This window comes from Cupressus sempervirens, chromosome 11, assembly GCF_028749045.1.
Source record: "Cupressus sempervirens isolate cs-2001-9-10 chromosome 11, ASM2874904v1, whole genome shotgun sequence".
NCBI classification, from domain to species: Eukaryota; Viridiplantae; Streptophyta; class Pinopsida; order Cupressales; family Cupressaceae; genus Cupressus; species Cupressus sempervirens.
Genome location: NC_143128.1, coordinates 110,925,979 through 110,986,926, shown reverse-complemented (window position 1 = coordinate 110,986,926; position 60,948 = coordinate 110,925,979). Strand labels below are relative to the sequence as shown.

General features: G+C 35.7%; 2 pseudogenes across 2 annotated transcripts; both read left to right on the top strand.

The window, feature by feature from the left end:
• Positions 1–24,288: 24,288 nt before the first annotated feature.
• Positions 24,289–25,698, top strand: LOC149528478 (putative aspartic proteinase GIP2 pseudogene; annotated as a pseudogene). The gene has a single exon (XR_016358568.1). The product of XR_016358568.1 is annotated as a putative aspartic proteinase GIP2 pseudogene (transcript).
• Positions 25,699–57,433: 31,735 nt separating this feature from the next.
• Positions 57,434–60,564, top strand: LOC149528477 (xanthotoxin 5-hydroxylase CYP82C4-like; annotated as a pseudogene). The gene is made up of 2 exons (XR_016358734.1): positions 57,434–58,366; positions 59,809–60,564. The product of XR_016358734.1 is annotated as a xanthotoxin 5-hydroxylase CYP82C4-like (transcript).
• The last annotated feature ends 384 nt before the right edge of the window (positions 60,565–60,948 follow it).

Genomic DNA, 60,948 nt, shown 5'->3' with positions numbered 1-60,948 from the left:
TGAAGTTGATGAAAGATCAACCCCACAACTCCCAAGAATCACGTGCATGTGAACACCTCTCATAGAAGAAAGAAGAAAATAATTATGGAGGCAAAAATTGCCATATCCATAGACGAAACATTCTTGATGAGCAAAAAAGGAGATTGCTATAATTAACAATGAATTAATCTCAATTACAAAGAGAGATCATCCTTATAAAGGAGATTCAAACCCTAAAAATGTCTAACCTAGGTTACATCAAAATAATTAATTATTAGGTGCCTAAAGTTTAGCTTAAGCAAACTAGAGTTAATTATAAAATATCTAATTACTTAAAGCACTCCCTCATCCCAAAAGATAAACTTAGGGAGTAGCTAAAATTATAGAAACTACTACTGAAAGTAGATTTGGGTCCTGACAAACAAAGCTTGATGAGGTATCCAAACACAACCAAATCTTTGAAAAGAGGAGAAATAGAGAAAACCACATGGGAAAAACCTTACTCTAAAAAGAGATGGAAACATGCTGAAAGAAATTAGTGAATGATTGAAGAAGCCTCCAAACTAGGGAATGTCCCAAAATATAGGAACAAAAGATGATTGTGAAGAACACCACTGAAGCATGTAGAAGTTGTAAAAAATTGTCAAAAGTAACGGCTGATTTGAATAACCTCCACTAAAATAGAACTTGACCAAGTAGAGAAGACTATATTCTACATCAAATCAGAAGACACATAAATGCAAACAATTGAACTCGAAGATACAAAGGACATGAAACATCAAAGCCTGAAGAGCTGATCAATTGAACCAAGGAAGCATGAGAAACAACATAAGAACCCCCCCAATGTAGACAAGGATGAGGTGACATGTAACTGAAAAAATGGGCCAAAAGAACTGCATGTCAAGAAACCACGATCAAGATGCACAAAAGAGTACATATTTGTGTATTGAGGTGATCAATCTCAGATACAACATGAGGCTAATGTCACGAATGGGACACTCACTGGACAAAGGAAGATGACAAAGGCAAAACATCAACCCCCCATGAGACTTTAATCATGAGTAGTGCATGTACAATAAGGCATAAGATATGGTAAATCCCAAGGATAGAATAATTTGCATGAATGTCCTTAGATGACACTGCTTCGATACCATGTTGAAGTTGATGAAAGATCAACTTCACAACTCCTAAGAATCACCTGCATGCAAACACCTATCATAGAAGAGAGATGCAAAAAGTTATGAAAACTGGAATTGCCAAATCCATAGATGAGACATTCTTGATGAGCAAAAAATGTGGATTGCTATAATCAACAATGAATTAATCTCAATTACAAAGAGAGATGCAAAAAGCTATGGAAACTGGAATTGCCAAATCCATAGATGAGACATTCTTGATGAGCAAAAAATGTGGATTGCTATAATCAACAATGAATTAATCTCAATTACAAAGAGAGATCATTTACCTATGTTTCATGATTAGTGGTTCCTAAGCATGCATGTCTTATGAAAATGAATGTAATACTTACACTAATTGCTCGTAGGTGATGCATACAATGATGAAACATCAAAACTTCTCAAGATGTTACCCATTCTAGTACTACTATAGCTCAAACGTGCTTAACCATAAAGTTTCCTCCAAAGTTAAGCCAACTTTGCTTGCAACTCCTTTTGCAAAACTTTCAGCAAACATTGTGCCTTATGAGCAATTCATCAGATTGCCCCTTAAACTCATCAATTGATAATTAGGAGATTTTCCATAAGTCAAATTGTGACATTGATATTAGGATTCATTTATGTTGTTTTTGGACCAACATGTTTCATGAGTTGTGATTCCAATAACAAAACTCTTATGAGTAGGACCAATCTTTCATGAGAATGAATGGAAATATATCACTTATTACATCTAGAGATGCTCACAAAGTTGAAGCTCTGAGATTTCCTTGGAGGAAATTCCATGGCTAATCTCTAGTTGGAGTAGTACTGGGACGAGTGACTAGGGAAGTCCTTGTGCTTCACCTAGATGCAATGAATACATAGTGTTCCATTCATTATCATGAGAGATGGGTTCTTGGGAACCACTACTCATGGAACATGAGTCAATGAGTTTAACTTAAACACTACACAGTTGAATCTTGAGAGCAGTATCACAATTTGAATTGTTGCAGAAAATATCTCCTTATCCAATGATACCTCTTTTAAAAAAATAGTAATGCCAATAACCCCTCCAACATAGGACTAGACTGATAAATTGTTTAGTTGCCAAATTATTTGACAATATGGTTGAAAGTAGAATCAACAAACGTGGGGAAATAAATGAAAAACATATAAAAGGTCAAGTAGATTTTAGGCCTACACACCCTATGATTGGTCATTCTATCACTTTGATGTGCATCATTGATTGAACTTGGGGAGAAAGATATGCTTTTTGTTTTGTAGATTTCAAGTGGACTTCTGACACACTCCCCAAGGTCAAATTATAGAATAGAATGGAACAACTTTGTATTCCTATGCATTCTAGAGTGGCTGCTCATAGACTTGATAATGAAAGCTAAACTGGAGCATTTTGTAAAGTTTTAAGAGTAATGCTGAGGTCAAACAAGGTTGCCTTCTTTTCTCTACACTGCTTGATTTATATACTGCTAAACTTTGAAGAATGCATATATTGACAAGATGGAGATGACATTCATTTGTGCAAATTTGGGATAAATATTTTTCAATTAATGGATGATATGCACAAAGTAGTGAAAAACACGAGTATATTTATTTTTTTAAAATACAGAAAATTAAATATAAACCATATTGATATTAAAGGTGACTCATTCATGCTTAGAAACACCATCTTAACAAGTTATGCTCCAAGATGGAAAATGACAATGAGGATAGCGAATTAGGGCTCATTTAGACAAGATATCTCGCTACACCATTAAACACAATTTTAAAGAGGCAAACTAAACTACTTTCTTTCAATGTGGTTATTACATTCTGTTTCATCTCGTCTCTTTCTGGGACCTCTGCAAACTATCATTAATCAATAGATTGCAAATAGTGTGGGTTGAGTTTGGACACTAGATCAAGGCACAAAGCATGCCAATAGAGTTTGATGGATCTTCATATCATCACACTTATGTGACATTCATGCTTAAATTGCTTTGATGGAGATTCAGGCTTAAAATAGCTCCATCCATTGAGAAAAAAATAGACATCTATTTTTGTGAGTGGGAATATCTTTTAATCACAAAATGTTGTTGTGTTAGCAATTCCCGTTCAATCAAAGATCTAGATAGCTTAAACATCACATACTCAGGCTTGATTCCTAGACTAAAAGTGTTGGTTGAAGTTGGCATACTTCTTTCAAGTTTTTTTTTTCCCATAGGGTGTGATGTTTAAGAGTGACCTCAAAGACCATCTTAGAGAAGTCTCCAAGATTAATGTGTGCCTATTGAAGGAAAGGTTGATACAAAACAATATGGAGACACGTGCCTACTTTGTCAAGTTGCATCATAATCTTTTATCTCATGTCATATTAAGAGAACATAAAGAAAATCATAGAGAGGATCCGAGTTTTGTTGTTATCCATTTGTAGCCAGGATCTTGTAAATTATGTTTACGAGCCTATCTTTATTTGAGACATGTCTATTTAGAGAGGAATTTTATTTTTTTACATTAATCAATAGTTTTGAATCTTGTATAAACACAAATCTTATAAATAAAAATATTATAAATTTTTATTTTCGTTAAAGTTATTTTTTTGTCAATAGATTCTTGTAAAGATGTTGCTTTTTAGTGATAGTGATTTATAAAAAAATCAAATCAAATCCAAGCTCTAAACAATGATAATATGTAGCAAAATAACCACACACACGCACAAATGCACGCGCGCGCACACACACACACACATTTCATTTTTATGTAAAAATGTGAGTACACATTTTTTTATCAATCTGATTTAAGAGTCAAGTATTTAAATTATAACGGATTTGAAATTGTTGGTAAAAGTGATTTGAAGTATAATGTATAATATCACCTATTATTATTGTTTACATTTGTTACATAGAACATTAAGCATGTTCTATTGTTGGATAAAGATGATTTGAAACCTGAAATAAAAAAGGACACATCACTATGGAATTCATTGGTTGTTTTTATTATTCCTATAAACACTTTCTCTATATAGGAATATGCATGAAGTTACCGTATCGCTCTTAACATATTTTCTAACATGGATCACATTTGAAAGCATGTTTGGGGCTTACTTCTTCACCACCTTACCAGTACACTAAACTCACCTTTTTGAGTGTGTACTTCACTTTTCATGTCCTCTACACTAATTGCAATTTGATTAGATTGATATTGCATTTTGCTGGGATGCTTTTAATCCTACACATTAGCATTCTTTGAGGATCACACCTTAATGGTGTTGTTAATGATTCTTATGTTTTATGTCCATATATAGAAATACCATTAAGAAAATTTTGGAGTGGCTAACAACATTGTTTATTTGTGTTTGTGATGTGTTTTAGATGTCTCTACCCCATTGATTCTTTAATGGTATTTTTATATCAACACTTAATATATGCAACATATCCTAAACCATCATTAGATTCTCTCCCCAATATAGTTACCCTATCATATGCTTCCAACTACAGTATAAACCATTAAAATTGACCATCTCATTGTATGCATAAAATATGTTAGAGATAAAGGTTAATTTAATTTAATTTATTAAATTACCTTTTCTCCCTTAAGATTTTACTTTATGCACCTTTTGCATTCTCATTTAATAATTAATTAATAATTATTAAATAACATTTACCTTTTAGGTTACCCTTTTTAGGTTTCGATCTCCTTCTATAAGGATAAATCATTTGTAATTATCTATTATCTTTTTCATTTTTGAGAATACAATTTGCATATTTTCAGAGCAAATCCTCACCTCTTCTTGTCTTTTTCTTCTCTATGACAGGGTTTTACATGCATGAGTTCTTGGGGATAAGTGGATTTGTATTGGGTTTTGCTCAAATCCTTCAAGGTATCAGAGTTAGATTTGCTATAGCTTGTTCGGTATTTGGAGAAAAAGGAGAATGAGGGTTTGACAAATTAGATCTAGTAATTTTTTGTGAAAATAGGGGGGGTCTATGATTTTTAGAGCTATTTGAGGTCAAATAGACCTCATGATTGGATTCATAAGGTGTCAAAACCCCCATTTTCATATAAAGTTTATTGATTTTGGACAACGTTGATTCAAGAGGCAAAATTTGTTTGTCTAGCAAGGTCATACGACCTTTGCACGCATTTCGAGGTAGGATTTTTAATTAAAAAAATCCAAAATTTTTCCCTCTCGGGCTGATGCAATTAGTAGAAATTGCTAGCGGCAACAGTAACTACTAGTAGTCTTGTAGACCACTGCAGCTTTGGTGACCACTAGTTGCTCGACTGACCTTTACTGCTAGTGGAGCCTCCCACTCACCGCTGACCGCCCACCACTGCCACCGCAGCTCCGCTCAACAGTGGTCAAATTTAAAAAATAAAAAATAAAATTCCTTTTTCAAGTCATTTCGGGGGCCCTATTGGTTTTTATGCGATATCTTGAGCATACGGGGTATTTTTTTGATTTGAAAGAAGCGCCAGAAAACTAGTTCCAAGATGGAGATGATGGATTAGGTAGTTTTGAGAATTTTTTCCAGTTTGGTACTTATTAATGTGCTTGAAGTCTATTGATGACTTCTATCTTTTGGGGGCATAACTTCTTCATTATAGCTCTGTTTTTCGATCCAAAAAAAGAGTCAAAAATATCTTCTCAAGCACTTTCCAGATTCTCTATCATTTCACCAGTATTTTGTACTAGGTATTTGTGAGTTATTTATGAAGCTTTTTTTCTCTTATCTCATTTATGCATTCCTTCTAGCAATTGGGGTTTGATTTTTTGCATTGTTGTGGGTGTTTTATCATATTGTTTATGTTATTTACTTGTGTAAAGAACTACATTAAAATATAATTCAACACCTTTTAAAACAATAGCCAAGACCTCTTCATCTCTAGAACTTTTGACCTCTCATAACTATCACACATGGAAGACCTTGATGACATGACTTCTCCATTCAGAAGGGTTGTGGTCTTGTTTAGATGTAGTGCAACTAGTTTTACAAAGGTATTTTGAGGTCATGCAACATAGGAACAAGATGGATGAGGCAATAGGATTGATTGCCTTGCAGGTCTCCAATAGCCTACAAGTTCATCTTGATGGGTGCAATACCCCTCTAGCTATGTAGACCAAGCTTGAAGGCTTGTTTGGTACAATGAATAGGTTTAGGGCACTTTAGATTGAGGCAAAGCTTACCTCTCTTGTACCAGATTATTTTCCTTCCATTGAGGACTTATTGCTGAAGTTCAATTAATAGAGATCCTTATTGCTGAAGTTCAATTAATAGAGATCCTTATTGCAGGGTTGTGGGAAGACCAAGATTGACACTGAGTGTATCTTCCTAATTCTTTCTAACCTTCATGGAAACTTTCAAATTTTTTCGTCTACCTTCTATTCCAACAAAGATCCTTTGGGTAATAGATTTGCCATGCCATCCTTTGAGGTTTTTTGTGATCGTTTGATTCGAGAGCTAGCTAAGCTCTCTTAGTTGGATTCTCTCGTAGGCTCACAAACTCATGCATTGGTAGCTCGACCATCTTTAGGGACACAAGAGAAGACACCAAAATCTTGTTCTACAAAGTCTCAGATTGATTCTAACACACACAATTCATTAGGGCCACCTCCTCCTAAAGGGGGCAAATCAAAGCCAGAAAGACCAAAATGTGCTTATTGTAATAAGCCTAATTATGACGAGTCACATTGCTATGCGAAGAAGTTAGATGGCTATGCCAAACAAGTTTTAGATTTGACAGTTCTCCTTAAGAAGAGAAAAATTGATATTCCTTCTACTTGCCGCAAACCTTCTTCATCATCATCATTTCAGTTAGATAGTAAAGATATAGGAAAAGGTCATGCACTATGTGCAAGTCTATTCCTTATTCTTCTAGATGGTTACTAGATTCAGGTGCTTCACACCATATGCCATTTTCTTAGGACTTGTTCTATTCTTTTGAGGCTTCTACTCCACACATTTTGATGAGGACCTACATTGTTATGATTGTATGTGGGAAAGGTTCTATTGACATTGATGATGGTACATTTCATGATGTACTTTGTGTTTCATCTTTGTCCTCTAACCTTCTCTCTATTTATCAAATTACATGCAATGGGACAGGGAAGACAATTGAGTTTGCACATGATTCAATGCACATCAAAGATAGTGAAGCAAGCAATATTATTGCTATAGGGACTGTTGATCATGCTTCCTGCCTATATTCCTTCTCACATTTTGGTCTACCATCTCCACTATTGGAGAGACACTCTTTTTTTTTTTTCACGAGTGTCTACTAAGGCGAAGTTAGGTCGCTTGAACTTATGTGTTGTTCTTGAGACCAATGTTGTGACTTCTACACCTCCACCTCCTATTCAGATTCCATCTCTTGCACAAGATTACTCTTCAACATTGTCTACTATTGTAGCTCCAGTCATCAAGCCACCTACTATAGTTGTTGAGGATATATCAAAGGACACACATCTTCTCTCAGATGCTAGATTTAACACACCTATTATTTCACCTCCATTGAAGATTCCATTTCAGGATTCTCATGCTTTCTCCTTCGAGCATTAGCTAGGACTTCTAGCTGCACCTTACATACATGGGTTTTATTATGCTTGTTCATTGCCTTTGTTTCCTTCATATTGGGGCCACATTGGTATGTTCATGGACATAGGAGTTCTGCCATTCTGAGGGGGCTATGGAGTCTCAAGCTTCTATCACATAGGTTATCATTGTACTTATGGTCTTGAGAGATTCTCTTGAGATGTTTCATTTGTGCATCCTTTTTCTATCTCTTTTTGGAGTAGAGTTTTTCCCATTGGGTTTTCTCTATTTTTCCATTTCATAAAGATTTAATTGTGATTGGGTACCTCATCATGCCTTGTTGCCGAGACCCAAGTTTTCTTTCCACATTGCGTTGTAGTTTCCTTACTCTTTTTGCATTGTTTGTAGCTGCGTTGTTGCTCATCTTAGGGTGGGGTGTTAGAGAAAAAGGTTAATTTAATTTAATTTATTAAATTACATTTTCTCCCTTCTTAAGATTTCATTTTATGCACCTTTTTCATTCTCATTTAATAATTAATTAGTAATTATTAAATAACATTTACCTTTTAGGTTACCCTTTTTGGGTTTCGATCTCCTTCTATAAGGATAGATCGTTTGTAATTATCTATTATCTTTTTCATTTCTGAGAATATAATTTGCATATTTTTAGAGCAAACTCTTGCCTATTCTTGTCTTTTTCTTCTCTGTGACAAGTTTTTACATGCATAAATTCTTCGGGCTTTGTGGATTTGTATTGCGTTTTGCTCAAATCCTTCAAAATATATAAATCATGAACATGAAAATATGTTTTCATTTGACACATTTCTTGATGCTTCATTACAGATGAAGAAATGCCATGCAAGAATTAGGAAAGGTGGAAAGAGATTATAGAAACATACCCTTTGCATAAGAGAGATGTTGGACTACTAATAACTATAGAGAATGAACTTATTCTCATCACAAAACCACTTGAACATGTAATCCCAGTGAATGCATTTGCTACTTCAATGAAAGTTTCAATAAAGTGAGAGTGGTCAGCTAATGTTATAGAAGCCAACATTTGATATTTGGAAGACAATAAGTGGCGTAAGAAAGATTTTTTTTTTGACCAACCATTAAAAGGAAAGTTGCCCGCTGTTTTGAATGAAATAGAGGAAAGTATTATTGAATAGTGGAAGGAGATAGCAATAACTAGCCATGGCCTTGATATAGTCTTTTTAAAAGTTTGACCAACATAAATATGCCAAAAAGGAGCATATCTATAAGGATGGAATAACTTTGTAACTAGTAGTGAGTATATTTCATAAGAATGACATGTTGATCTATCTTTGTAGATCATATGAGTTGCGAGATTTAGGGAAATCGATTTAAGGCCCATAATGGTTACAATATTCTATGTTATATTGTTAAGGGTTTATGTAGCTAATCCAAATGCTTATTGTAAGATTTGGAATTCTAATGAGATCAACATTCAAGTTGGTAAAGTGAGGTAGTATGAGTTCTTGCAAAAAAGGGCAGTGGAAGTGTTTTACACATAACTCCAAAGATTCAAGAGCAAACAATAATTTTATGTTCTATGAAATGTTGTCGGATGAAAAATTCTAGATTTTTACTTGTTTGAGAGTAAGAAAAAACTAAAAATTACTTTTTTGATTGTGAACTTGTTCATGCATGATTTCTTAGCCCCAATGCCAGATAAGAAAAGATCTATTCCTCAAGTGGTTTTTAAATTTTTGTAAGATCTATATTTGAGGTGTTTCATCCACCACTAAACACATTTTGATAAATAGTCATGGAACCCATATTGACAGGTCACAACTATCAAGAGGCAAGGCCACTTAGTATTGACTTGCTAATCCTCCTAGTCCATATATCTCACAAGTTGTAATCACTAGGTGAAGACATCATTTTAGCTTTAAGACACTTTAAGAGTGAAAGAGCAAGACAAATGACAAATTATCAATTTAGAATTAAAAGAGCAGAATTGGGAACACTTGGTAGCCTCACAATTAAAAAAAAAAAGATTATTGATAGCATTAAATATGGCTTTAAGAGGACTTGAATATTTGGTTTGCAAATCTAGATGCATTAAAGGTGGATAATAATCAAAGTAACTTTCATTGTTCAAGATGATGGATCTATTATAGAAAATATTCTATGTATATTGATAATTGATTTGATACATTCAAATTTAGAAGGAACATAAAAAAGCCTTGTAAATGAAATAGTTGAGTCATTGATTGAGGAAATATGTTGTTTAATGGGAACTCTAATTTTTCTAAAATAACATACCAATGTTGGAGATATCATTTCTCTTCCCATTGAACTAGAGAAAGCATCATGGTTGTTGGAGGGGGTTTTAAATATTGGCGTTGACTTAAATGTGGATGAAGAATAAAGTCCTATATTGTCATCTCCACAAAGCCCCTTGGAATCAAAGGTTAAAACCAAGCACAAAATTTTATTTTTGAAATATAATAAGCCCAACACTAATATAAAATTGATAAGTAGGAGCTAATATAATATAATATAATATAATATAATATAATATAATATAATAAGTCCCACAATAATATAATATACCAAAGTGAAATAATAAATAATAAAAAAAGCATAAAACATCATGCTATGAGAAATAACGATCAACATATGATCAAGCACACACGAAAGACTTCTCAAACACTTCCCAACATTTTCCAAACAACTACCCATACACACTTAGAATGGAGAGCACACATTCCCACTATTGCACTTCAAGGATCCAAACATCATCCACAAACCACAAGAGGCTAAAGCCGGAAAGTACTCCTAGTTAACCAGGATGACACTAAAATGATATAGCAAAAAGAAAAATTCAATAATAAAAAATGAAAAGAACATCATGCTAAGAGAATATAATGGTTGATACATGATCAAGCACACATAAAAGACTTCTCAAACTCTTCCCAACAGCTCCTAGACAACTAATCATATAGACTTGGAATGAAGAACATGCATTCCCAAGATTGCCCTTCATGGATCCAAACATCATCCACAAATCACAAGAGGTTTAGCCTGAAAGCACTCATGGTTAACTAGGAGGAAACTATTAAATACTATAAAAAATGTAGATCTTCCTTATAAGCCCAAAGTAAATGTTCTTAACATGGTTGAGCATACAAGTTCATTACCAAGTAACCATAAGCCAAAATATGAGTAATACCTACAAATGCTTTAGCTGCGATTACAAGACGATATGTTATGAATAGGGAGACAACATCTTAAGAAAGGGCACTGAAAACACAAATTAGGTTTTCTCAACTGCATGCAGTAGTGTCCTCTATTTATAATGTGAAAAAAGTCAATCGATTATTGCATGAGCAAAGTATATGCCTAGTACAACATAATAATGGGTCTAATACAACATGAGATCCTTGCTCATACAATAAAGCACATCTAGTATACAGAACCTTGGTCATAAAAAAAAAAAAACTCCTTGTACAAGAGAGAATCTTGGTCGTACAACAATTCCATGATCAAGAAAATAAGAAGGGTATCATATTGTAGGTGCACTTTCAGTACACCATTTTAATTTTTTTTTAAACTTTTAAAGTTGCTTCCCATAAAGAATTTTCCAAAAATTGTTCCCGATATGCTTAACAAAGTTTCTATGAAGGATTGAATTATTTCTGGGTCCAAATATACAAATGTGGAAGCAAATAGAAGCCAAAGTTCATTTTTCCACCATGGAAAAGCACTTTTCTAATTTTCCACAATGGAGAAGTCAACTTGGGATTTTCCACCAAAGGAAAAATGAAGTGTAGTGGAAAACTCATTTTCTACTGCGACTTTCATAGCACTTTTCTAATTTTCCACCATGGAGAAGCATTTTTCTAATTTTCCACAATGGAGAAGTCAACTTGGGATTTTCCACCAAAGGAAAAATGAAGTGTAGTGGAAAACTCATTTTCTACTGCGACTTTCGTAGCACTTTTCTAATTTTCCACCATGGAGAAGCACTTTTCTAATTTTCCACAATGGAGAAGCCAACTTGGAATTCTCCACCAAAGGAAAAATGTGTAATGGAAAACTCATTTTCCACTGCGCCTTTCGCAGTCATTTTCTAATTTTCCATGGAGAAGCACTTCTCTGATTTTTCGGCAAAAAGAAAAATGCATAACGAAAAATTTATTTTCCACTACGACTTTCGCAGGCAAAGTCCAATTTTCCACATGAGGAGAGAAAAGGCAAATCTCAATCCAAGATGAAGGTATATGGGGTCTAGCATCAAGATTACTCCAGAAAAATAATTTGTGAATCAATCTACATCAAAATTGTGCCCACTACATGAAAATGGAAAATTCATTTTCCACTACGATTTTCGCAGTCAAAGTTGAATTTTTCACCAAAGGGAGAAGACAAAAGTCAAATATCCGCTATAAGAATTCTAGAGAATTTCTTCCAAATTTTAGCAGAGAATTAACATTGTAAGCATTGAAGATAACATTGTTGCAGATTGAAGACATGGATTATAGAGCATTGAAAGAACAATGGCTGGAAATTTTATTTTATTAATTCTGATTTTGTAGCAGTCATATAGAGCAGAATTCAGAAGTTCATATCTTTTTACTCATTGATTATTTTCACGATCGCTCCGGTCAGCATGAAGATAACTAAGTTTGGAAGAACATATCCAAAAATGAGCTCAATCCAACGGTGGAATAAAAAGATATGCCCCACGAAAAATGACTCATTTTTACCTGACAGAACTATTTATTTTGCTGTCCACTCAATGAAGGAAAGATTTTGATATTGATTTAACATATTTAAATGTCAATTGTTAACATATAATTTAAATATGTTAATATCTATCATTATTAACTTTAAAAGTTAATAAGCATATCAGTTTTCAAAAGGAAAAATATGAGAAGTTGAAGAGACAAGATCAGTTACAGAATTGAAAAGTCACTGGAAGAAACCAAACAGTTGCTAGAGAATGTATTTATTGTAAAACCTTTTCCATTGAGAGGGGCTTCTTTTCTGCAAGAGTAGGTATTGCTAGAGTAGAGGGAAGACAGTAGTTTATTTTATGCATTTCATTTCATGCATTGATTTCTGTAATAGATTTGGCTAGAGTTGCAGGCAAATAAAAATCAGAGCATTGTATTTGTTGTGTTCAAAACAAAGAAGAGTTTTGCTTCAAATCAGAGAATTTGAGTATTATTTTCTAAATATATTCAATCAGAATATTGTTGTATTCAGTTTTGGACATTATCTTGCATCTTGTGTCAAATAATGAATGTGTTGTAGATCAGAGTATTTGCACGTATTCTTATTGCATAAATATGAATATTAAATCTTCATTTCTTCATTGCATTCACATAATTTGCATCCATATTGCATTACCGGTATCAAGAAGTCATAGGAATTGTGGGTTCTTGGCATTGGATAGGTTTAGGAACTAAAATATGCCTGAGTTAGTTCTGTCTAGAGCTGGCTTGGTTTTCCTCTTCCATTCTCGGGTTAAGAACGTACTCAATTAGTTTAGGAACAAACAAATTCATTGAATATCATTGATAAGGGAGCTGTACCTTTCAATTCAGAGGAAATCTATCAATCTCATGATAGATTATCCAACTGTTGGTATCAAATTGTTTCTTACAGGTTCGGGCATGTAAGAGTTACATTGGAAAGAACAATTTGTTTACCAACAGATTTTTGACGACTTCGCTGGGGAAGCGGAAAAGAAGATTAGTGCTGAAGTTTTACTTCCTCAATTTATATTATTATCTCTACTTGAGATTGGCGACTCTATTTTGATTCTCATCATTTCTGGTTGAAGAGTCCAGTGCTTTCATTTTCAGAATTATTATTATCTCTACTTGCAGGAGATTGGCGACTCTGTTATTAAAAGACCATGCCCATTAAAGTTGTGAAAGGAAGAAGGCTAGATCCTTCTTTGATTGAACTTCATCAAACTCAAGATGCAGTCTTGCGTGATCTTTTTGATGCTTTTAGAGAAAGCATTACCCATGGAAGAAAAATGAATTTGAGCATTGAAGAAGATCATGCACCAGTCCTTTTATGGAAAAGTGTTTGTGCCAGGTATCACAAATTAAAGGAGCTGGAAATAAAATCAAAGTTATTGCAGCATTGTAGAGAAAGGGTGTTGCAACTAAGAAAAGAATTGAAGGTAGATAATGATGAGATTGCAGAAGTTCCGCACCATCACATCTCCTATAATTTTTCGGTCTTGAGCGAACAAGAGGTTCAACCAAGAAAGAAAACCAGAAGAAAACCCACATTCAAAGAGATAGAAGCTGAAAGTGATTTCAATTTACAATTTCTTTGGACTGCGTTTAAACAAAGCATTGCTGAAGTTGAAAAGAATAGATTAAGTCTTTCCGAAGATCATCAATCCACTATGTTGTTAAGGTGTATATACCAGCGGTACTTTAATGTCCAAGACCAAAGATGGGGGAGTTCTGTTTCAGAAAAAGTGCTTGAAGAAAAACCAGTAAATCAAGAACCAATGCCAGTTAATTGTTCAGTTCTTGGAGAACAAGAAATACCCCAACTTCCAAAGGCACAAATTTCAATGGGCAAAGACACTCTTGATAGCAACTGGGAAATGGTAAGTGAAATAGAAAATGAGGATTTGTCTATGGTTTCTTTTGTTCCTGAGGTTACAAGTTTCAGATTTGATGAAAATGATGATCATCTTTTACATAAAGTTTCTTTTGAAAATCATCCTTTGGTTTGTACGCAAGCGGAATATGAAACTTTTAAGTTTGAAGAAGATGATATTAAAAATGATTTTCGATCTTCACAAGTTTATGATGATCCTATATTAGAATCATTTTCTTTTGATGAAAGTACAAAGTTAAACGTTCCCAACAAACTATGTATCGATGGAAAGGCTGGATCATGTTTCAATGATTATCAAATTAAGTCTGAAATTTTAGTTGAAGAAAAGGGTGTAAGAACAGATTTTGTACAAAGATCTTCAGTACCTTGCAATGTGTTGCAGCATCATGAAGATGATGAAGAGCCATATTATATTTTTCTTTGTCATGAAATAGAAGCTAATCGAATCTTGGTGCCTGCCAAATGTAAGTCTTCTTCTACAACTGATTCAAGTATTGAAGTTTTGAATTTGTATAGGGAGTTTTCAAACTTGATAGCTACTAGAAAGGATGAAGTTACTTCAGTCCAGATTGACCCTATGTGTGATGAAGAATCATTTTACTTTAGCCTGGATTTGAAATCTAAAAGTTCTATTCAAACCGACTGTGATAAAGGTGCATATGATGGAACATCATTTTCAGAACCATTTGAGTATCCTGAATTTTTCAATATTGTTTCAGATGTTGGAATCTCTATTAAAAATGATGTTGTAGAAAGAGATGAAGGTGAGTGTGTTCCTGTACCAGATTCAAAATCTTTATACCTTTCTTCCTCACATAAAATGATTAATGGTGCAAGAAGTAATGTGCAGGAAGGCATAGATGAATCAAAAACATATGATGAAGGATGGTTGTTTGGAAGAGATTTCTGGGCCACATATTTTCAGCGTACCTCTGGACTCGGTTTTGATTATGATGAAGTTGCCAAGGGGAAATGTTTTTGGTTTAACTTGCTGGAGCATAATTTTCTTTTCCAGAAAGGTTCATACTTCTCCCTTCCGGTTAATGGCCATGTGTGAGTTTCTTCCTGCTTGCTCTTTTTTTGGTGAGTTCTCCTCACCTGTATTTTTTAAATAAGCTTTTGTTTCCATATTTTTGGTGTGCATAGCTTAGTATACCCTGCTTTCTTAGTTTTGGTTTTCCCTTACTCCCCTCCACCCTCTCGGCAAGCAATTCTTTGATGGTCTTCTTTGTGCTTAGACTCTATAACCCAATGGATAAGCACTTGTCTTTTGCTAGAGATTCTAGATTCTTTATGCACTTTGTAGCACATAATCCCCATTTAGAGCCAGCTGTAGGTGCACTTTCAATACACCATTTTTTTTTTTTTAAACTTTTAAAGTTGCCTCCCATAAAGAATTTTCCAAAAATTGTTCCCAGTATGCTTAACAAAGTTTCTATGAAGGATTAAATTATTTCTGGGTCTAGATATACAAATGTGGAAGCAAATAGAAGCCAAAGTTCATTTTTCCACCATGGAGAAGCACTTTTCTAATTTTCCACAATGGAGAAGTCAACTTGGGATTTTCCACCAAAGGAAAAATGAAGTGTAGTGGAAAACTCATTTTCTACTGCGACTTTCGTAGCACTTTTCTAATTTTCCACCATGGAGAAGCACTTTTCTAATTTTCCACAATGGAGAAGTCAACTTAGGATTTTCCACCAAAGGAAAAATGAAGTGTAGTGGAAAACTCATTTTCTACTGCGACTTTCGTAGCACTTTTCTAATTTTCCACAATGGAGAAGCCAACTTGGGATTTTCCACCAAAGAAAAAATGTGTAATGGAAAACTCATTTTCCACTGCGCCTTTCGCAGTCATTTTCTAATTTTCCATGGAGAAGCACTTTTCTGATTTTTCGGCAAAAAGAAAAATGCATAGCGAAAAATTCATTTTCCACTACGAGTTTCGCAGGCAAAGTCCAATTTTCCACATGAGGAGAGAAAAGGCAAATCTCAATCCAAGATGAAGGTATATGGGGTCTAGCATCAACATTACTCCAGAAAAATAATTTGTGAATCAATCTACATCAAAATTGTGCCCACTACATGAAAATGGAAAATTCATTTTCCACTACGACTTTCGCAGTCAAAGTTGAATTTTCCACCAAAGGGAGAAGACAAAAGTCAGATTTCCGCTATAAGAATTCCAGAGAATTTCTCCCAAATTTTAGCAGAGAATTAACATTGTAAGAATTGAAGATAACATTGTTGCAGATTGAAGACATGGATTATAGAGCATTGAAAGAACAATGGTTGGAAATTTTATTTTATTAATTCTGATTTTGTAGCAGTCATATAGAGCAGAATTTAGAAATTCATATCTTTTTACTCATTGATTATTTTCACGATTGCTCTAGTCAGGATGAAGATAACTAAGTTTGGAAGAACATATCCAAAAATGAGCTCAATCCAACGGTAGAATAAAAAGATATGCCCCATGAAAAATGGCTCATTTTTACCTGGCAGAACTATTTATTTTGCTGTCCACTCGATGAAGGAAAGATTTTGATATTGATTTAACATATTTAAATGTCAATTGTTAACATATAATTTAAATATGTTAATATCTATCATTATTAACTTTAAAAGTTAATAAGCATATCAGTTTTCAAAAGAAAAAATATGAGAAGTTGAAGAGACAAGATCAGTTACAGAATTGAAAAGTCACTGGAAGAAACCAAACAGTTGCTGGAGAATGTATTTATTGTAAAACCTTTTCCATTGAGAGGGGCTTCTTTTCTGCAAGAGTAGGTATTGCTAGAGTAGAGGGAAGACAGTAGTTTATTTTATGCATTTCATTTCATGAATTGATTTCTGTAATAGATTTGGCTAGAGTTGCAGGCAAATAAAAATCAGAGCATTGTATTTGTTGTGTTCAAAACAAAGAAGAGTTTTGCTTCAAATCAGAGAATTTGAGTATTATTTTCTGAATATATTCAATCATAGTATTGTTGTGTTCAGTTTTGGACATTATCTTGCATCTTGTGTCAAATAATGAATGTGTTGTAGATCAGAGTATTTGCACGTATTCTTATTGCATAAATCTGAATATTAAATCTTCATTTCTTCATTGCATTCACATAATTTGCATCCATATTGCATTACCGGTATCAAGAAGTCATAGGAATTGTGGGTTCTTGGCATTGGATAGGTTTAGGAACTAAAATCTGCTTGAGTTAGTTCTATCTAGAGCTGGCTTGGTTTTCCTCTTCCGTTCTCGGGTTAAGAATGTATTTAATTAGTTTAGGAACAAACAAATTCATTGAATATCATTGATAAGGGAGCTGCACCTTTCAATTCAAAGAAAATCTATCAATCTCATGATAGATTATCCAACTGTTGGTATCAAATTGTTTCTCACAGGTTCGGGCATGTAAGAGTTACATTGGAAAGAACAATCTGTTTACCAACACATATGAAATAAATATATGTGATATGCCTTGATGAAGAATGGAAGAACTAGATTAATTTGGAATGACATATCTCCTCCTTAGAGGTTGAACTCTACTACCACCTTGAAGGAAGAAGCTTGATACAAGAAGGGAATGCTTGATTTTCTTGAAGTCTTCTCAACAAATGTAGGACCTCTCTTGATTACTTGCAGGATGATGATGATGATAATGATGGATGAAAATGAAATGCCCAAGCCTCCTTATATATTATTTGTTCAGGATTGAAAACAAAGTAGGTTAACCTGGGAGCTAAATTAAATAATTGAGAGACCTAAGACACTCCAAGCCCCAAAAATCAAAAACCTTGGGGAAGATTTTGACCTGGGTTTTCCTCTTTTGAAATAGGTTGACTTGGATCAACCTATTCCCTAGGTCTGAAAATAGAGGTCTCCAAGGTCTTAGACAAAGTGTAGAAAGATCCAGGAAACAGTGGAACCATCGAAAGATATGACCAAAAAAGTGATAGAATAAGGCCATGCCAGAAAATGAGAGATGACCTAAAAATTTGAGCAATACTTGGAGGAAGAAAGAGAGACCAAAGCCACACTAAGGAGGACCAAATGGTATCAAAATGAAGTGCTTTCATTTTCAGATGGGACAATTTTAAAATTTTAACAGTTAGAAGAGCAATAACTAGTTAAAGAGAATGAGGAAGTAGAGCATTTGTATCATCCCAACTTTTGGCCATGTTAGATGATATTATGGATTTGAGCTTTGTGAAATCAAAGCTACAAGATCATATCTACATTCATTGCACACAAAAGTTTGTAGATGATGTGGAATTGGAAATTGAGAATGCATTAGTAGGAGTATCATACTATGAATGAGGATGAGAATGAACCTTCTAGTGAGTATCATACCATAGATAAGAATGTCTCTTCTAATGATTATCATACCATGGATGAGGATGCGAATGAGCTTTCTAATGAGCCCCATACCATGAATAATAATGAGCATAAAATGTTTTAGACTCAACAAAAGACCTTTCTAATAGGATTCAAACACGACATATTGTTAGGATGAGAATGTCCTTTCACTATAGTTCTAAAGAATTTTTTTTTGGAAAAAAAAGGAAAATTAGTAATTGAGACATTCAAAGTGGGATAATGTGGCTAGTTTGACCATTGGACATGGCTCAAATACAAAGTTTCAAGCTATTTCTTTTTTGGTTTGTACTAATTACATCATTTTAAATATGATTCTTTGGTGCCTTGAGTTACATGTTTTGATAAAGGAGATTGTATAGAAAACTTGGTGAGCTTAATCTTCAAAAACTCTATGATTGAGTGAACTTAAGTTGTTGTACTAGGATGGGTGACCTCCTAGGATGGCCTAATGCATCACCTATATGAGCATCACTTAGATGCAAAGATGCTAAATGTACATGAGAGATGAGTTCTTTTGAATGTCTACTAATGAAGCATGACCAATGAGATTGAGTGAAAAAATACATTGTTGAATCCTAATAACAATATCATCAATTGTAGTCATTTTAAAAATTAAAATTAGAATGGTTAATTAACAATAACTAAGAGTAACTATTGCGATGAAGAAAACTCTCGCTCTCGCTCTTACGATTTCTCCTGCTCATCCTATGATTTCTCTCACACTGGTGAAGAAAACTCCTGCTCCCGCTCCTACGATTTCTCCCGCTCATCCTGTGATTTCTCCTGCACTGGGGAAGAAAACTCCCGCTCTCGCTCCTACAATTTCTCCTTCTCATCTTCTAATTTCTCCTGCACTAGTTACAAGGGCTACCATGTCAATTTTTGCGATGGTTTTGCCTACCCGTGGTGCTACTTAGACTCCTGCTTTTGCGACGACTTTGCCTACCCATGGTGTTACTAAGACTCCTATGGTGACTGTTGCAGCTAGGGTTCCAGCTATCGTGACTATTGTAGCTAGGGTTGGTCCTGTTCTTGGTGCTCCTACTATGAAGGGTTCTCTTGATCGATCTGCCCTCTCACATTGCCGCATATGAGGTAGGGATTTCTAATCTTGTGAGGAAGGGGCTCCGTTCAGTTGCTCCTTCTGTCAGTTATTCGGTTGTGCTTGTCTTAGTTAGTAATCCCCTTGTGCTTCATTTTGAACAAGATGTTGATGAGATCCACTCATATGTGGTGGATTACTCCAATACAGCTACTATTTTTCGTTTTAGGGGTTTTTGGCCCTCTCTTTTAGATTTGCATGCTTGGATCTCCAAATTTTAAGAGCCAATCATTTTGGATGAAGTACAAATTTACCCTGTGGCAAAGGGCTTTTTTATTGTGAAATTTGCTAATTTTCTGATGACAGAAATGCCATCTTGGGTCATGGTTTCTCTTGGGAGGAAAGGTTTCCCCTAATGGCCAAACCTTGGTTTCTGACATTTAATCCAACTACTGAAACTTTTAATAAGATTCCTCTTTGGGTGAGGTTACCGAATCTTCCCCTTCATTTCTGGCAGGGTTCAGTCCTAGAGGCTATAGGGGATGCTCTTGGGGATTTCATATTGGTTGATTCAGTTTCTTCCAATGTCTTTAGGACTACATATGCTCGCATCCTAGTGGAGATGGATACCTCCAAGGGGCTTCCAGAAATGTTGAAGTTGGCTTCTCCAAATGGTTCTTGGATTCAACTGCTTGATTATGAGGGTATTCCTTTCAAATGCAGAAAATGCCATAAGACCAGCCATCTTGTTGCGAGTTTCTCCTCTGACAAGGCTAGATCGAAGAAATCACCTTCTTGGTGGTTGGGGGTTTTGGATGATCACTATACTATTCATAAGGTTTCTATGGAGGTGGATGGTTCGGATAGTTCTTCGCATTTTGATCTCTCTTTGGCTAAGGATTCTATTGTTGTTTCTGATGATTTGAAGGTTGTCCCTTCAATAGTTTTGAATCAGAATGCTGTTTCTGACTCATCGCCTACTGTTATCTCTATTGATTCCATTGTTGTTCCTTTGATGGCTTTGGATCATAATGTTGTTGCTGTCCCTTTTTCTGTTGTTGACTCTATCCAGAACACTGATGACAAGTTTTTGGGGGTTAGAAGGGATTGGCAGAAGGCTACTAGGAAGGTAGAGGATGGCTAGACACCAGTCAAAGGAAAAAAAGGCAAATCCTCTGTTCCTTCTTTTGATATGTCTTTACGTTCTCAAAAGACTAAACCAAAATGTAAATCTTGATGGTTTGTAACTTCTTGGGTTATTTGCCCTCTTGTTGGGCACTTTGGTGTGTCCCTCTGTTTGACCGGGTGGCTTTCCACATTTGTATTTTGATCCTCATTGTTATATCTATCTTGCCCTTTGTATAAGGTTTCGGGTCCTTTCAAAACCTATTTTTACTTAATCAAAACAATAACTAAGAGTTGTTATTTCAACCTTTATTTTTCTAATAAATTTAGGGTCACTTACAACCATGATACCTTTAAGTAGGCATATGTAGTCATGACTTTAGATGATCAAATTCTGCTCGTAGTTATTTCTTTGAGAAGCAAAAGTCATTAAAGAAGTGATTTTTCATTGAAGTTATTTCTCAATAGTGAGCAAGACCATCATCCATGTGCTCTATTACTTAAGGTGTAGACAAAGATGTTTTCAAGTGAGAAACAATATTTATAGATAACTATAGGTATTAGGTCAATGAATTTTATACTTCTAAGAACTCATATTCATCCTTCATCTTAATGGTTGACATACTATAAAGAGTACTTAATTTTAGTCAAGTTTTATTAAAAAAATAAGTAAGAGAAGTGTTGCTAAGTTACATGAAAAAATAGAAAAAAAAAAAAAAAGAGTGTATAGTCATTATTTATATGTTAAAATTTATTTGTCATTCTTTTAGAGCTATTATATTGTTTGAAATTAGAGTAAAATATCACGTGTCTTCTTCATGCTTATATGCCTCCATCTTGATCAATTTTAATTGTATTAATTAAATGTAATTTTTTGTGTATCAATTTTCCATACCATCCTACAAGTCAATAGATGTCAATTGCATGTTTTGGTCTAGAGACTTAAGTAGAGATTTAGCCATCTCACAATTTTTTTTTTATTGATAAGTATGAAACATTTTCCCCAACAAGTCAAATTGTGATATTGCTATTAGGACTTAACTGTATAGTTTTTGAGTCAAACTCATTGACCTGTGTTTAATGAGTAGTGATTCACACGAATCTATGTCTTATGAGAATAAATGGAATCTCATTGGATCTAGATGATGCTCATAGAGGTGAAACATGGGGACTTTTCAATAGGTCACCCATCTATTACAACTTGATCATGCTTAACAAGAGAGTTTCCTCCATGATTAAATCTAGTATGCTTGCAACCCCATTTGCATTCAAAAACAAATAATATCTTACACTAATTAGATTAGATTGAGAAGATACACCATATTATACACAATGCTATTATTTACAAATTCAATATTATCATTGCACATCATTTTTACGTTTTGAACATAGAATTCACAAACATCCAAAATTAAGATTGTATTTTAAAATTGTATAAACAACAAATAAACTTCTACATAAGATATTTTAAATTAATTTGATATATAATTTTTCTATTCTTTATAAATTCAATATTATCGTTGCACATCATTTTTACGTTTTGAAAGTAGAATTCACAAACAACGAAAATTAAGATTGTATTTTAAAATTGTAGAAACAACAAAATAAACTTCTATATAAGATATTTTAAATTAAATTAATATATTTTTTCTATAGATAAATAAGATTAAATATTATTATTTTTAATTTTTTTAATTTATGGAAGTAACTCTTGCACTTATTTCAATGCGAGCGCTAGATAATGTTTATTTAGCTGATAGGCTATTTGTGGGAACTTTGTTCTCGGAATTTAAATTTTTGATAGAAAATTTGCAAGAGTTTGGTTAGAAAATTGAAAATCTTTCCCGTTAATTATTTATCGGCCAATTTTTTATCTCCTTCCACTTTTAACTTTTGTTTTGATATTTATTAGTTTGTTATCTCCACTTTTAACTATTGTTTTTCTTTTTTTATTTGTTAGTTGTGATCTCCACATTAATTCATATTGTGATCTATTAGTTAACTTTTGATTTTTAAAATTGATTTAGATTTTAGTTTTTTAATTATTATTTTTATATTAATTTAATTTTTTCTTTAAATATTATTTTTTAGTTTCTATAATTTATTTAGTCAATAGAATATTTATTAGACTTTTTTTTGTATTTCTTTTATTAATTTTTCATAATAGAATTTTTGATGATTTTTTTAAATATTTTTTTTTTCATATTTGATAAATTTAATTTAAATAAATAATATTTATTAATCTATTTAAAATCTTTTAGTAAATATTATGTTATTTAAATTAAAATTTATTAATAATCTAATTTAATATCCACTTTTAACTATTATTTTTCTTTTCTTATTTATTTAAAAAATAATTACTTGCGATCTCCACATTAGATTATGTTGTGATCTCTATTTATTAAACTTTTGATTTTTTAAACTGATTTAGGCATTAGTTTTTAAATTACTTTAAATTATTTTTTTATATTAGTTTAGTTTTTTCTTTAAATATTATTTTTTCAATTTCTATAATTTATTTAGTCAATAGAATATTTGTTAGAGATGTCACTATTTTTCTTTTTATTTTATTTTATTTTATTTATTAATTTTTCGTAATAAATTTTTTGATAGTTTTTTTTGAAATGATAATTTTTTTAATGTTTAATAAATCAAATTTAATTGTAAAATATTGAAATTATTGAACACATTTGTTAAGCAATATTCAAATTTTCTAAATATTGTAAATTTTATATCTATATTTTAATCTTCAACTTTTTTATTTTTATACTTTCATTTTAAAAAAGTTTATATTTAAATTATTTAATGCTCATTCTACATTTTTCTCTTAAATCTCATCTCCTATCGGCGCACTCGCCATTTGTTCCCAAGGACTAGCAAAATCGAAATAGCGGGATTCTTGGGTCATCTCAATTGGTTTAGAAACCACATGTTTCTCCGGATCATCGTAGCGTACTTCCACATATCCACTAAGGGGAGAGTTTTTGTAATGGATGACCCTCGAAATTGTGATCTGTTAATATACGGCGTAGATCCAGGTGATTGATGGAATAAACACCGGACATATCTCATACTTCTTGCGTACAAAAGCATGCGGCTGCTAATATATATATTGTGACGATGCAATGCATGATTGTCTGTGCAGCACATATTGTTTCTGACCAAATCTGATGATACTGAAGCTCATTCCATTAGCTAGTAATGTGCATAGATGTACCAACTTGCCTACAATGATTGTATTGAAGAAAGTATCACCAACTCAAAAGAGATGGATAAGATCGTAGTTGCTGATTTTGACGAAAATTAAAACTCGCACGTGGATCCTCTCGAAAAGAATAAAGAATCTGATCCTGCAACCGAGTGCGCACCTTGGTTTCGATAACACCGAAAAATGACAGATAAACATTATAATTTTTGTCTTCACACATACTTTCGCAGTCAATAGCGACGGCCCTTCCTCCCGTTGACTGACACACAAAAGCTATTTATACTTCCTCACCGCTATCACAAACCAGACACACACACAAAATGGCTCCTCCCCGTCTTGCTCTGTTTGCTGCCGCCATTGTCTGCATTTTCTGTCAATTGCCGGCAAATGCCGTGTCCCGAAAAGCTCTAGTCGCCCCCATTACAAAGGACGCCAAAACCCTGCGTTTTACAGTGGAAATCCTGCAGAAAACCCCAGCGCAGAAGCAGCATTTAGTGCTCGATCTCACCACTGACTATTCCATCCTTCGCTGCTCCGCCAAATCATACAAATCCTCCACCGACTCTCCCCTCCCCTGCACCGAAACCCTCTGCAAGTCATACAAATATTCCAGCTGCAGCATCTGTTATTCCCCGACGGCCCCCGGCTGCCACAACGGCACCTGCGTAGTTCCGGGAGCTCCCAGCTATGAGCTGGCACGTGACGTGGTGTCCGTCCGCGCCACGTCAGGCTCGAACCCTGGTCGGTACGTTAAGGCCTCCCCTGTGGTCTTTGCCTGCGCCGAAGAAAAGGACTCTTTCCGGGACTACTCCAGCAAGGCGACGGGGATGGCCGGATTGACGGCATCCTCGCTGGCACTGCCAGCTCAGCTGGCGGCATCGCTTGGAATATCACGGGAGTTCGCCATTTGCTTGCCTTCGACTGCCAACTCACCCGGCGCGCTCTTCTTTGGCAGCAAGCCATACGTCTTTCTTCCTCCACCTGGCAGGGATCTGTCCACGAGGCTCATCACAACACCCCTGCTGAAGAACAACTTCTACACAGACGACTACTACATCGGCGTACGTGGCATCCACGTCAACGGTCACGACGTGGCCTTCAACAAGTCGAGCCTCCAGATCGGCTCGCGCGGACGTGGCGGCGTCAAGCTGAACACGCTTGTCTCTTACACGCAGCTCTCCACCGCGATCTACAACTCTCTGGTCAAGGTCTTTACTGACGTGGCAGGTAGAATGAATGTTACCCAAGCCGCTGCCACCGTGGCGCCGTTTGACACGTGCTTTAACTCTGCCGGAGTGGGGTCCACCCGCGTGGGTCCTGCTGTGCCAACTATTGACCTCGTGCTGCAGAATAATGCCACGTGGAGGATCTTCGGTGCCAACTCGATGGTCCAGGTCAGCAAGAAAGTGATGTGTTTGGGGTTTGTTGATGGTGGCGAAGATCCTGTTACTAGCATTGTCATTGGGACATATCAGATGGAGAACAATTTTCTCCACTTTGATCTTCCCAACTCATCGCTGGGCTTCTCCTCTTCCTTGCTTTTTCAGCAAACCACCTGCTCTAACTTCAACTTCACTACTTCGAAACGAAGGATGTAATCACGAGAGTACTTTGACTCTTTTAAGCTAATAATATGAGTTGTTTTTTTCTTCAAATTATTAGTATTGAATAGAGTTGAAATTACAATAATAATAATAATTTTTGTTGTGTGTGTCTTTTAGCATCAAAGTTTCATTAAGATGAAAGAGATCGCCATTTCTGATCTGAAATATTAATGTTAAAAATACATATATAATTAAAAGTAATCTATCTATACAATACTCAAAATGAATTATGGAATTATGATTAGTTTGAATAATAGTGAATTATGGAATTATGATTAGTTTGAATAATAATAAAATTTATTAAAGTTCTCAATAAAGATTTGTTTTGCTTTAACATTATTTATAAATGTAAATATAATGTTATAATATATTAAAATGAAAATTCAAAAAATATAGTTTTAATATTATATAATTTTAAAAAAAATAATATAATTTTTTTAACTTATGTATTCTACAAACTTAAAATATGTATATAACTTTTTTATTTATAGGAATAATTATATTTTATACTTGTTTCATGGTTTTATACAATTTTTATAATCTTTATGTTTCTAATCTGTTATATCTTTAACATGAATATCTATTTATGATCAAGTAATTTATTCATTATATATTTTTATTATATATATTTATAATCATATTAAAAAAACTACTATTACTGGCATTTATCAAATGATTATAAGATATATACATCGTAAACTTTGTGTGTGTGTGTGTGTGTCATTAATAATATTGAGAGGATTTTTCTATAGAATAATAGAAAGTTTATATAGTTAGAACCAATCAATTCAAGATTATAAGTTACCATGGTAATCAAAATATCATAATTTTCAAATAATAAATAAGATCTAGATTTTCATTATATGACTAGATTTTAAGTTATGATAAATCAATAGTTGAAACTTTTATTTTTGAACTCTTATTGAATTAAAATCTTTACATTCCTAGAGATGAAATTTGTTTTTGGAATTTGTATCTATAGAGTGGTGTTTGAAGTTCTCATCTCTTGATTTTGGGGGTGTAAAATTTTCTAGTGTGTTCATTTTTTGAATAGTTAAAATGCTATTTTTGAAAACTAAAAGAGGGGTAAAAATTTATTAAGACAAAAAAAGAAACAAAAAGGAGAGCTCAACAAGGTGCTCTATCCTGAGCAACAAGGTCATCTAACTCATGAGACAGATCCAAGGGTAGATGCCCCCTATCCACAATATTCCAATCTTGAACATGATTAGAAGCCCATTTGGCCAGACAATCAACAACTCTGTTCCACTCTCGAGGAATGTAATTAAAACTAACATACTCTAGAGAAGTATAAAAGAGAAGCGTTTGATTAACAACTGAAGCCAATTGCCAACTAACATCCTCAAGCAACTACAAAGTAAGCAAATTCACCACCACCTGAGAGTCAAATTCATAGATAAGCTTGCATCGTCCCCTCAAACAACATTTATCCACAACATATTGATGCAGGAGCATCCTGGGTTGCCTTGTAACCCTGCTCTTTTGTTCATTCTAGCAATTATCACCAAGTTTGCAGTGTTAACCGAGCACCAACAATGTTAACCGAGTACTCGCAGTGTTAATGTTAACCAACAGTGTTAGTGTTAACCGAGCTATCTAGTGTTGACCAAGTGTTCTTTCATGTGCTGAGTGAACCCGATATTTGCTGATGCTCAGGTCCTTCTTTGGTCGAGTTTTTCTATGATTGGTTCTTAGTTTGAGCCAACTTATTTATTTAATTTGGATCATGAATTTAATGATAGGATCTTGTCTTGGGATGAGTATAGACCGTTTTGAGGTCAGCCTTTCTATTATGTAACGCTCTAGAATCTTCTATAAGTTGTTTTGGCAAGTATAAGTAGAGGTATTTGGTTTAGTTTAGAGGCAGAATTTAGAGAGTTTAGAGAAAATGTTTATGGAATTGTGAATTTGAAGCTAGATCGTGGATCTTGAAGTTATATTTTGTATCTAGCCATAACCTAGAAGGCCTTACAATTGAGCATGTATGCTGATAACTTGATGAATCAATAAAAGTGTTTTGTTCTCTCTCCTTGGTGTTGTTCTCTGTGTCTTTTCTTCTATTGTGTTTACTCAACAAGGTGTTTGGATAGTTAGGTGTGCCTTTGGCCCTAGTTGTTCAACCCACTCTTTGCCTCAGGTGGTATCACAACTTGAGGTTCATCCTTGTGGAGATTGGATTCTGTGGAACCCTAAGTTGAATTTGGTTGTAGGGTGACAGATCTGTGGATTTGACCTATAACTTGCAGAGGGTTACGATCTTGCAAGAACCTATTTGTAAAGATGGTTCAAGGCAAAGGAAATGTTGACACTGCTATTATGGACATGTTGAGACAAATTGCAGCCAAATTAGATGTTGTGGAGACAACCCAGAGGAGAGGAGCACATCTTGATGATGTGAGTGATGGTTAAGCAATGACAACAAACCCTAATCCAAAACTTGAAGAAGATCAAGATGAGGAAAGATTGTTGAGAGTGTTGTCTAAGACACATTCAAAGCTTGTTGTAGAAGTTGTTTCTTATGATGGAAAATTGGACACCAATGCTTTGTTGGATTGGATTTTGATATGGAGAAGTTCTTTGAGTTTGAATGCACTCTTGATAATAGGAATGTGAAAATTGCAATCACTAGGTTGGAAGGTCATGCCTTACTGTGGTGGGAGCATTTGCAAACTGATAGACAAAGGAGAGGAAAGGAGAAGATCAAGACTTGGCTGAAAATGGTGAACAAGGTGAAGAAGAAGTTCCTTCTTGTTGATTACCAAGTTAGCTTGTTGAGAAAAATGCAAAATTTGAGACAAAAGGACATGCCTATGAAGGAGTATACTGAGGAATTCTATAGATTGGACATCAGATCTGGACATGTGGATGATGAGGTTGAGAAACTTGCAAGGTATCTAAATGGATTGAGATTTGGAATTCAAGATGAGATAAGTTTTGTGAAATTGGAAAGTGTGGAAGACGCATACCAATATGCCTTGAAATCTGAGGAGATATTGACAAAGAAGCATGAACAAAGACAAAGAGGTAGAGGTGGTAGATTTCAAAGAGGCAGAGGTAGATCTTATGGAGAAAGTGGTAGATCTGACAATTCTGTACAAGATAAGGGAAAATCTGAATAGAAAAATGATGACAAAGGTAAAACCGAATAGAAAGGTGGTAATTCTTACCGAGGAGGTACTAGTTCTTACTAAGGAAGAGGTAATTCTTACTCTAGAGGTGGTTTCATGGTAATTGTTTTAGATGTGGTAAATAAGGTCATAGATCCTTTGAGTGTCGATCCTTTGGTGATAATGAACAAGGTAACATAAATTCTATGATTCAAGGAGACCTTGAGGTTTTACCAAGTGGACCTGAGGCTAAAGAAAATTTGATGGTGAGAAGAACTTTGTGTAATAAGGGAATTGATGAGGAACCTATCCTAGGGAGAAGTCTTTCCAAGACTAGATATAAGATGGCTCTAAAATGTTGCAAAGAGATAATTGATAATGGAAGTTCAACAAATTTGACATTAGAGGAGCTAGTTACAAAGTTGCAGTTGCAGAGGCTAAAGCATCCTAAACACTATTGTGTTTCATGGATCAAGGATGAGCATAAGATATTGGTAAGTGAACAATGTGTTCTGAAGTTCAAGATTGATAATTACTTTGATGAAGTTCTATGTGATGTTATGCCTATGGATTGTGGTCATATTATGTTAGGTAGACCTTGGCAATATGATAGATATGCTATAAATGATGGAAGATTAAATCAATATACTCTTTGGGTAAATAGGAGAAAGCAAGTATTGTTGCCTTTGGTTGAAAGTCCAAATGAGGTTAATTGTACTATTGTGAGAATTTGCATGGTTAATGGAAATAAATTTGAAAAGGAAATGAAGAAGAATCAAATCTCTTTTGTCATAATTCTTAAAAGACTAAGTTGTGTCAGTAGTAACGGAGTGACAGACAATAGTGATGACCGAGTGATAGATAATAACAACGAAGTGACAACAAAAGCGTATTACCTAAGTGCCTGTAGAAATTGATAGATTGTTGAATGAGTATAAAGCAATTGTTGCAGAGGATATACCTGATGGTTTACCACTAGTAAGAAGAATAAGTCATTGTATGGACTTGATTCCTAGAGCTAGTTTACCAAACAAAGCACCATATAGATTAACACCTGTAGAGAATGAAGAACTTAATAGACAAGTGCAGGAGTTGTTATAGAAAGGTTTGATCAGAGAAAGTTTGAGTCCATGTGATGTACTTGTTGTATTAGCACCTAAGAAGAATGGAGAATGAAGAATGTGTATTGATTCTAGAGCTATTAACAATATCACAGTAAAATATAGGTTTCCTATGCCAAGGGTGGATGACATAATGAATTGTTTGATTGGAGAAAAGTATTTTACCACGATTTATTTGAAGAGTGGTTATTATTAGATCAGAATTAGAGAAGGTGATGAATGAAAGACTGCTTTCAAGACAAAAGATGGTTTGCATGAATGGTTGGTAATGCCTTTTGGTTTGACTAATGCACCTAGTACTTTCATGAGGTTGATGAATGAAGTTCTCAAGATATTTAGCAAGACTAGGGAAGAACATCTTGAGCATGTTAGACAAGTATTGAAGAGATTGAAAAAGGAGAAGTTGATGATTAACTTGAAAAAGTGTTCTTTTATGCAAGAGGAGATTGTGTATTTGAGATTTTTGATTTCAGCTTATGGTTTGAGAATGGATCCTAAGAAGGTAAAATCAATTTTGGAATGACATACACCTAAGAATGTGGGTGAGGCAAGATCATTTCATGGTTTGGCTAGTTTCTATGGGAAGCTTATAAAGAATTTCAGTCTCGTTTGTAATGATATGGTTGAGACAATTAGAGGAGATAAAAAATATTTAAGTGGACACATGAACCTGATAAGAGTTTTGAGACTTTGAACAAAAGGTTGATGAGTTGCCTATATTGGCTTTGCCTGATTTCAATAAGGTATTTCAAGCTGAATGTGATGCAAGTGGTAGTGCAATATGAGTTGTTTTGAGTCAAGAAGGTAAAGCTATTGCTTTCTTTAGTGAAAGTAGAATGATGCTAAAAGAAAGTATTTTGTGTATGATTAAGAGTTTTATGCTATTGTTCAAGACTTAAAGAAGTGGAGACATTATTTGATTCCAAAGAAGAACTTGTGTTGTATATTAATCATAAATCTTTATAGTATTTGTGAAGTCAACATATGTTGAATCATAGACATATGAAGTTGTTTGAGTAGTTGTAGAGTTTCACATATGTGATCAAGCATAAGAGTGGAGTTACTAATTGACTTGCTGATGCATTGAGAAAAAGACATTTTTTTTTGTCTGATATGAAGGTTGAAGTTCTTGGTTTTGTTGAAATGAAGGAGTTGTATGATACTGATCCTAATTTTTCTGAGGTGTGGAGAGAGTGTAGAGCACCAAATCTATTAGATCACATGAGTAAGTATGATGAGTATTTCATTCAAGAAGGTATGTTGTTTAAAGGAATTTAGTTATGTATACCAATAAGTGCTATGAGAGTTAATTTAATTAAGAAAAAATATTGTGGAGGTTTGGCTAGACATTTTGGAATTGATAAGACATTGAGTTTGTTGAAGGATAAGAATTATTGGCCACATATGTATAGAAGTTTGTAAGGAGTTGTGGAATTTGTCAAGTTGCAAAAGGAGTAAGTCAGAATACTAGATTGTATACACTTATTTTTGTTCATGAGAAACCTTGGAGTCACATTAGTATGGATTTTGTTCTTGGATTATCGAAGCTAACAAGAGCGTATGATTCCATATTTGTTGTTGTGGATAGATTTTCTAAGATGACACGTTTCATATCATGTAAGAAGACATCATATGCTATGCATATTGCTAAGATTTTATTCAAAGAAATTGTTAGATTGCATGGATTACCAAAAAGTATTATTTCTGATAGAGATAGTAAGTTTACTAGTTATTTTTGGAGGACTTTATGGAAGAAGATGGGTACTGAGTTGAGATTTATTTCTACATTCCATCCATACACAAATGGACAGAAAGAGGTTTTGAATAGAAGCTTGGGCAATTTAATGAGATGTTTAGTTGGAGATGAGTTGAGCAATTGGGATATGGTATTGGCACAAGCTGAGTTTGCATAAATAATTATTTGAACAAGAGTACATGAAAAACACCTTTTGAGATTGTTACTAGAATGCAACCTAGAGGAATATCAGAGGGATGTTGTTGGTGAAGAGAAGAGAAGTGTTGAAGGTGAAGAATTTGTTGGCTTTATGAAGTCTTTGCATGAGGAAGTGAAGTTGAAGTTGGAACAAGGTAATCAAAAGTATAAGGAGAATGTTGATAAGTCTAGAATACATCATGTTTTTGAAGTTAGTGATGAGATGATGGTTCATTTGAAGAAAGGAAGATTTTCTATTGGAACATACAGTAAGCTGAAGATGAAGAAGTTTGGACCTTGTAGAGTTTTAAGGAAGTTTGATAGTGGTAATGCTTATGAAGTTGAGTTACCTAATGACATGGATATATCTCCTATATTTAATGTTGTTGATTTGGATAAGTATCATGAGTCAGAAGATGAAGTTGTTGTATTAGATGATTATCCTAAGAAGAAGATTGAAGCGGTTGAACATATATTGGTTCATGTTGTCACAAAATTTTGCACCCTTGTCCAAAGTTTTTAGCTAAAGACAACCTTGTGAAACATGGAAACAATCTCCAAGCTGTGGGACTTGAACTGTGAGGTTGAATATCCAGAGAAGGACGACTTCTTTTACTATCAGGATGCACCTAACTACTCTTGGAGAGGAAAATAGAGAAGGAATGCATCGAAGCAAATCTACCTATTCTAACCTAAGGGGTGATGCACCAAAATACAGTGTTCAAACTAACCTATATCCATACATGCACTTTTGAACCATCATGACACCAAAAGATATACACATTCAAACTTGTTTTAACATAACAATCACATGCAGATAAGAAAACCCAAATAAATGACATAAGGGAGAAGAGACTTCACTTATATATCATTTATAGGCCAAAGAGAGATACAATCATGCAAGATTGTAGAGATCCACAATAAATTAATGAGAGGCAAATGGTTCTTCACACAATAAATCAATGTCGATAAGGTAGAATGTCATATAGGTTCAGAGGCAAAGGGAATTTATAGTGAATTTTGTAGAGCAATATCAAGAAAACAGAGAAGAGTCGACCCTAACAAAATTTACAAAAATTGCCTTTATAGATTAGGCATAATTGAGGTATTTCTAACTAGAGTTACTCCACAACCACTGTCTTAAATGCTTCAGAGAATAATCATACAACCCTGGGAAAAATCTGATCTTAGTACGGATTCAAATACAATGAAATCCAATATTATTCCAAAATAGAGCCTTGAGAAGACAAAATGACACCATTAAATCACTCTGACTAAGTAGATGGATAAAACTAGAGATGGTGGAGTGTTTTCTTTCATTCACTGGGTACAACATTCATTGGAAAGTGGTTGGAATTGATCATGAAGATTAGATCGTGCAAGAAACCCTATCTTTCTCATTTCTGGCTTTAAAATTCAGCGAGGTCAATAGGTCAACCTGGTCAAGCAACCAGAAACCTCCATGTGGACCAACCATATCATTTCCTTTTGCCACCTCATGGAGTCCTCATGCGCTTTACCACCATATCACCTTGATTGCGCCACCCTTGAACTTAACCATGAAGGCTTGCAATATTGTTGATTTAATTGTGATGTTAACCAAATTACACCTGCCAAATTGGGCCCACCAGGACACGTGGTGAATCCTTGCTATTTCACTATGACTAAAGGTCGAGAAACTTCTTATAGTGACATAGCGAGAGGCATTGATCTCCCACCATCTGACGGTCTCAAAAAATCATCAATCTTGCTAGTGCACCAACCAATAGAAGCATGGTCCTTTGCCAACCTATCTGACACTGACCCACCACACCATGGCCCACAAAGGAACGAACCCACCTGTCACATGTCAACTTGTCACTTTGTCACTATGAATAAATATTGAGCAATTTTTTATAGCAACAAAGCAACCACCATTGATCTATTTGCATTGGACAATGGAAGGTATAAACTGAGAACATGTGGCCCACGACCTAGACATGTCAGAGACTCACCCAATGAAGATTCCATTGTACGCCATCTCAATCTGACTCACCAAAGAAACTCGAACCCACACAGACATGTGGCATGATGTTGCTATGTCGCATGAAGTAATGGGTGTGCAATTCCGCATAGCGACAAGGCAACCACCCTAGATGATGACAGATTTGACGATGGGAAGTTGCAGGAAGGAATTGGCCCACACACCTTGCACAGTCATATCATGGCCAATGAGAAACCAAAAAAATGCTAATGTGCTCTGACAACTACCTGACTATTTTGACAAGAAAGGGGGGGTCCATCAAGCTGTTGCTATGTTGCATGAAATAAAGGTCGTGCAACTCCTCATAGCAATGAAGCGACCACCGTGGATGATGAAGGATCTGACAGTGAGTAAGGTGTGGGTTCGTAGAATATTAAAGTGTGCAATCACTTAGGAAATAAATTATAACTTGAAGTTTTATATGAAATATTTTTGTGCCCCACTTTATTCAAATTTTAAAATATGCGGACGTTACATGTTTAAATTCAAATATGGCAATTTTGGCTGGAAGGCAAAAGTGACCAACAATTCTAGCAACTCTGGGGGAATGCAAGCTTGCTATACATATGACTAGTGACCTTATGCATCCATTGGGCTACAAAGTCATAAAACATGAAGATTTGAACATAGTAAAACACCATAGCCCTACCCCTGTTTCTTTGCAACCACAAAATAGGAACGAAAAGCCTTTGCAACCTTCAAAACTTTAAAAATTGCTATCCTCCAGAGGGACAACCTATGCTCGTGCACTTATTGGAAAGCAAGAAAACTATTCTAATATGTACACAAAACCTTTAACCTTCTCTAAAAGCAAGGCTTAAGGTGAATCCCATTTATTGAGATTGGGAGAACTTCACCATCAGGCCTAGATAGCTAAAAAGAGTTGGACTCTTTGTCGTTGGTGATAATATATGGGCTACTCCACATCACATCAAATTTGGAGTGCCTACCTAGCTTAACTCTATTAGCATCCCATTTGAGGACAAGGTCTCCTTCCTTGAAGACTCTAGCTGAGAAATGACCACTAACAGGTCCATCATGGAACTCTTTTAATAGCTTGTCGATCTGATCTATTTTGATAAATTTGAGTAGGACTTCATTAGAATCCTTCCTGAATAGTATTCCATCCACCAAGACATAAGGGATAGACTGCAATTGTAATTTTCTTCTCTTAGCTTTATTCAGGCTATGTGGATATCTTCCCTCTACCAAGAAAGTAGTCATATAGTGCAACCAATCATTCTAATTTTCATTCCCTACTGGTTGCTCATTCTATATTAAGAGGGAAACTTCCTCAAGTGTCTCAAAAGAAGAGACCATCTACTCACACAATCCCCTGCCTCTCACAAGTTTGGTGACCCTTATATCAATATCATATTCCATGACTTTTGTGATCCACTAGCTCTTTTTTCATTGATATCCTTGTTTAGCAAGAACTCCTTTACACTTGCATGTGGAACCAAGAGTTGAACCTTGTTATGAGACAAAAGATGTCTAAATTTTTTGAGAGCCCTTACAACAACAAGGAATTGTTTCTCTACATAGCTGTATCTTCCTTCATAATCCTTGAGCCCCTCGCTAAAGAAAGCAATGGGCTGCTCCAAATTCTCATCATTTAGTTGTGTTAGAACAACTGATATAATTGATTCTCCTCCAAGGGAGTAAAGGATGAAGTCTCTATCAAATTTGGGATTGACAAGAGTAGGAGCTGATGCAATTGATTTCTTGATCTCTTCAAAACTAGTTTTTCCCTCCTTGGTCCAAGTAAATTCCATATTCTTCTTCAACATAGCTGTGAGAGGCTTCACCATGGAGGAAAGATCAGGGATGAACCTTTTTATGAAGTTGATCCTACCAAGAAAGCTTTGTAATCCTTTCTTATTACCGGGAAGTGGGAGAGAGAGAATTGCTTCTACTCTCTTTAGATCTATTGTCAACCCATCTCTTGACACAATATGTTCTAGGAGCTTTGCTTGGTTAGTGGCAAACACACACTTCTTGGGATTCAGAGACACACCATACTCTCTGCATCTTTCAAATATCTATCTCAAATGATCAAAATGATCTGCTGCATGTTTTGAGAAAATAGTTATATCATCAAGATAGACTAATACAAAAAAATTTCCAGCACACCCTTGAAGGTCATCTTCATTTCCTTTTGAAATGTGGCACCTACATTATTTAGTCCAAATGACATCTTACAATTAGCATAGGTACCCTATTTGGTAGTGAATGCTATTTTACATCTGTCTGACTCTTGGACTAGCACCTGATTATAACATGAAAAACCATCTAAGAAACAAAACCTTTTTGAGCCACTGACTTTGGATAGAATTTTTTCCATAGAAGGAAGGGGATGGTGATCTTTAAGAGAAGGCTTATTAAGATCCCTAAAATCTACACACAATCTGATTCCTCCATTTTTCTTTGTAACAGGAACAAGATTGGCTACCCATGAAGAGAACTTAATAGGGAAATTGATATTGGCTTCTATAAGTTTGGATAGTTCCTTTCTCATCAAAGGTTCAATCTTTGGGTTGACTGGCCTTTTCTTTTTTCTAATACACTTAGCATCATTGTTTAAATCAATGGTATGCTAAAATAAATTTGGGTGAAACCCACTTAAGTCTTCATACGTCCAATAAATAACATCTTTTAATTCTTGACATAAATTAATGAAAACTTTTTGTTCAACATTAGTGCATACCTTTCCCAAGTTAAGAGTCTTTCCATCAACAATAGTGACAGGTGTGTAGTCATCCTTCTTTACGGTCAGGTTTGGACCTCTACCTTTGGATTGATTAGTAGAGTTGAAGATGCCCTCTAAGGTGATTAGACTTTTAGGCAATTTTTTGGAGTTCAGGTTCATAATTTGGTCCCCATATTGACTTCGCAGCTTGGATTGATTTCTAGCAGAGAACTTTGCTTCTTTTTGCAAGAAATTAACAATCTGTAAGTCAGAATCAAATACTTGCCAATTTGTGCAATTATCTGGGACGACAGGTCTTACAAAAATTATTACTTGTTGCTTCTTTTCATCAATAACATGCTCTGGTATATCATAATAAGAACCAATGGTTGCAAGCCTATCAGCATGTTTGTTTTTGTTTCTTGGGACACTCTGAATATTGAAATCCTAAAAGCCTTCAAATAGATCCCAAACTCTATGTTTGTATAATTTGAGAAGGTTGTTCTTCGTAACATTCTAATTTCTAATTTGATTAACAATCAGCTCACTGTCCCCATATATGTTTAAGAGTTTGATGCCTCTCCTTTGTGCTTGTTGGAGACACTACATTAGAGCTTCATATTCTGCCACATTATTAGTGCAACTGAATTGGAACTTAAAGGAGAAGTAGTACCTTAGTTGTGCAGGAGAAATGAACATCACACCAACCCATAATCCATTCTTATTTCTTGATCCATCAAAATACATATTTCATATCCCACTCATCTCTTCTTGTATCTTTGTAAGACTAGGGACAAGAGCATCCTTTTCTGACACACAATATGTACCAAGACCTATCTCAAGGGTTTCTGATATAGAATCAAATTGATATGCATTAGCCCATTCATCTAAGAGAAAATCAAGTATCTCTACTAGAGAAGTGGTAGGTTAATTTACTATGTCATTCTCATCCATTTCTAGGATAGTGCAATTCATATTGATAAGATTAGGGGTGTAGGGTTCAATATGATGGAGGGCTAGAGGTTCTGCTCTGATTGAAGCCTTGGTCCCATATCTTATTTTAAAAAATATGTATCACCAATCAGAAGATATGTAACCAACTATTTGTGTAGTGAAGTCTCTTGAAAGACAAATGGCAAAGTGTGACTTGAATTCAACAACTAATATATCTTGAGTTACAATACAACTAGGGCATTCATGTAGGGCCATTTCCACATTCCTAAGGATCCCTAAAGTCTTGGTAGTACTACCATCCAACTGTAATACATCCCTAACAATGGGTTCATATTTCATCTCTAAAACATCAACAACACACTTAGGCATCACTGAACTACTAGCCCCTGAATCAATCATGCAATTGTGGACTAGTTTATCCCCTATAATTAGAGAAACATAAAAGGGAGGGGTTCTAACCTGTGTATTTATCTCGATCTCCCTTGATGGCTGTACTAGGATTGTGGCACTTTCCATGCTAGGTGGTTGATCCTTTGGTTCAATACTTTCCAAATCCTACTGCAACAACTTCTTTTGCGTGGATATAGTAGCAACAATATCCCACATGGAAATACTCACATTTTTCTTCTTCATGTGCTCTACCAAATGAGGCATTAGGTGCTCTGGTAGAAGCCTTGGGAGATACATGTGTAGGAGGTTGAGTTGGAATGATTTGGGGGTCATTCGCATCTCCTCTACTATTATTCTTTGTTGTTGAGGAACATTAGGTTAGGCCCTTGTTGCTTGTATATCAGGCATTGTATTTGATATTGAAGTTTGAGGAGGAGGGGTATTATCTTTAATAGCTCTTCTTTTTCTCTTACTGTTGTGATTAATGGAATCCTAGTTTACATTACAATGTTCTTCCACTTGATGATTCATAAAGGAGCAATCACCCTGTCTTTGCATATATGAGGCATCATTGAATTGGTACTCCTTGCATGATTGTTCTGCTGCAAGATCCTGAGTGGTCAAAGCCAAATAAGATTCAACCTTTTGACACATGCAATAGGCATAAGAGTAGTTGTAGAAGGGACAAAAATCTTGATCCTAAGCCATATTGTTTTGAGGGACTATGGCCCTACTTTGATTTATATTTGAAGTAGAGGCATGACTATTCTGCCTACTCTGATCAAAAGAGTTGTTCCCATAATTATAATTTGGAGGCCTACTATTGTTTGGAGCTTGATATTGCAATTGATGAGCCTTACTACCTTGATCTTGTTGCCTTTCCAAAGTCACCACCTTGTTGCTCAACTTCTGCATCACAGAGAAGCTATCTTCAACTTTCTCTCTTGGCCCTGTAATCTTTTATCTATGTTTAGCATCATAGACTACATCATCTCCTTGATTTCATCTATTCCATTTGAAGATGTGGAAGTTTGAGGGACTAAAGCAAGGGATTGTGGTATGGAAGTTATGGGAATAGGGGCCATCGTTGGTTGGTGATTTGGGATATCAGGGAAGAAGGGCATAGGAGGCCTTAAGGATAACTTTCCTCCTTGTATCAATGTGTTTTCTTCCCTTATTGTGATTTCATAAGCATCAGGTAAAGTATCTCCTCCCATGGTTTGAATTGTAGTGGCAATGTCACTGTTAAAAGCTCTAAGGTAATGTAAGAAGGCATTGCCAGGGGTAGGTTTTATTGAAGTAGGTATTATGTCCCATGTTTTCTAAAATCTGTAATTGAAATCAGTCATACATTCACGGGGGGCTCTTTTTATAGTAGTTAGCTATTCCAAAAGTGACCAGTAGTCACTTTTGTCCTCAAAGTGTTTACACAATCATGGTCCTAATCCATCCCAATTAGTTATAGAGTTATGAAGCAATCCTCTATACCATTGAAGTGCTTTACCTTTTAAAGATGAAGCTAGAAGCCTAACGACAACATCATCCTCAGATATACCATGAATATTACAAACAGTTGCAACCTCTTGAATGTGTTCTAAGGGAGAGACAGGAGTTTCATCAGTGAAATCCGGTATACTTTTAAGTGCAGCTATTGGTATGTCATGTCTTTGGGTCAATAAAAGAGGACTTCCACCATTAAAGGTGGAAAAAGCATGAGCTCTAGCCATATAAGCAAGTGATCTATTGATATGAGCTGATGGTATTCTAGATTGAGACTTAACAACAAGAGGAGTGGAAATGGATCTTACAGGGGTATGCACTTCCTTTATACTCCTAACTGATGATAGAGACAATCTAGTCTTTCTTCTTCTAGGATTTGAAAATGAAATCTCTTGATATTGAAATTTACCTCTAGAAGATGCCCTTGTTTCAGCTTTGGGCATGGATCACTGCAACTCTGGTCTGGAAACTAGATATGAAGGCTATAGAGTCGCCAAGTGCTTTGTGGAAATGAGCCTATTAAGGCCTAGAATACTGAGAACAACATTGTTTTCTCAACATCGAATTGAAATTTTTTCTCTTTTGACACCAGTAGACTTGAAACCTTCTAGAATATGTCCCACTAGGCATGCCAAAAACTTTCATCGCAAATTTTTGCACCCCTATCCAAATTTTTACCTAAGGACAACCTTGTGAAACATAGAAACAACCTCCAAGCTGTGGGACTTGAATTGTGAGGTTGAATCTCTTGAGAAGGCCTGCTTCCTTTACTATTAGGATGCACCTAACTACTCATGGAGAGGAAAAGGGAGAAGGAATGCATGAAGCAAATCTACCTATTCTAACCTAAGGGATGATACACCAAAATAGAGTGTTCAAACTAATCTATGTCCATACATGCACTTTCAAACCATCATGTCACCAGAAGATATACAATTTCAAACTTGTTTTAATCTAACAATCACATGTAGATTAGAAAACCCAAATAAATTACACAAGGGAGAAGAGAATTCACTTATATATCATTTATAGGCCAAAGAGAGATACAGTCATGCAAGATTGCAAAGATCCATAATACATTAATGAGAGGCCAATAGGTCTTGGCATAATGCATCAATGTCTGAAAAGATAAGGTAGAATGCCATATAGGTTCAGAGGCAAAGGGAATTTACAATGAATTTTGCAGAGTAATATCAATAAAATAGAGAAGAGTCAACCCTAACACAATTTACAAAAACTACCTTTATAGCTAAAGCATAACTGAGGTATTTCTAACTAGAGTTACTCCACAACCACTGTCTTAAATGCTTCAGAGAATAATCATATAACCCTAGGGAAAATTGGATCTTAGTACATATTCAAATACAATGAAATCCAATATTTTTCCAAAACAACGCCTTGAGAAGATAGAATGGCACCACTCTGACCAAGTAGATGGATAAAACTAGAGATGGAGTTTGTTCCTTCGTTCACTAGGCAGGCGTAGCATTCATTGGAAAGTGGTTGTAATCGATCATGAAGATCAAATCGTGTAAGAAACCCTATCTTTATCGTTTTTATCTTTATAAATCAGCAAGGTCAAGCAACCAGAAACCTCCATGTGGACCAACCATATCATTTCCTTTTGCCACCTCGTGGAGTCCTCACATGCTTGACCACCATATCACCTTGATTGTGCCACCCTTGAACTTAACCGTAATGGATTGCAATATTTTTGATTTAACCATGATGTTAACCTAACTGCACCTGCCAAATTGGGCCTCTTGGGACACATGGCGAATCCTCACTATGTCGCTATGTCTAAAGGTCGAGCAACTTGCTATAGCGAAATAGCGAGAGGCATTGATCTCCCACCATCTGATGGTCCCAAAAAATCATCAATCCTGCGAGCGCACCAACCAATAGAAACATGGTCCTTTGCCAACCTGTCTGACACTGACCCACCATATTGTGGCCCACAAAGGAACGAACCCACATGCCATGCGTCAACTCATCGCTTTGTCTGATCCAAGGGATGAAAATTACTGAAAAGTAAAATGTCCCCAATGCTCCAAGAATCAACATCATTACAAGTGTTCACAATTTTGACTCCAACATAACTTGAACGATCAAAATTGGAGTTCAAGTGCAAAAATTATGACTGGTCAAAATTTGGTCAAACTGGGACCAAAGGTCGTAAAAGGGTGAAAAAATAATCATCTCAAAATTATTTTACAATGGATTCCAAATGAAAGAGCTCGTCAAAAGCTTTCCAATGGCATTCGTTTCATCAAGAACAGAGATCAGATATAAAAGTTATGATGGTTTCAAATTTCAGTAAAAGTATGGATTTTAATGACATCAACATGACATCACAAAATCATAAAGAGAGGGAAAACATTCAAATTTGAATTAAAATAGCTATTTAATTCGAATTAAAGGAATGAGATAATGGGAGTTGAACTCCTAACCATTGGCCTCCTAAAATTAAGGCCAACCAATGGGCTATTTATGGCATATGTAATATTAAGGGAAGAGTTGTTATCTATTCATAACAAATCCGCCCAAGCTTATTTAATTAGGGGTATTTTTTGAAAACAAACCCTTAATTTTGGTGTCAAATCATATCCAAATAATGGTAAAAGGGGTAAATTCGAAATATGTAACCAAAATGGGGGATTTTGTTAGTTAATTGTTTTAGCCCATTTTTGGCTAAATTTGATGTATAAAATGGGGGTAGTAGGCTTTGGAAAGGCATCCAGGTGATGAGAAGGAGATTATGATTTTGGAGACTTGATGATTATTCCTGCACATTGGAGAGTAATGCTGTAATTGTGCTTGAAGGGAAGATCTTGAACACTTGTAATTGATTTTGGAGCAAATCGGATTGGTCCCTCTATTGGAGCAGGACCCGGAGATGTAGTCCGACCCGCGGATGAACTCCGTTATCAATCGTGTTTTGCCTTATGTCTCTCTACTCTCTTTCTTTCAGTCATTACCTTTTTATGCTTTGTTCATTTCAGCATTTAAGTTGTGTTAATTTGCTAATTAACGCTTTGAAATTTTACTTTATGAAATAATGTTAAGCATTCCTCTGTAATAGTCCTAGATCTTAATCAGGTCAAATTTGGTATCAGAGCTTCTGTTGGACTAGTATTGCAGATTTGAATGCTAACAAGACCCAGGATTCAGAAGGGCAAAGGAAAGCTCGAGGAATATAATCCTGAGATTGGAAAACGAAGGACTAAACCATCATCACAAATGGCAGATGAAGGTGGTGGACAAGGTTTAGAAGACCGAAGTATCCAGAAGACTCTTCAGAGTTTGCAGACAATGGTAGAAGTTTTGGTACAAGAAAGAGAAGAGAAGATGAGAAGACGTGTAGCTCGAAAGGACAAAGGGAAAAAGAAAGGCGCTGATCGTGATCCGCCAAAGACACCTCCATCTTCTCCTTCTTCTCCCTCTTCTCCTTCTTCCCCCTCTTCTCTTTCTTCTACCCATTCTGAGTCTTCTAATATTTTTAAGGGTGGACATAAGCCTCGAATCAAGTTGGATGTAAAATTTGACTTACCAAAATATTGTGGGGAGTTAAATGCCGAGAAACTAGATGACTGGATTCAGCAAGTAGAAGTCTACTGTAGAGTTCAAAACCTTGTAGATGATGTTGATAGAATTCAGTTAGCCACTCTTTGGTTAGGTGGTGTAGCCTTAACTTGGTGGGAGAGTAGGTCTCGGGATGAAACTCATAGCATGGTAAGTTTAATTTGTCTTGGTCAGAATTTGTTACTGCTTTAAAGAAGCAATTCTACCCCCTAGGCCATATGCAACAGTTAATGATGAACTGACAACATTTTAGGCAAGGGAAAGGTCAGTCTGTCCAGGATTACACCCATGAATTTCGTAAAAAGGCTATTTCATTAAATGTCCCATTATATACCCAGGACACTTTACTCAAGTATATAGGTGGTCTTCATTCTTACCTAAGGCATTCTATTCTTGTCCTAAATCCTTGTAATTTGGATGAAGTATGTGTCCAAGCAACACATTTAGAATCAAGGGGTAAGGGTACTTTCATTGATAAGTCTGATAAAAAGCCATCTAAGTTTGAGGAAAAGTCCAAAGGAAAAGGAAAGGGTAAAAAGACAGCAACAGTAAAGAAAGAGGGTGAGAAACCCACATGCTCACATTGCAAGAAAGAAGGGCATGATGATTCTAAGTGCTGGAAGCTGCATCCTGAAAAGAGGCCAAAGCGATATGGTGGAAACAAAGGTAAACAAAAGACTGCTGCTATAACTCAACAAGATCTTGGATCTGACTCCGAATATGAGACAAAGATTGTTGCTACCAGGATTCAAGGTAAAGGAAAAGGTATATCTCTTTCATCAGCTCCAAGTTCTTCTAGCATAAGTGCAAGTACAAGTAAAGAATCTTCTCCTAAGAATGATAAGCAAAGGAATGCATTATTTCACATTCGAGTTGTTATCAAGCATAACAAGGTTGATACATTATTCGATACGGGTTCCCAAGTTAATTTGATATCTGAGGAAGTTGTTAAAAAGCTTAACTTGACTACAACACCTCATCCAAAACCATACCCTCTTGGATGGGTTTGCGATGATGCACAGTTACAGGTAACTAAACAATGCAAGTTAAGATTTGCTATCATTGCAAACTTTGTAGATGAGGTAGAAGCTGATGTAGTCCCTTTAGATATATGTGGTCTTGTACTTGGGAGTCCCTATTTTTTTGGTCGTCAAGCTATCTTTTATAGGGGGGAAAATAAATATCATTTGTTTAAAGACAAGATTGAATACATTGTACGGGCACATAAGGTTAAGACTAATCTGGCATTAGTCAATGCTAGTCAAATGAAAAGCTTAGTCAACTCTAGTAAGAATTTCGTGTTGATGATTGTAAAAGCCAAAGAAGATGAAACATCTGAGGCATTTAAGGGATGTGATCCAAAACATAAGGCTGAAATAGTCAAAGTTGTTTCCGCTTATGATGACTTGTTTCAGGAACCAGAAGGATTGCCTCCTAAGAGAGAGATACAACATGAGATTCAGTTGCAGCAAGATGCACCACTTCCTAATATCGGCATGTACCGCTTATCAGTGTTGCAGAATGAAGAAATCAAGAAGCAAGTTAAAGAGTTGGTCAAGAAAGGAGTTATCCGTCCTAGTACTTCTCCTTGTGGTTCTCTTATTGTATTGGTTCCAAAGAAAGATGGGACTTGGAGAATGTGTATTGACTATAGGGCTCTGAACAAGATAACGGTAAAGAACATGTACCCTCTTCCTAGAATTGATGATTTACTTGATCAGTTGAAACATGCAATTTATTTCACTAAGCTAGACTTACGTAGCGGATATCATCAGATAAGAATTGCAGAAAGTGATATTTGGAAAACTGCTTTTAAGACAAAAAAGGGACTTTATGAGTGGTTGGTTATGCCATTCGGGCTTTGTAATGCACCAGCTACATTTATGAGAGTCATGAATGATGTCTTCCGTCCCTTTATAGATGATTTTGTCATAGTCTATTTAGATGATATTCTTGTATTTAGTAAGTCTTGGGATGATCATGTAATTCATGTAAAGAAAGTATTTGAAATACTGAGAAAAGAAAAACTATATGTAAAGATGTCAAAATGCGAATTTGCAAAGACATCCTTAGTGTACTTAGGCTATGTCGTAGGGAATGGTCAATTGAAAGTAGACCCTGCAAAGGTCGAATGTATTGTAAAATGGCCTAAGCCAAGTACAGTTACTGAAGTCAGGAGTTTCTTAGGTGCAGTTCAATACTGGAGGAAGTTCATTGCAAACTTCTCTTACATTGCATCTCCATTACATGCATTAACCAGTACTAAGGCAACTTTTCAGTGGGGAGGTCCGCAACAGAAGGCTTTCGACTCTTTAAAAGAAAAGTTGACCACCGCACCAGTTCTAGCTCTACCTGATTTACATCAACCATTTGAGATTGAGACAGATGCGAGCGGGTTTGCCATGGGAGCTGTACTCATGCAAGGAGGTAAACTAGTCTGCTACCACTCTGAAACTTTTTCAGGAGCAATAAGTAACTATCCTACATATGATAAAGAACTTTATGCTTTAGTTCAGAGTGTTAAAAAATGGAAACATTACTTAATGGGAAAAGAAACTATAATCCACACCGATCACCAGCCACTACAATATTTGCACTCACAATCTAAGTTGCAACAAAGTAGGCACTTTAGGTGGATGGGTTTTCTACAACAGTTTCATTTGGTAATTAAGTATAAGAAGGGTTCCCATAACAAAGTAGCAGATATGCTGTCTAGACCTCCTGTTCAGAATGCTTTGATAATCCTTCAAAATAGTTCTATGGCTCATGAAAGTTTTCAAGAAAAATATACTAATGATGCGAACTTTAAGGATATCTATGCAGCTTTAATCCAGGGTAAACATGTAGAAGAGAAAGATTACTATTTACAGGATAATTTGTTGTACCACTTCGGAAAACTATGCATTCCTAAAGATGAGCAGGCACATGTAATCCGTGAAGCACACACCTCTTTGATTGCAGGACATTTCGGGGTAAGTAAGACATTAGCTCAATTGCAGAAATATTGTTATTGGCCTCGTATGCAGCAAACTATCACTAAGTATATAAAATGATGTGTAATGTGTGCAACCAGCAAACCAAGTAATAGGAAATTGGGCTTGTACAAACCACTACCTGTACCATCCCGTCCATGGGAAAGTGTGTCTATGGACTTTGTGGGAGGTTTACCTATGTCTAGGAAGGGTCATGATTATTTGTATGTAGTAGTTGATCGATTCAGCAAAATGTGTATTTTAATGCCTTGTAAAAAGCAAGTTACTGCTGAACTGATTGCTCATTTGTACTTTCAAAATGTATGGGTTCATTTTGGGTTACCCACTTCTATTGTATTAGATCGAGATTATCGATTCTTAGGGAAATTTCGGTCATCTTTGTGGGGACTCATGGACACTAAGCTGAAGAAGAGTACAACCTTCCATCCACAAACCGATGGACAAATAGAGGTAGTGAACAGGATAGTTGTGCATCTACTTAGAGGTTATTGCAGCAAGCATCCTAAGTTGTGGGATGAAAGTATTCACTATGTGCAGCATGCTTACAACCATGCGACACACTCTTCTACAAAGAGGTCTCCTTTTGAGACTTGCTTCGGTTACTTGCCTAAGACACCAATGGATTTTGCTTTTGGGAAGAACAATGTTGTAGATGGACGCCATGATGCAGAAAAGGCTTTAAAGTTCATCCAAAAGGTCCAAGCAATCCATCAGGTAGTAGAAGCACAGTTGGGCAGAGCCAAGCAAAATACAAGGCTCGCCATGATAAGCATCGTATTGATCACCAATTCCAAGTTGGTCACAGAGTTTGGTTACATATCAGTAAGGAAAGAATGCAAGGTGAAGGAAGGAAGCTCAAGCCTATCAGGTATGGTCCTTTTGAAATCTTAGAGAAGATTGGTACCAATGTTTTCCACCTTAATCTTCCTCCATACATGAAAATTTACTCAGTTGTCAATGTTGAGAATCTAAAGTTGTATGAGCCTCCAATGATCTTGGATGAAGACGTTAGTGTTCAGGTTCCATCAGTTGATGACCTTTCACCAGAGTACATGTCAGAATTGCCACAAGATGTCATCCTTGACAGGAATGTCAGAACTTCACGAAGAGGACCAGTTGAATACCTCCGAGTGGGATTGAAAAGGATGCATCCAAGCAAGGCAAGATGGATGGAGATTGGTAAAGTGAGGGAACTATACCCTCACCTTCTTTCTGAGTAATCCAAACTTTCGGAGGTCCGAAAGCTCTTCAGTGGGGAGGCTTGATCCAGGGGATGAAAATTACTGAAAAGTAAAATGTCCCCAATGCTCCAAGAATCAACATCATTACAAGTGTTCACAATTTTGACTCCAACATAACTTGAACGATCAAAATTGGAGTTCAAGTGCAAAAAATTATGACTGGTCAAAATTTGGTCAAACTGGGACCAAAGGTCGTAAAAGGGTGAACAAATAATCATCTCAAAATTATTTGACAATGGATTCCAAATGAAAGAGCTCGTCAAAAGCTTTCCAATGGCATTCGTTTCATCAAGAACGGAGATCGGATATAAAAGTTATGATGGTTTCAAATTCCAGTAAAAGTATGGATTTTGATGACATCAACATGACATCACGAAATCATAAAGAGAGGGAAAACATTCAAATTTGAATTAAAATAGCTATTTAATTTGAATTAAAGGAATGAGATAATGGGAGTTGAACTCCTAACCATTGGCCTCCTAAAATTAAGGCCAACCAATGGGCTATTTATGGCATATGTAATATTAAGGGAAGAGTTGTTATCTATTCATAACAAATCTGCCCAAGCTTATTTAATTAGGGGTATTTGTTGAAAACAAACCCTTAATTTTGGTGTCAAATCATATCCAAATAATGGTAAAAGGGGTAAATTCGAAATATGTAACCAAAATGGGGGATTTTGTTAGTTAATTGTTTTAGCCCATTTTTGGCTAAATTTGATGTATAAAATGGGGGTAGTAGGCTTTGGAAAGGCATCCAGGTGATGAGAAGGAGATTATGATTTTGGAGACTTGATGATTATTCCTGCACATTGGAGAGTAATGCTGTAATTGTGCTTGAAGGGAAGATCTTGAACACTTGTAATTGATTTTGGAGCAAATCGGATTGGTCCCTCTATTGGAGCAGGACCTGGAGATGTAGTCCGACCCGCAGATGAACTCTGTTATCAATCGTGTTTTGCCTTATGTCTCTCTACTCTCTTTCTTTCAGTCATTACCTTTTTATGCTTTGTTCATTTCAGCATTTAAGTTGTGTTAATTTGCTAATTAACGCTTTGAAATTTTACTTTATGAAATAATGTTAAGCATTCCTCTGTAATAGTCCTAGATCCTAATCAGGTCATTATCACTATGAATAAATATCAAGAAACTTCTTATAGTGACAAAGTGACCACCATTGATTTGTTTCAATCAAATGGTGGAAGGTATAAACTGAGAACATGTGGCCCATGACCTAGACACATTAGAGGCTTGACCAATGAAGATTCCATTGTACGCCATCTTAGTCCAACTCACTAAAGAAACTTAGACCCACACAGACATGAGACATGATGTCGCTATGTCACATGAAGTAATGGGCGTGCAACTCCACATAGCGACAAGGAAACCACCTTGGATGATGAAAGATCTAATGATGGGGAAGTTGCGAGAAGGAACTGGCCCACACAACTTGCACAATCATATCATGGCCAATGAGAAACAACAAAATGCTGATGTGCTCTGACAACTACTTGATTATTTTGACAAAAAAAGGTGGGGTCCACTGAGCCATTGCACTTTGCATAGCGACAAAGCAACCACTGTGAATGATGAAGGATTCAATGGCGAGTAAGGTGTGGGTCCGCGGAATATTAAAGCACACAGTCACTTAAGAAATAAATTATAACTTGAAGTTTTATGTGAAATATTTCTACGCCCCACTTTATTCAGATTTTAAAATATGCAGACGTTACCATGTTTAAATTCATATATGGCAATTTTGGCGAGAAGGCAAAATGACCAACAGTTCAGAGAGTTGGTAAGAACACATGAGGAAAAGATTACTATGAATATTTGGTAAAGTGGAAGAATAGACCAGTTGAAGATGCTACATGGGTTTCTCAATCTGAGTTGGATTCAACTTAGGTTGTGACACTTGCATGATTCAGGAGAATCATTTCTTTCAACCTTGATTGTCTGATGCAATAGCATCCTAGGTTGCCTTGAAATCCTTCTCTTTTTCTCATTTTGGCAGTTATCACCATGTTTACAATATTAACCAACATTGTTAATCGAGCACCAACAATGTTAACCAAGTACCCATAGTGTTAACTGAGTACTCATAGTGTTAACCGAGTACCCACAATGTTAATGTTAACCAACAATGTTAGCGTTAACTGAGTTTCTATGTTAATCGAGCTATCCAATGTTGACCAAGTGGATCCTTCATGTGCCAAGTGAACCTAATATTTATTGATGCTCATGTCCTTCTTTGACCAAGTTTGTCTGTGATTGGTTCTTAGTTTGAGTCGACTTATGTATTTAATTTGGATCATGAATTTAATGAGAGGATCTTGTCTTGGGATGAGTGCAGACCATTTTGAGGTTAGCCTTTCTATTATGTAATAATCTAGAATCTTTTGTAAGTCATTTTTTCCAGTATAAGTGGAGGTATTTGGTTTAGTTTAGAGCTAGAACATAGAGAGTTCATAGCTGATATTTTTGGAATTGTGAATTTGAAGTTGGATCGGGGATCTTGAAGTTATATTTTGTATCTGACCGTAACCTAGAAGGCCTTACAACTGGGCATGTATGCTGATAACTTGATGAATCAATAAAAGTGTTTTGTTTTCTCTCCTTGTCATTGTTCTCTGTGTGTTTTCTTCCATTGTGTTTACTGAGTAAGGTATCTGGATAGTTAGGTGTGCCTTTGGCCCTAGCTTCTCAACGCACTCCTTCCGTCACATATAAAATGGCCAGGGCCTCCATGAGATTATTAGTTTTCCAACTCTTATGCACTAAGAAAAGAAATTAAACTTCCCTAGAGTTGCATCGAGCCACACCCCTAACACCAGCAAGACTTGGAATCCCTCGAGAAGACCCATCAATGTTGATTTTAAAAACTCTAGGTGGAGGAGGTGACCAATGAGCCACATGGTTCACATGTCACTTCCCTTGATGTCTAGGATGGTTTGGAACATTATGATACCATTGACCTACAACCCCTGAGAACTCATCCTAAAAATGAAAGTTAAGGTGACTGCAAATAAAAGGATCACATGGAGCCATACCTCCATCTAACTTACACTTAGCTCAAATAGTCCTGAAGAGTAGGAAATCTTTCACAAAAGATGCACGATTCCAATCTGGACATCCTAGAATATTCATTAGGTTGTCTCCAACTAGATATGCCAAAGAATAAAAGAGGGGCCAACAATCTATACATCCTTAAGAGGTGAAGCCTTGGAGGGGGCACTTCCTAAGTGATCCCAAAACTCAAGCAAGGAGGAAGCATGCAGAAAAGAGAAACCCCAAGCACTCCACCAAAGATGCCATAATTGGATAGAAAAAGAACAATGGAAGAAGAGATGAGAGATAGACTCCTCTCCATTACCACATAACACACAAAAATATGGGCCCTATAATCTATGTTTACAAAGATCATCCCACGTAAGACATCAGTTGTGAGCCACCAACCACATGAAGAAATTACATTTGGACCAAGAAAACTTATTCCAAACTTGTTTCCACTAATAGACCTCAACGTCCCCTTATAGTTGTTTACTAATCTCCTGATACCTAGCAGAAACATAATATTTACCAGATAGAGTACCACCCCGAGCCAAAACATTTGGCCCTAGTAGAGAGCATCACTCCTTAGAAGCCAAAATCCTAGAAAGCTCCTGGGAGTCTACATCTAAGCCCCCAAGAGGCCAATATGAAGAGTACTTCCATCTATTTATGACAAAAAGACCCAACTAATAAGGAGTCTTATAATGAACGACTTTATCACATCCAACAATAAGAAAAAAATTACACAAAGTCTAAAGATGCAGGTAAATGGATAAGATGGGAGGGTTGCCATCCCATGCATCAGACCAAAAAAAAGCCTCAGAGCCTCTCTTGCATATCCAAAAAAGGCCCCTCTTAACCAATTGAGCACTGATCATGAGAGTATTCTACACCATACAACCACAACCTTCAAGAGGAAGCATGGAAACATACCAAGGATTAGCACCTCTAAAACACTTATGAGTAATTATAGGAGTCTATTGTTGATTTTGTCTAGAACACCATCGCTAGTAAAGCTTAGCAGCCAAAGCTTGGCTACTCAAGATAGAAGATCGGAGGCCAAGACCACCTTCCTTCTTAGGCCTGCAAATAGTCTTCCAACTGATCAAACTCCATTTAGAGTTACACAAATTACAACTCCAAAGGAATTGTTGAGAAAGAGCATCAAATTCCTTGAGAAAGTAAACATGAGAAACTTGAAACATGCTTCTATAAATAGGGAGTGTTTGAATAAAAAATTGAAGGGGGGTAACACAAGTAGTGGTAGAGAGCCATCTATGGGTCCAATTATTTACCTTCTCCCAAAGATTGTTAATCAAATTCTACTAGAAAATTCGTGGCCATCGATAAACAATGATAGGAATGCCAAGATATGTCAAAGGGAGTGAACCAATTTGAAACCTAAGGATATTAGCAATCCTCTGTTGAATAGGTTCAACAGTGTTAAAGAAATATATATAAGATCTATGCTCATTAACTTTATGGTCTATCACCATGAAATAAATATCTAAAGTATGTCAAAAGGCTTCAAATTCCTTGACTCGAGAAATCCCCACAAAAGTAGAGTCATCAACGAATTGAAGATGAGAAAGAGAAGGTAAAAGCCCTAGTGCCACTGGTGGATAGAGTTCTAGGACACCTAATACTTAATGAGTATGCCAAAACCCTTCGCCATAATAATGAAAAGATAGGGGCAAAGAGGATCACCTTGGCAGAGACCCTTAGAAGCATAAAATAATTGGGAAGGTTGGCCATTAAGAAGAACAAAGAAAGAGGAAGAAGTGACACAACTCATCATCCAAATCACTCACTTTGAGCTAAAGCCAAAGGTAAGAAGAATATTCCTTAGAATTCTCCATTTGACTCTATCATAGGCCTTAGCCTTAACCAACTTAATAAACATAGATCACTCCCTTGAGCTAGCTATAGAGTGGATAGCTTCAGTAGCAATAACCACCCCATCTAAGATTTGTCTTCCTAGAATAAAACCTCCTTGTTCTTCTGAGATAATAGTAGGCAACCACTTTTTAAGTCTCTCACCAATCAATTTAGTAATAAATTTGTAAGCTACATTATAGTGAGAAATAGGTCCATTGAATTCCAATTGATTTGCTCCATCTTTTTTTAGAATAAGAACCAAGAAAGTAGAATTCAGTGGTCGAAGCATCTACTTGCTAGAATAAGATTCCTTAACAACTTCTAACAAATCTTGATTAATGATGTCCTATAAATCTTGAAAGAACTCAACAAGAAAGCCATCGGGGCTAGGATCTTTTCCCTTAGGCATACCAAAAATGACCTCCTCCAACTCAGCCAAAGAGATCGGGCACATAAGATAATCATTCATTTCTTGAGAAATAAGGGAGGGAACACAAGAAAAAATAAAATGCTCTTCATTCTCAGCAGAAGGAGAATCCTTAGAGAAGAGGTTAGAAAAGTACAATATAGACCTTCAGAATTAACCAAAGAATAAATATAGCTCTAATTTCAATGAGATTGCTCAATTTTTTGGAAAAAAGGAAGTGTTCCTATCACCTTCTTAAAGCCAATCAACTCTAGCTTTTTGTTTCTAGAATATTTCCTCTCGAAGTTCCCATTCTTCCACATCTCTAGAAGCAAGGGATTCTAGATCCTCCAAGAAACCAAGATCCCTAATCTATCTGATTATGATATCCAAATGCTCCTAAGTGAGCCTCTTCATGGAATGAAGGTTCCCAAAACAATCTTTGTTTCATCTCGTAAGCTTCCTTTTGACATATTGAAGTTTTTCGAAAAAAGAAAACATAGTAGTACCAAAAGAAGGCGCACCATCCCTCCATCAGCAAGAAATAAGATCAGGAAGAGAGGAGTCCTGAAGCCACCTGAGCTAAAAATTAAAAAGAGGACTCTTAGGTATAATCACCCTAGTAGTAGAAAATTTAATTGGCTAATGATCAGAACCTCTCCAGTCCAAAATTTCAGAAGAAAGAGTGAGGGCACCACTAACCCATAAGCAAGAAACTAACAATCTATCCAGATAATCTGAGATAACATCAACTCCAATCCTTCTATTATTCCAAGTAAAGAGACCATTAGCAGGCTTATTGTCATAAAGATGCAAAAGATCTATATTTTGAAGGAGATCAGAGGAAGGCCCTAACTAGGGCAACCCACCCTGCTTCTTTTATAGACTGAAAACTGAATTGAAATCTCCTGCTAACACCCAAGGATGGTAAGAATGAAAGTTTCTAACATGCCAAATATGCATCTAGAGTTCCACCTTTCCCATAAAATTGACATATGCATACACATTAGTAATCAAGACGACCTCACTAGAATCTAAAGAAGAAGCCACCATAGAAAAAGTTGAACAAGAAGACACCCAGCCAAGGGGAGAAATTTTATGAGGGTCCCAAAAGATAGTCAAACCACCAATAGTCTCCATAGCCCCAACACACTAGAATTTCCCAAGAGGCCAAATACTAGAGGAAAATCAAACCGTAGACTCCATTGAAAGCTTAGTCTTCTGGACACAAAAAATGTCTAGAGAATGACCAATCACCAAATCGTGAATAACCTTTTCTCTAGGGATTCTATTCAACCCCCTAACATTCTATGAGAGGATGATAATCATTGAGTAGAATGGGGGAAATGAGCATCCAAGGGTTTCACAACTCGAGAATCTATCAACATATCTCATGCAAATATGAGCTTCTCCTAATTTTTTTTATGCCCACTCTTTAGAGGAGTAAATGAAACCCTCTTAAAAGGTCTTTGCATCAAATCCAAAGGGAGGGGAGACCTCTTACCCTTACTAGATGCCAACACATCCTTAACTAAGTCTACCAAAACACCATCATTATCTTTAGGCACCACAAGCGTCACCAAAGCTCCAGATTCAGGAGTAATAGGGAGCTCATTTGTTTGTCAAACTACAACTTGAGATGCATCACATGAATCATGAGGTGGAGCTTCCCCATTGCAAACTGGACCAGCTAAGATACTAGGAGGAATACCCTCCTATAAAACCATAGTTTCTAGCACCTCAAATCAATTAAAACCATATTTTATCTACCAATCTTTGAAGGGCCTTTTTTGGCCACGCCCCTTAGCTCGTGGGTGAGTAGGAATAAAACCATCTTTATCTAGGCCAATATCATTCAATCGAGTCTTTCCTTTTCCCACATTATCTGCTTGTGCATGCCCCTTAGCTATGTTATCCATCTGAGATTTACCTTTTTCCTATAGTGTTTGTTTGACCACCACCATTGCCAGTAGACGAGCCATACATCCCTTTAGTTCTAGAAGCTAAGACCCGAGGGAATTGATGCTACAAATGACCATGCTCATGACATGTCCTACATTGGAAAGGAAGGGATTCATAATCCAATTGCTAAGAAGATCCAAGACAAATTTCCATAGAATCTGGTAATGTGTTATTCAAATCAAATTTAACACAAATTCTGGCATAAGAGATAATCTTTTTATCGAGGGATTAATGCACAATTGCAACCATCTTTCCAAGAAAAGCAACAATTTGATGAAGAATGTCTTCTTGCCAGAATTCAAGAGGAAGACGTGATAGGCAAACCTACATTGACATAGTTGAGGGGAGATTTGTAGTAGAATTAAATCCTGAATGCCAAGGTTTAACAAATAACCCCATGTGATTGTAAAAATAAGGACCCCCTTCAAAAACACGATCCCAATCATACATGCAAGAGAAAACAACAAATAAATAACTATTCTTAGCCAACATGATCTCCATGTCTCCTTCCACCTGCCATGAATGACGACTCCATGCCTCAAGAATTGATAAAGATATCCAAATACCAAGAAATTTCCATATCAAAGCATGCTTAATCTAGTACTCAGTGTCCTCCATCACTGCTTCCAGAGGAATGACCAAAACAAGTCGATCCTAACTTCGTGGAAGACAACCATTAACTTTTTAAAGCACAACGCTCTTCCCCACATAAAATGATTTAGATCCCATTGCATGCATGTTCGGAAAAGAGACATGCATGTTTGAAAAAGAACCATCTGTTACCACCAATGCAAAAGAAATTCCAAACCCATGATTCCAACTGGATTGTTGATCATTGTTGTTTGGTGGAGTCGTAGCTGCTGCTGTAGCTTTGGTGCCATCAAATTCCATAGTTTTCCCCAATGCATGTGGCTAATCCGTCAACACTCCCTGCCTAGCTGAATTCGGCTCAGAACTACCTCATTCTTTGGCTTGTTTCTTCAAGTTATTCAAACCTATAACATTTTTTCATTCTACATTCTCCATTCTTCATTCCCCCAGATCTGCACTCTTTGAAATTACTTCTTTTTTATTTTCGTCTTAAACACACATTGAACTCTTATTGATGCTATGAATACTATATGTTGCTTCTTATATTATAAGCTTAATAATATATTAATAATAACATTATACTAATTTGTTGTCATTGTTGCAGAAAAATAAATAAAAATATTGTCATTTTAGATATGACATTTTTAACAAATCTTCTCCAATGTATTAATAGATTAAAATTCACTTAATTATTTTTCATTAATATACATTTTAGAATTCTCTATATATAATATAAATAGTTAGCCCTTATAAATAAAAATAATAATGTCCAATTAAATTTACCACTTAAACTTATATTTACAAACCTATGAATTTTCATTTTTCTATACTAAATTCACTAATTTGTAAAAGCTTAAAATATATAAACTTTTAATAATAAATAAGAAGTTTTCTGGATTCAATTGTGTGTGTTTTTTTACCATCAACGTTTCGGATCATACTACATGATCTAGCATCAGGATGTGAAAAAGTAGGATAGTAGAAATATGATCTGAAACGTTGATGGTAAAAAAATACACACAATCGAATCCAGAAAACTTCTTATTTGCAAATGGATTATAGAAATCTGATGATGTTATTTTAATAATAATACAAATTTATAATTAAAAAATTCATACGATAATTATATGCCACAATTGTGTATAAAGTGTCGAAAAGAATTGCATTTTTAGCTATTTAATACATTTGACTGTTTCTTTGTTTTTAAATCTTTATTTCCGATTCAATTCTATTTATTTAGATTTTGAAATTGTACACTTAAGAATTATTATTATAAAAATGGAACAGCGATAATTGAAGACAAAATGACCGAAAGAACTAGGCATAAGGTTTTGCACGCAACCTTCCATGTGACTTTAGAAAAGTCAATTCTCAGATCTTTTGAGGACTCCAGATTTGTAACGACTCTAAATCCAGCACATATCTTTAAGCATTTACACGTGTCCATACGTCAGCCGTGCAGTCTTCTTTGACATGGTGGATATCTGGATATAAATTTGATTTTTAAGTTCAAATATTAAATAATCTAAGTTGACTTACTTTACATAATTCCTTTCAAATCAGGATTAAAAATAGCACTAAGCAGACTTTTGCTAAATCTAATTGGTGGTGGTCAGTTTTCTTGTAAGGTAGTCTTTGTAACTTTTATTTGTTATTTGCTTTGATCAATTAAAAAAAAAACAGTTGATCTATTTTTCTATTTTTAAAGTTGAAAGTATTAATTTTAATTTCTTTGAAAAGTCTGTACACAAAGTTCTTTAAGACACCCTGTATGGAGATAAGTTAGTCAATGTCGACAGGTTGAATGGGCCTTTTTTATATATCTAATATTATTTACTCTCAGGAGGCGTGGCTGTATGTTCAGCCTCAGGTACAGCTGTCTCTATGTGCCCATAACTGGAATAATAATTTTTTATATAGGCATCTCCCTTATCAGGAAAAAAAACTTGAATCGTAGAATAAATTTATATATATATGATTATCTACAATATATTTATTTAAAAAATTAAAATATATATTTTATTATTTAAAAAGATATGTATGCTTAAAAGTAAGCTCAATGAAAAAGCTCCCTACATTTGATATTATATATTCAAAAATATTGCATAATATATTGTGCGTTGAAAAACCAAATAAACCTACTATTAAAAAATATTTAGGTAGGCAGCTGTTTTCACTTGGATGCAAGAGCCTTTACCAATCACAGCCACATCTATCTTTCATGCCTTCACATTGCACACTCTGTCACCATGCCTTTGCTTTGTGTTCACATTTTCCCTTGATTTTATCCTGTCATCCACCTCAAGAGACTCAATATATATATTTGTGTGTGCGCTCATCATAATATATCTGTAGTCATGGACATAACAATTTCTCTGATGTCCTTTACCCTGGTAGGAGCTGCCACAGCCATAGTTATTATTGTGGCAACAATTTTAGTAAAACGCAATGGACAAAATAGGACCCATCTTCCTCCAGGCCCTAGAGCTCTTCCTGTAATTGGCCACTTCCATCTTCTCATAGACAAAACCAGGCCAATTCATCAGATTCTAAGTTCACTTTCATCACTATATGGACCTATTATGCATCTCAAATTTGGTAGCTGCCCTGTTTTAGTGATAAGTTCTTCAGATTTAACCAAAGAATGTTTCACAGTAAATGACAAGTCTTTTGCCTCTCGCCCCATGCTTGCACAAGGTCAGCATTTGGGCTACAATTATTCTATGCTGGGTTGGGCTCCTTATGGCCCCTACTGGAGAACTGCTAGAAAGATATGTGTGCTTGAGCTCCTCTCTTCCAAAAGAATTCAATCATTTGGACCCAAGAGAATGCAAGAAATCAAGAAATCGTTATACTCTTTGTTTCAGCAGGCACAGTTGGAGGGTGTTGTAAAGATGAGAAGTGTTTTTTCAAGATTGACCTTTCGAGTTCTGATGAGTATGATTATAGATGAGAGGTATTTTGGAGAGGAATCAGGGATTTCGGAAGATTTAGTGACCCATCTGATTGAAGAATCATTTATGCTTCATGGAGTAATTGATATTGGGGATTTTATTCCCTGGTTGAAGAGGCTTGATTTGCAAGGGAATGTTAAGGCTATGAAGAAGGTATCTGAGAGATTAGATTCGTATATGCAGAGGATTGTGGAAAAGCACAGAGAGAAAAAATCAAAAGATGGGTCAAAGATGGAAGACTTTGTTGATGTACTCATCTCTCAGGCGGAAGATAATGCTGAAGCAATTCCTGATAAAGATGCATTTATCAAGGCAACTGCTATCGTAAGTGCTTCTTACTTTGACAGTTTTTTCATGTGTTTGATTTATGAGTTTTTATGTGTCTGGTGGAGATCAAGATGGTACCCAGCACCAAGACTGTCTGGACTTAGCTATTGAACTTATATTAGGACTCACATAAGGTGCATCTGATTAATTAGTCAAAACACGAAACTTTTTTTTGTGTTGAAATGTGACTAGCTTGATAAGTAGGAGATTTTTTTCATAGGAAAATTATGATAGCAGTAGGAGATATTTTCATAGCAAGTAAAATTATGATATTGCTGTCAGCAATCAATTATGGTGTTCAAGTCAAACTTATTGATTCTATTGATCCATGTTTTATGAATAAATGATTCACAAGAACCCATCTCTTCTAAGAATGGAGTAGTACTGGGAGGGAGTAGTACTGGGAGGGTAAGCTCAGGGAAGGTCCAATACTTCATAGTTCTCTTCTGCGAGCTAAATTTAGATGTTATCTTTACACCCATTCTCATCAGAAACAGGTTCTTGTGAAACATTACTCATAAAATATAAACAAATAGATTTGAGTTGAAAACTATATAGATGGATTTTGATAACAATATCATTAAATTTTATATGGTTAATTTGACCTTTTGGTGTATGCTTAGTGTGGCTTTATTTTGCCAAGATTTTTAGTTCATGTACTAGCTCTTCAGCTTGCAGAGATATTCATCATACACCATATTTTAACATTCCTCTGCATGCTTTGGATTTTTTTCCATGGTTTTCAGTTCATGTTTTAGCTCTTCACCTCGCAGAGATAGTTGAGCATTCCTCTGTATGCTTAGTTTGGCATTTTTTTTCCAAAATTTTCAGCGCTTGTACTAGCTCTTCAGCTTGTATAGATATTTGTCATAAATGATATTTGAAGATTGAACAGTAACAACAGGCATGATTGATGGATTTCCTGAATAGCGGTTAAATTAGTATTCATACATTTATGCATTTTTTGGGTTGGAACACCATGAATTTTGTTTCCTAACTGGCTTTTGTCATCCTCTTAAGTTTCTTTTTCTGGCACTGACAAATACTTCGATCCAAAGACCTTAAGTCTTGAATTTTAGCAATGACAAATACTATGATTTATAGAGCTTTTGATTTAGAGGAGGGATTAAGGGATGATCTCGCACCAATTTAGTAGAAGATCTCCTAGGACCAATGCATTAATCCTCTCTCCCAATATCAATTTCCCTTGGATAAAGATATAATGTCATAAAGCCTTTAGCTTTCTTCAATCATCCAGTGATTAGAATATGAAAACCACTGGATAACTGGTTGGACAAGCGAAATGTTATCATTTAGAAACACACAGGTTTTTTTTTTTTTCATCCGTACCCAAAAGAACACTTGAAGAGTAAATATGTTGCAAGCAAGTTTTGGTTTTATGTATCTTTTTCTTGTTATTAATATTTCTGGCATTGCAGATTATGTTTAGTGCAGGGAGTGATACATCTTCAGTTGCCCTGGAGTGGGCATTATCATTGTTATTACAACATCCAGATGTAATGAGGAAGGCACAAGAGGAGCTCGATTCTAATGTTGGACGGAGCAGATTGGTAGAGGAATCAGATATATTCCAGTTAACATATCTTCAAGCAATAGTGAAAGAGACCTTGCGCCTTCATCCACCAGGGGCTTTGCTAATGCCCCACAAATCTACTGAGGCTTGCAAAGTGGGAGGCTATCATATTCCCCAAGGAACAATGCTGATGGTAAATGCATGGGCAATTCATAGAGACCCAAAAGTGTGGAATAAACCTCTAGATTTCATACCAGAGCGTTTTATGGAGAAAGGCATAGAGATGGACAACACACAAATGAGAGGGACTGAGTTTGAGATGCTTCCATTTGGGGCAGGGAGAAGAGGGTGTCCTGGTACTGCCTTGGCAATGTGCTCGGTGCAAACAACTCTTGCAATTTTATTGCAGAGCTTTGAATGGTTCTTTCCGGATGGAAGAGTGATTGACATGAGTGAAGGAGTTGGCTTGACAACGCCAAGGGCAGTGCCTTTGGAGGTTATCATCAGGCCCCGCCTTTCCCATCATTTATATGAAATATAGATATAGTGTTGGTGACTAATTCTATCTACATGTGATTGCATGATTTATGTTTCCAACTCTGCGCTAAGTCTGTTTCTTTCCATGATTTACAGATGTGTAGTTGTTTAACTTCAGCTTTAACAGCGAATGATTATCCACATGCATAACTCTCTATTGAGAACAACAGATCAAACTTAGTCCCATTTCATAGTTATTCACCGTGATTTCTTAAATAAAACAGTAGTTAAGATTGTATACATCAATGCATATGAAAGCAAATTATCGATGAATCAATGAGGAAGAGACATTTTTTTGTTTTAGCAGCTCTGTTTACTATGTCCAAATAAGAAGTTTCAAGATAACGTCCAGAACCATCCATAGCCACCTGCAGTCGTATTTTTCAACTACTCTCATTAATAATACGCCAAACAACAGTCTAGATATTTCTGTACATTTATTACAATTGCTGTTATAAATAGAATGCACGAGCCTGGTGTTTTCAGCGGTGAAGTTTGGAGTAATCTT